The following is a 72,089-nucleotide window of genomic DNA, read 5'->3' as shown; positions in this document are numbered from 1 at the left end:
TCATACATTCTTTTACGTACCTCAAAGCCTGTTAGTAGACTCATAAAAGCTTCATGCAATCCGCTTTCGGCGGACGATATTCTCTCCATCACCATATTCATCATCACGCGGTGTTCATCTAAGATGGCCGCTCGCCCCACCAACTCCCTCAGAACATCTTATCGCACACTAGACGGTGCCGGACTCTTTTGTCTGCTCTCTTCGGGAGCCGGACACTGGGAGCTTCGGGGGTCAATGGGATTATCTTCTGGCCTCACCGGACTCGGAGAGGCCCTCCGTGATGACACTTCAGGGTCGCCCGCTTCTAGAGCGGAGGAGTCCGGAGGAGGCGTTTTGCTCTCCATCATCTCTGGAAGAAGATCCCCCAAAGATGAGCTCATTTGAGAGGGGCTAAGGCCCGAACTACAAAAATATATGCGGTGGTTATTTTCTCAGAAGAAAAAGATGGCATATCTGTACTATTAAAAGTATTTCGGGTCGCTTACGACTCGTGGGAGAATTGATCCCCCCACGGACTTTGTGCGGAAACAACGCCCCCAAGGTAGGACCCTCTGTGGGAGACTTCTCCCGTTTGGAAGCTTCGGCTTCCGGATCCCCGGGCGCAGTCCTTTTCCTCTTCTGGTCGTCTTCCCTCATGAAGATGCTCGCTCCCTCGGCTAGAATGGGCAGCGTTGGGGGCCCGCGTCTGCCCGCATTATCCTCCACAGTATCTTCCTTCAAAGGCTCCGGGCAAGGTGCGGTCTGGAGCATCTTTTCCAATACCGGATTTTCCAAACCCTCAGGGAGGGGGGCCGAACACCGAATCAACTTCGCCTTTGTTAGCCAGTCCTGGTCAAAAAGCGAACTCTCAAAAATAACTTCGTAACAAAGTAGAGATAGTATGTTCGGCCGGAAGATGCCTTACCTGTTCGGCGGTGCGGTTACTACTCAGGCCCACGTCCTTGGTGATTTCCGGACACTCCACCCGAGGTCCGAAGAATGACTTATACATCTCCTCGTGCGTCAGGCCGAGAAAATTTTGAATGGCACGCGGTTCCTCGGGATTGAACTCCCACAGGAGAAGAGGCCGGCGTTTGCAAGGCTGGACTTGACGAACCAGCATAACCTATATTACCGCAACCAAACTGAAATCTCCATTGAAGAGATCTCAAATGCGGCCTTGCAGTATAGGCACGTCCTTGACTGGACGCCAGCTCAGACCTCTGCTGATCCATGACATCAGCTATGGTGGAGGGCCCGAGCGGAAAACAGGGGGGCCGCCCACTTGGCACTTCTAGGAGCCGTGATGTAGAACCACTCCTGTTGCCACAATTCAGACACCTCTAGGATGGAACCTTTGGGCCACGGAGCTCTCGTCATCTTGCGTATTGAGGCACCTCCACACTCTGCATGTTGCCCCTCGACCATCTTCGGCTTCAGTTCAAAGGTCTTGAACCATAGGCCAAAGTGAGGGGTAACCCGGAGGAAGGCCTCGCACACGACAATAAATGTCGTGATATGAAGAAGGGAGTCCGGAGCTAGATCATGAAAATCTAGCCCGTAGTAAAACATCAAACCCCTGACGAAAGGATCCAGGGCAAGGCCTAGACCTCGAAGGAAGTGGGAAACGAACACAACGTTCTCGTTGGGTTCGGGGGTGGGGACGGCCTGCCCTCGGGGGTGGTGAATATCAAGCATCCTCTCCATATCCGTTTGGACTTGCCTATAATCTAGGAGTCCTAGAAGCGGTTGGGTTACCCACGCCCGTATTGATGAGAATCCCGGGATAAGGGGACACGATCTCTGCTTTAACGAGACGTGCCAAGGAAACCGCCTCGCATGACGCACTGAGGTGGGATAACGAAACGACTCGGATAAAGGCTTGGCCGTGGTGTGTCACGCTACAAAATATGTCAGCAGATTAGATTTGTGTAAATATTATTCTCTCTATGGCAATATGTGGAAACTTATTTTGCAGAGCTGGACACTATCTTTGTGTTCAAAATCTTCTATGAAGTACTTGGAGGAGGAACCCGCCTTGCAATGCCGAAGACAATCTGCGCGCCGGACTCGTCGTCATTGAAGCCTGGTTCAGGGGCTACTAGGGAGTCCTGGATTAGGGGGTGTCCGGATGGCCGGACTATACCTTCAGCCGGACTCCTGGACTATGAAGATACAAGATTGAAGACTTCGTCCCGTGTCCGGAAGGGACTTTCCTTGGCGTGGAAGGCAAGCTTGGCGATACGGATATGAAGATCTCCTACCATTATAACCGACTTTATGTAACCCTAACCCTCTCCGGTGCCTATATAAACCAGAGGGTTTTAGTCCGTAGGACAACGTACACATCAACAATCATACCATAGGCTAGCTTCTAGGGTTTAGCCTCTTCGATCTCGTGGTAGATCTACTCTTGTACTGCCCATATCATCAATATTAATCAAGGAGGACGTAGGGTTTTACCTCCATCGAGAGGGCCCGAACCTGGGTAAAACTTCGTGTCCCTTGCCTCCTGTTACCATTCGGCCTAGACGCATAGTTCGGGACCCCCTACCCAAGATCCGCCGGTTTTGACACCGACAGAGAACTACTCCCTCCTTGTTGGGGATATTACTACTGGGCGTAAACCGGCCTATCTGGGCCGTGTTAAATTTGTCAGTAGTTAAGTATGTTAAAGCCCAAGAAGTCAGAGGAGGGCTCAAGGCCCATGGTCGGTTCAAGGCCTGTAGCCATAAACTGGCGTTAGTAGTTAACTTGTATTGTATGTTAGGAATAAGTAGAGACCAAACTGGACACATCTATGAGCCAGTATTGGGACTCCGTAAGCCGACGGGAGTCACCCGTGTATATAAGGGGACGACCCGGCGGCGGTTCAAGGACAACAGACAACAACTCGAGAGATAGGCGAAGCTTGTTTGCTCCCTAGTCATCGAAACCCCATCAATTCCATCACAACTAGACGTAGGCTTTTACCTTCATTGAAGGGGCCGAACTAGTATAAACTCTCTTGCGTCCCTGTGTCTGCTTTAACCCCTTCAAGCTAACCCGTAGCGATGGCTCCACGACTAAGTCCTTTTGCTAGGACATCCGCCGTGACAAAACCACGACAGTTGGCGCCCACCGTGGGGCTATCGCACGATGGTTTTCGGTTCTTGGAGGGCCGCTTTGAAGGACTGGAGGGCTACGCTGTAGGCCGGATGACTAAGAGTCGTCGCGGCAAGCTCTACATCAACGACGCAAGCTGGGGCCCCGAGGCCGGCTCAATTGAGTACGGGTACCGGGTCCCCTTTGGTGGCATTCACGTTTTCATTGGCAAGATCGGTGAACCGGGCCCCGAGCTGGACATCTGCACCGACCTCGTCGAGACGGCTCAGCATGCGCGATCCGCCCGGGTTAAACCGGCCATGAAGCGTGCCATCGTGGGAGTCATCCATGGAGGAAGTTATGAGGATGGATCGGAATCTTGCGGCGATACCGTCGTTTGTTCCGATGACGAGTCATCGACCGGAGAAACCGAATCTCTTTATCAGCTACAAGATGGCCGGATTGGGGGCTGTTCCGATGGCGACAGTATTCCGGACCCCTCTGATCTGCCCAACCAGGTTGGGATATTCATGACTGGCACACAAGCAGCGCTTCATTCTTCGACCGCTGCGGCAACGACCTCCGGTTCAGTAGCGGCGACGGCTGCCGGGGCAGGAGGCCCTGTGCGCCCGTCGGCTCAAGTTCTATCAGAGCTATTTGATGCATTGGTTGTGCTTATGGCGGAGGCTAATCCGGCGGATCAGGGCGTTCACAACACCGAGATTGCAGAAGTGAAGGAACAGATCACCCAGGCCAAGGCAGATCTGGCAGCTGAGGACACCAGGATGGCCACGGAGCGGGCCACTTTAGACGCACAAGCCTACAAGCTCATGTTGGACCAGAGTGCGTCGCGGGAAGTCATGAGGAGGAAGTATCGATCCCGTTTGCCTCCGGTTTTTGAGGCCAGAGACCTTTTCAACACTCCAGGAGTAGGAACCGGCAATCCGCTGGAGGGAAACCGGGCGGAAGCTCCCGGGGCCGGCGCACCGGTTCAGCCTTGTCAGATGTACCCGCCTCGTCAAAACACTGTTATACCTCAGGACGTTTTAACACCTCCAGGTCATTATTCCAACCCAATGGACAATCTCGTTGCCGCTGCTGCACGGCTGGAGGCCATTCCAATTGAAGGTGATTCGCCGCAGGAAGTAGAGACACGATGGGTCAAGGAGCTTTTGAGGACAGCCTTGGTCCAATAGGAAGCATACTCGTACAGCCGCGACCGGATCCACTCGACCCCCCGTCCAAGCCGGAGCTATAGCAGACATATGGATGAACCGGCAGTGTCGAGTAACGAACGACGTGGAGCACCCCGTGGCAACAACCCGACGGGTGGTGTTGATGACGCTCAGGAAGTGGTGAACCGGGCCCGAGCGCGCAGGGAGGCCGAGTTACCCGCACAGCATCAGGCTCGGCACCTCACACCGGTGCGTCCAACCATCTCGATCGAACCTGGTGTTACGTCTAGTTCTTTGGGGGTGCCTTGCCTTATCCCCGCTTTACGCAATGTGCGCCTGCCCAAGGATTTCAAGGGCCCGCGCAAGGTACCAAATTACACGGCAGATCAACCTTCAGAGACATGGCTGGAGAGCTATGAGATGGCCATGGAGATGCTTGATGTGGATGACGCGGCGTGTGCAAAATACTTCACCATGATGCTTGAAGGAACGGCCTGTACTTGGTTAAAAAGCTTGCCGGCTAATTCTATCAGTTCATGGGCCCAATTACGAGCCTGGTTTATCAGCAATTTCAAGGATACCTGTAAACAGCCTATGTCGATAGTGGACTTAGCTGCATGCGTCAAGGAGGAAGGAGAGTCAACAACTCATTGGGTGCACCGGGTTTCACAAGTGTTGCACTCATCAGACCGTATCAACGCTGACACCGCAATATTAACCCTAGAAGGCAACTGCCGGTTTGGGCCCCTGAAGCTGAAGTTGGGATGGATGAATCGTCATTGCACTGACATGGGGACCCTCATGGCCGCTTTGGTGAAATATGCTGATTCTGATAGTACCAAGGATCCCGAATCTGATGATGACAAGATAGGGAAGGGAAAGAGGAACAGCAACTCCAAGGGTCAGCAGCATCACTGGGCAGGCAATGGTGGTGGAGGCAAGCGTAAGGCGGATGGTAACATGGACTTTGTGGCTAATACTAACGCACAGGACAATGGCCAGCGACGCAGGGGTAAACCGAAAAATCATAATGGGGCACCCAATCCTAACCCAGAACGCCTAAACTATCTGCTAAGCCAGCCCTGTCCAAGACATGGGACGAAGGAGTCGCCAGCAAACCACCTTTGGAAGGATTGCTTTATTATGCATGAGTTCAAGAATTCTAATAATTTTTGGTATGATCACGAATCTGGCGGTGGCTCAGGATCCGGGCCGGGTTACGGTGGAGGAAGTTCCGGTTCAGGATTTAATGGTAATCCGGGCGGACATAATAGTCAAAATAGTCAGAACAGCCAGGGTGGTTACAACCAACAACAGCAACAGTCAGGTTACTAGAGCAACCCAAAGCAGTTGAGTAGTGGGAAGTACCATGTTTTCACCACTAGCTTGGACAAGCGAGACCGGAAGGTTTAGAGGCGGGCGGTCAACTCTGTTGAACCGGCCATACCCTGTTATCTACGTTGGTCTGAATAACCAATCATATGGAGCAGAGAGGATCACCCACCCCAGGTCGATAATCCGGGTCAGTTGGCTCTGGTGGTGGCGCCTCAGGTGGGAGGTTATAAGTTCACCAAGGTGCTCATGGATGGAGGTAGCAGCATTAATATCTTATACTATGAGACCTTCCGTCGTATGGGACTGACAGATAAAAATCTTAAACCGTCTAATACGGTGTTCCACGGTGTAGTACCTGGCAGATCAGCATATCCTGTTGGCAAGATAGCTCTAGAAGTGGCCTTTGGGGATGATCATGATTCCAGGTCGGAGACATTGATGTTTGAAGTGGTGAAAATCCAAAGTCCGTATCACGCCCTATTTGGGCGACCGGCCTACGCCAAGTTTATGGCACGGCCCTGTTATGTGTATTTGCAGCTCAAGATGCCGGGTCACAAGGGGACAATAACGGTTCACGGAAGCCGCAAGATTGCTTTGGAGTGCGAGGAAGGTGATACGGCCTATGTAGAGTCGGTTTGTGCCACCGAGGAGCTGAAGTATTATAAGGACAATGTTGATCCGGCAGACATGACTCCATTAAAGAAGCCAACTATGGAGCATGATCTGGCCCTGAAGTTCAAATCGGCAGGAGAAACTAAGCTTGTTGACTTTGTACCTGGTGATTCGTCCAAGCAGTTCAGCATCAGTGCTAATTTGGATACGAAATAGGAAAGCGCGCTCATCGAGTTCATCCGTGAGAATCGGGACATTTTTGCATGGAAGCCCTCTGACATGCCAGGTGTACCGAGGCAACTCGCTGAGCACACCCTTAATGTGGATCCTAAATACAAACCGGTGAAACAGTTCCTCCGCCGGTTTAACGAAGAAAGACGCAAGGCAATTGGAGAAGAGGTAGCCAGGCTCTTAGCAGCTGGTTTTATTGTTGAAGTTTTTCACCCTGAGTGGCTTGCCAATCCGGTGCTGGTCCTTAAGAAAAACGGTACCTGGCGCATGTGTGTGGATTACACAGATCTTAATAAAGCTTGTCCAGCAGATCCTTTTGCCCTCCCTCGTATTTATCAAATTATTGATGCTACGGCGGGTTGTGAGCGTTTAAGTTTTTTGGATGCATATTCTGGCTATCATCAGATCAAAATGGCAGTTAAGGACCAGGAGAAAACGGCATTCATAACTCCCTTTGGAGCCTTCTGCTATGTGTCTATGCCCTTTGGGCTCAAGAGTGCCCAGGCAACTTATCAACGTTGTGTGCAAAATTGTCTACATAAACAGATTGGTCGTAATGTACACGCCTACGTGGATGATATCGTGGTTAAATTCAGGGAGAAGGAGACTCTGATTGATGATTTAAAGGAAACTTTTGATAACCTGAGGACATACAAGATGATGCTTAATCCAAACAAATGCGTCTTTGGTGTACCGGCGGGCAAGTTATTAGGCTTCTTGGTGTCCAATAGGGGAATTGAAGCTAATCCGGAGAAGATCACAGCCATCACCTCCCTCGCTAAACCGAAGTGTATCAATGATGTTCAGCGCCTGGCAGGCCGGATTGCCACGCTAAGCCGGTTTATCAGTCGCCTTGGTGAGAAGGCAATCCCTTTGTATGAGATGTTGAAAAAGACGGATCAGTTTGTCTGGAGTTCTGCTGCTGATGAAGCATTTGAGGACTTAAAGCGGCAATTGGCCAATCCGCCTGTGCTCCCCGCTCACATTGACAAGGAGCTGTTACTGCTATATGTTGCTGCTAATGCTCGGGCGGTCAGCGTGGCTATTGTGGTGGAGCGAAAGGAGGCAGGTAAGGAGCATCCGGTTCAACGTCCGGTCTATTATATCAGCGAGGTGCTCATTGAGTCCAAGCAAAGGTATCCGCATTGGCAGAAGCTGGTGTATGGAGTCTTTATGGCAAGCCGGAAGCTTAAACAATACTTCCAAGGGCATCCAATTACGGTGGTCAGTTCTGCTCCTTTGGGGGATATCATCCAGAACCGGGAAGCAACTGGCCGGATTTCCAAGTGGGCTATAGAGCTTGGGCCGCACGATTTGAGGTATGTGCCTCGGACGGCGATTAAGTCTCAAGCACTGGTTGATTTTATCAATGATTGGACGGGAATGCAAGCACCTGAAGAAAAGCCGGATCACACATATTGGACCATCCATTTTGACGGATCCAGGCAACTGGAAGGCTCGGGGGCTGGAGTCATATTAACTTCCCCACGAGGTGATAAGTTTTGTTATGTCCTCCGCTTAATGTTCCCTTGTACTAACAATGCAGCTGAGTATGAAGCCTTGCTCCATGGTCTCCGGATGGCTAAGGAGATGAATCTAAGTCGAGTTAAGTGCTTCGGTGACTCGGACCTTGTGGCTTAGCAAGTGTCTGGCACTTGGGACTCCAAGGACCCACTCATGGCAGCATATCGTCGTGAGGTGGATATTGTTGCAGGTCATTTCAAAGGCTATCAGGTGGACCACGTGGACCGGCGGAAAAATTAAGTGGCAGACGCCTTAAGCCGGCTGGGCTCTCAGCGCAAACCGGTTCCACCCAATGTTTTTTGGACGTGCTACACAACCCGTCGGTCAAGATCCCTGGTGAAGCGGATTTGGCTATTCCTGATCCGAAGGCTCAATTGGTGGCAGCTCTTCATGTTATTCCGGATTGGACGCTTCCTTACCTGGCGTATAAGAACCGGGGTGAGTTACCAGAGGATAGACTCTGGCCTGACAGATAATCCGGCGATCCAAGTCCATGACTATTATCAATGGCGAATTGCATCATTGCAGTTTGTCAGGAGCATTTCAACGCTGTGTGTCTCCTGAAGAAGGCCGTGAAATTTTGCGTGAGATCCACGAAGGAGATTGTGGTCACCACGCCGGTTCAAAATCTCTGGTGGCTAAAGCGTTTCGCCACGGTTTCTATTGGTTAACTACTCATGCTGATGCGGAGGATCTGGTCAGACGATGTGATGGTTGCCAAAGGTTCTCAAGACGTGCTCATGTACCGTCTCAAGAATTGAGAATGATTCCAATTACTTGGCCGTTTGCAACTTGGGGGCTGGATATGGTTGGGCCTTTCGAAAGGTCCAAAGATAAAAAGACCCACCTCCTAGTGGCGGTTGACAAGTTTACAAAGTGGCTGGAAGCAGAACCTATTAGCAAGTGTGATGCGGTCACGGTGGTTCAGTTCATTAAAAAAGTGATTTTCTGGTTTGGCTTTCCACACAGTATCATCACAGATAATGATACCAATTTGTCCAAAGGTGCCATGAAGGAGTTCTGCGAACGGGAGCACATCCGGCTCAACGTTTCATCAGTGGCACACCCACAGTCCAATGGTCAAGCAGAAAGAGATAATCAAGAGATCTTGAGAGGCATCAAGCCCCGGCTCATGGTTCCTTTGCAGAGAACGCCGGGTCGTTGGGTAGAAGAATTACCATCTGTGCTATGGAGCATCAATACGACACCCAACGGGTCAACAGGATACACACCGTTCTTCATGGTTTATGGAGCGGAGGCGGTTCTCCCCAGTGATATCCTTCATGATTCACCTCGTGTGACGGCTTATGTTGAAGCGGACAACGAGGCGGCACGGCAAGGTCCTTTGGACCGGTTGGATGAAGAGCGTGACATAGCAGCCGCCTGATCGGTGATTTACCAACAGGATCTTTGTCGTTATCACAGTCGCCGAGTCAGAACCAGAACCTTCCAGGAAGGAGATTTGGTGCTTCGGCTCATTCAAGATGAGACTGATATGCATAAGTTATCCCCACCTTGGGAGGGGCCTTTCGTGGTCAGCAAGAATCTGCACAATGGGTCATACTATCTAATCGGTATTCGAGAACATAAGGACTCACGTACATCAGAGGAGGAGACCAACAGGCCGTGGAACATAGCTCATCTTCGGACGTATTATACCTGATCCATTGGTTCTACTTATGTACATATTACAATGATGTATATATTAACTATAATAAACCGAAACCTCAGCTAAAGCGGGGTATCTGTTCTTTTACATCATGTGTTTCTTTTACATCATGTGTGGTTACACGGAGTTGTTCTAAAGCGGCTTCGGGTTTACCCCTTGAGTTCGCTTTTCTAAAAGCATCGTGTTATATCACTTGGAGGATTGGTCGTGTCCGAACCAATACCATACCTCTTGATAGGCGAGAGCCACCAGATCACTTGGGGACTTGGTCACGTCTGAACCACTCATGCCTCTTGATCGGCCTAAGGCCATAGAATCACTTGGGGGCTTGGTCGAACCCGAACCATCGCCATGCCACTTGGTCGGCATAACTGCCACGGTTTCATTTGGGGACCTGGCTGACTAGAACCATAGTTACACCTAACGGGAGCTTGGTCATGTTCGGCCATGGTAACGCCATTTGATCAGCTCAAATAAATCTTTTTTGCAAACGGTTTTCTCATTGTTTTTTGCTTCGCTTTTTTCTTTGCCAGGTTCTTTTTTCTTTTTTATTGCGTTCTTTTTAAACCGACAAAGTTTTCAAACCAATCCATTGACGGAACACAGTTCACATCAATCCGGAGACTATTTGCCCGGTTTGATCCTTGTTGTTAACATCCTCTTACGGAGTAACACGATGTTTATTATAACCCGGCATGGTTTACATGGTAAACCAGAGTCATATATATACAGGAGCTGTTATCTCCTCAATAGTGTGGGTTTGCAAAACTCCGCTTCAAGATTGGCCAAGCCAACTTCACGCTCAACGATGGCAGGTATTATGTATCTCAAAAATTTGATCATATACTTAAAATTTTGTTTTGGATGTTTTGATTTCATATATGCAGACATCATATTCCGCCTGACGGTACAACCGCGGTGGCACTTGATGAATTTCTCATTTCAGAAAGTGCTTTGGAAAGTTCATTACCACAGGAAGAACAAATTATGCACGAAGGCATATCAACATCAAAGGTATCAGCTAGCCTATTACAAGGCAACATGGTGCCCATAATAATATAATTATTTTTCGCAAAGGAGAGGTAGTTTTAAAACCAGCTTCTGGTTCAAGCTTGGTCACCAGCCTGGCCTAATGGTTGTGGGTCATCATGCGCCGCTTCAGCCTCCGTTTCTCTACCCAGTGGCTGCAAATCCACAGTTGTCCAGTCGATTCCCATTAATGCTTGAAAAATAGCTTCATCATGGATCAGCAATGATGGGTCAATATCGGGAGCGTAAGTATGCTTACGGATTGGAGGGATCAGATTTTCCAATTCATGGATTGGTGCAGCTATTCGCTTGTTCTGACTGTCATATTGGGCTTGATAATGAGACAAGTCTGCTTCTTCAGCCAATTGACAAGCTAGCGTACGTACCTCCCGGTTTATTGCTCGCAGATCCGCTTCACCAAATTCTGACCCATCTTCCTTCAAACTGGGATAGCCCTGAGCCGCTTCAATAGGATCAAAATCCGGCACCCAGACTTTTGCCCGGATTAAGGCATTGATTGCACCGGTTCGAGCAGCAAATTTCTTCAGCTCTTCAACCCGGGCAGGAAGCACCGACAGTTTCATCAGAGTATCTTGAATCAAAGTGGGCGTCGGTTTGTTATGAGATGCGGGACAGATGATCCGTCGGGCACCAGTATACAATTGTTCAACCAATGTATAGGCGGCTTTCAGTTTCTTCCGCACATCTGACCCCAAGTGACCAATGCGTGTCCCTGAAATACCATAAAGGGTTAATAAACCGGCGACTTTGTAAGAAGGCAGAGCCAATTCAGAAGGCAAACTGGCTTACCAAAGATAGCAGTAGTCATGGCATGCACGTGCCGCTTTATGCTGGTCAGTTCATCCGCCACTGGTTTTAGTGCAGCCTCGGCATCCTCTGCTCGTTTGATCAAATCGGACTTTTCAGTGGCCCAATCCGCCCGCTTCTTCTTGAAGCTCTCCTTAAGCTGTTCCATGGTGCTTAAAGCGCTGGCCAATTCCTCTTTTGCTTTGGAGGTTTTAGCCTATTGGGTTTTCAGGTTTTCTTGGAGATCGGTGACTTGGTTTTCTTTTGTCTTCAGCTCCGCCTGCATGCATACAGATATATGCTTCAACAAATCGGTATAAGGATTCAAGTACCAATCACATAACAAGTTATGCACTTAGCACTTGGGGGCTAATGCATATTCGATCTTCATCTTTCAATTGCTTGCAAAGTCCCAAGATCAATACAAGTATTCAACTTGGCACTTGGGGGCTAATGGCTATTTGCTCGTATATATATTCTGATGCGGCAATCTCAATTACTTAAAGTACCGGTTTAACTACGCTAAGTTGAACCGGCCCTTGGGGGCTACATCGGCAAAAGTTCAAAGTATTAAGATTTATGTTAGTAAGTCCCGGTTTGAAAGAAGATTACAAACCGGCCCTTGGGGGCTAAGGAGAGTCAGTAAATATTGAAGCATACAAGCAAGAAAGAGCGTATGGAAGTTACCTCGTATTTATCCTTCATCATATTAATCATATTGGCTTCATAGTCATGGCTGGCATACAGCCGGTTCAGGTAGCCGGAATGGATATCTTGGGCGTTCAGAGCAGCATAAGTTGCCAGATCAGCATTCCACTTGCCTTTACAAATGGCAGCAAATTCTTCCTTGCCAGAATGTTTGGACAAAGCAACAGGATTGCTTGGCTCGGTATGGCCAGTGCCAGTAATGACAACCTCATCCTCCTGAGTATCGCCGGTTGCACTGGGGCTGTTGGCTTGTCAGTAGGTTTTGCTGGACCGGTGGATCTGTCAATCTGGATGGAGCCTGTGGGCTGATAGACAGGACCTGATGCATCAGTAGGTCTCTCTTCAGCAATAAGATCATCGTCTTGCTGCGGTGGATCATTGGGTATATCCTCAGGAATAGCCGCTTCAAGATCGGGTGTCTTGCCTGGCTCAAGAACGGCATCTTCTTCGGCTGCTTTGTCCAGGCGGGCCTTCTTGCTTGGTCTAGGTTTGGCCCTGGAAAGAATAACAAAATCAAATACAGCATATGTTCTAAGGCAATGTACTGTAAGTATCATAACAAGTATAGCTTACCCGAGCACCGTTTTGAGCGGTGGCAGCTGAGTAGCCGATGACTCGCTAGAGGATGAGTGGGAAGTAACCTGGTAATCGGAGTCAGATGGATTAAGAGGTTGGTGAAAGCAGCCCGCTTTAGGATAATCACTAACAAGCAAATTAGAGACCTCTGAACGGTGTTTCCGAACCGGACTGTTCGGTAAACCGGCGGAGGTAACTACCTGGCCGCTGTGCCGGGTTGTGCAACGAGCTTCGTGCTGTTGGGTCTTCATAAGAAATTTGGGATCCAAATAAGCAAGAGGATGAGAAAATTTAACTTTCCAGTTTGCCTGACGGATTTTTAGCGAAGGCAAAGGTTCTGAATCGGAAGAGAGAATAATTACCTCTGCAGCATCAGCATGGCTGGCTTCGGCATCATCCTGACAAATATCATCATTAATAAGACGCATGAAAAATAAGCCAAGTGAGTCAAGATCTACCTCAAGGTCCGGATTATCCACATCATCATCAGGGGCCGGATTAGAAGATGCAGTAGTTCTTTTCTTGTGGGCAGTCTTCTTTACAGCTTTAGTCTTTTGCCGGGTTGCTCGTTCCGGTTTGTCTGGTTTTTCCGGTTTCTCCTGCGGCAATTTCTTGCTCCAAAACGGATCATTGCCCTGATTACACAGACATTGATATTAAACAATGACCAGATATATCAATAATAGATTCAGCAAAAGGAAAAATCAAGGCCTTACAGCTGGCGGTTTGTTGGTGGCACAGAAGGGAAGCAGGCCATTTTTAGCACAGATATGTTCCGGTTCATTCATCATCTTATTCACAGCTTCTGTGATTTCTTCATCGGTGAGATGGATTCCGGAATGTCGCAGTGGGTCATCCACATTGCCGGTATACTCGCATATCAAACCGGAGCGCTGACTAAGGGGCAGTATGCTCCATGATATCCAACAGCGAGCGAGATCAACCGCTGTTAAACCGTTGGCCATAAAGGCTCTGAGCTTCGACAGTTGAGGAGCATATTTGCTTCTCTCCTGGGCAGTCAATCTTTGCGGAGAAGGGTGTGTATTGCTGAGCCGCTCCGGACGAAAGCCGGGCAAGGGATTCTCACCAGCAGGGGAGGTATCTTTGCAGTAGATCCATGTCTGATTCCACTCTTTGGGGTGGCTGTGCAGTTTAGCATGAGGGTATGTGACCTCTTTCCTTTTCTGGATCGCCACGCCACCCAACTCCGTATTGGAGCCGTCAGTAAACTCAGTACGGCGGCTTAGATGGAAAAGGTCTCGGAACAATTCCACTGTGGGCTCCTCTTGAAAGAACGCTTCACAGAGCACTTGGAAGTGACACATATTTGTAACAGAGTTGGGGCCAGTATCTTGTGGATGGAGTTGAAAATCGGTCAAAACATCTCGGTAAAATTTAGAACCGGGTGGCTTAAAGCCCCGAGCTAAGTGATCTACAAAAACAACAACTTCTCCTTCTTGACGAGTGGGAGGGCATTCTTTGCCAGGAGCCCTCCAATGAATGGTATCTTTGCTGCCTAAAGCGCCGATCAAGACTAGATCGTCCAGCTGAGCCTCTGTGACACGAGAAGGAACCCAATTGCATTCATATACTTGCTTGGCCATGATGGAATCTACAAGGTAGAAGGTCTCGGTTCAAAAATACATTTTATCAAGGTACATTGGTATGTGCAATATTAAACCGGAGACAGATCTATATGAACTGGAGTTTTATGAAGCAACAACATCTGGCGGTTCAACAAGGGGACTAATGGTATATAGCCCGGTATGGCAATTTTTTCCTACAAGGTTAAACCGCCGGGTTTAAACATTGAAGCAGAGGAGTAAGTTTACAAAAACAGATTTCATAAGATTTCTCTACAGTGATGGATCTGAAGCAAGTGCAGAAAAAAGATAAATATTCAGAGGTCCAAAAGGACCAATATCGAATCAATGAACAAGACGTACATACAGATCTATGGTTTTGAGATGTGCAAGTGAAGGCGAAGAGTAAACAGCTACCATTGCACAGAATAAAGATTTGCGGAGCCATCTAAAGATCTATCGTATGAGCAAGAGGCAGATGATGAACACTAAAGAACTGCGAAACCCTAGGTCAGATCCGCGGGGGAAAGGATGGAAGATTTACCGGAGCTGAGGAAGATGCGGAAGGTTGCCGCGATGCTCTGGTGTGCTCAGGTTGATGCAGCGGCCAAGGTTGAGGCAGAGGTCGACGGCGGCGGCGGAGCTCCAAGGCTGGCGACGCGAGGAAGACGAAGAAGGCACGGAAGGAGAAAAGAAATGACCCTTCGGTCCTATTTATAAGGCGAAGAACATGTGTCAGGCGCGACAATCAAGGGGCCACGAAACGGAGCTGTTGCCTCGATTTCCGCCGATCTATTAAACAAAGAAGCACAATGGATAGCTTCGTTATGACAGGTGACGTCACTCCGGTTTACACCAATCAGAGAAGATGACATCATGGCGGTTTACCAATTTATAAGAAGATGTTGAAGATGAAGCTTTTGTTAAAGGATTGACATGAACCCGTTCAAATCAATCTGGGGCCTAATGTTGGGGATATTACTACTGGGCGTAAACCGGACTATCTAGGCCGGGTTAACTTTGTCAGTAGTTAAGTATGTTAAAGCCCAAGAAGTCAGAGGAGGGCTCAAGGCCCATGGTCGGTTCAAGGCCTGTAGCCGTAAACCGGCGTTAGTAGTTAACTTGTATTGTAAGTTAGGAATAAGTAGAGACCAAACTGGACACATCTATGAGCCGGTATTGGGACTCCGTAAGCCGACGGGAGTCACCCGTGTATATAAGGGGACGACCTGGCGGCAGTTCAAGGACAACAGACAACAACTCGAGAGATAGGCGAAGCTTGTTTGCTCCCTAGTCATCGAAACCCCATCAATTCCATCACAACTAGACGTAGCTTTTACCTTCATTGAAGGGGCCGAACTAGTATAAACTCTCTTGCGTCCCCGTGTCCTCTTTAACCCCTTCAAGCTAACCCGTAGCGATGGCTCCACGACTAAGTCCTTTTGCTAGGACATCTGCCGTGACAAAACCACGACACTCCTCGTCATGGAGAGCACTGGGATGATGAAGATGGCCACCAGGGAGGGATTCCCCCTCCGGCAGGGTGCCGGAACGGGTCTAGATTGGTTTTCGGTGGCTACGGAGGCTTCTGGTGGCGGAACTCCCAATCTATTGTGCTCCTCGGTAGTTTTAGGGTATATGGAGATATATAGGCGGAAGAAGTACGTCAGGGGGGCCACGAGGGGCCCAGGAGGGTGGAGGGCGCTCCCCGCTACGTCGTGGCTTCCTCGAAGCTCCCTTGACGTGGACTCCAAGTCTCCCGGGTTGCTTTCCTTCCAAAAATAAGTTCCGTGAAGTTTCAGGTCAATTGGACTCCGTTTGATTTTCCTTTTCTTCGAAACCCTAAAATAGGCAAAAAAACAGAAACTGGCACTGGGCTCTGGGTTAATAGGTTAGTCCCAAAAATAATATATAAGTGTTTAATAAAGCCCATAAACATCCAAAACAGAAGATAATATAGCATGGAGCAATCAAAAATTATAGATATGTTGGAGACGTATCACTCGGCAACTACACGACTTGACAAGTCCCTGCGACATGCAAGGAAAACCATCATTACCTGCGATCGTGGGAGGTGCCGGTTAGCCTTCTCTTGCTATAAATGGGGAGGGGGCGGAGCCCCCATCGCCCATCTCTTCCTTGCTCGCTTGCTTCTTCCTCCTTTCTCCACTGCTAACAACAATGGCGCCTATCAGAAGGTTCTCCGCCGAAGAGAAGGGAAAGGCCCCCCGGGGTGATCCGGGGCCACTTCCGACGAAGAAGAGGTCGATCCATAGCCGTGATGAAGCAGCGATGCAGGTGGTGATGAGGCCTTGGTGCGAGCAGCCTCCTCCGGGGTATCCGCTACCCTTGTATGCCCGAGCTGAGGGCTCAGGAGGACGGAGCGACGAGCAGTGTCGCCCGCGCCGCGCTCGGGGTCGCCGCGCCACGGCGACGCGCGTCGTCGCCCCCAGAATCCATGCCGCGGACTCCTCGCGCGAGCTGGTGCTGTGTGCGCTGATGCCTCCAAGCTCTTGGGTCCGCTTCCCGTGGTTTTTCTCCGATGTGATGCCGCCGAGGGGGCCTCTCAAGCTCTAGTTGCAGCACGCGGACTGCAGCGCTCCGGCGACTGGAGCAGAGATCGAAGCGGTCCCCACCGGCAAGATCTTCATCACTCGTGGCTGGGGCGAGATCGCGCGGGTCTACTATGCGAGGGGCGCCCTCGCGATCCACTTTGAGTACGATGGCGTCTCCACGCTCTTCTTCAAGGTCTTAGATGCTAAGGGCCGCCACCTAGAGTGCTGCTCCGGGGAGGAGCGCGAGGCTGATGCGTGTTCTGCTCGCGGCCACTCTAGCAGTAGCAGCCCTTGGGAGTCCAGCAGCTCTCCCGAGCTCTATGAGACTCCAGAGACAAGCGATGATAGCTACGTGCCCCTGAGCTTTCGCCGTGCTCGGAGCAGAGCTGCGGCATCCGGCCATCACCGCCGTTGATCTGGATGGGGTAGGCGCTGGCCTCCCGCGGCCCACTATTGATGATGGCATCCGCCGCAGGAGGGTGTAGATAGGAACCCCCTTAGTTTCTGCTTTTGTTCCCTGCGAAGAATCATGAAGTGCCCCGTGGGGGTATGTAAGGGTCTATAATGTCTTTTGTGCTTATCTTCCTTGTTATGAAAATTTGGCAAACGCGCATCCCGTTTAGGATCAGTCCCCCCTTTCTTTCCTCGCGATAGCTTGTTGCTCTACGCCGACAGGTCCCGGTCGCCAGGCAGGCTATAGCCGTCGCTGATATGCCAGGTTGCGTGCCGTGGTCAAGGCCAGGATGTCTGCGGCCCGAGGTCCAGTAAGAGCCCCTGAGGCGCGATGCTCGGGAGGTCCCCCTTAGCGCTCAAGCGGCCATGGTAAGGGAAGACAGGGAGTTGACGTGGCCGCAACGGGGTTGCGGCAAAGCGTGAGTGATCATTAGGCCCAGGCATTTAGCCGATCCGAGGGCGGAACTTATCTTGTTGACTTCTAGGCGATTCCTAACGTTGCGCTAGGGCTGCGTGCCAACTTGCGTGGCATAGCTAGGCCGGCCCACACGAGTTTCCCTCCCCCCAGGCTCTCCTTAGTGCTCTACGTCCTCAGGTCCCAGCCCGAGCGAGATCAGCCACCGCCGGTATGCCAGGTCGCGATGCCGTGGTCAAGGCCAGGGGGTGAGGGCTGGAGAGCCAGTAAGAGCTCCTGAGTCATGATGCTCAGGAGCCCCCCTTTTAACGCGCAAGCGAATTGCACGGGAGAAAAGGAGACTCGCGGTGCCGCCTGCTATCCTTCCCATGGGATCCCTGTGAACAGGCACAAGAAGAAACACGGTTTGCCGTTACAGCTGCCAGCCTGCCGCTGGTTGCTCTGGGTGAAGTGAAGGCGCCAAGGGCCTGGTGAGGTTACGTGCGCGGGGCATGCCGTGAGCCAGAGCTCGACCGCTCAGATTTGCTGACGTGGCAGGGACGAGCCCATGCACCAGCACCGTGCCTGTGAGGAGGCCCCGTGGGACGTGATGATCGAGCAGGTGATAACCATAGGCAGGTTAAGTAGGGAAGGCAAATCGACTTGGGTAAATGCAGGAAGATACATGTCAGTGGGTCCAGCCCGAGCGGCTTGGGGATGATGCAGCCCGAGGGGCGCCCCCAGCAAGGTAGGTTAAAGACATAAGCAAAAGGGGTACATGCCGCAGGGATGGACCCACGTGGCCTGGGAATAATGCATCTCGAGGGGCGCTCCCAGCTAAACGAGCTTGAATGATGTCACCGGGTTCTGTAGATGAAGTAGAGTTGGTGCAGCTGCAGGCGTGCATCGAAGAAATGACTCTTCATGAGCCACCGGAGCCCTGAGCCTCGGGAGGCTCTAGGGGCTCGGGAGGTTCCCTGAAGACCATCTCCATTTCCTCCAGTACGGCGTGGTACCGAGCCTCCTGAGCCACCAGGACGCACCGCATGTTGCGCTGATAGGCTAACGCCACGCTCGGCAACCCGAAGGGCATGCGAACGTAGCTGTGTGGCGGGCCGTCGCAGCGGCCCACACGCGAAGGCCAGAAGCGCCCCTGAGACGCGGCCCTGTTGAGCCTCGGGACATCGATGCAGACACGTAGCCCAGCATCCTCGCCAGGATGGGGAGCTACGCCTCGTGAATGGCCGCCGCCGCGCATGGCTCTTGCGTCTTGCAGCTCCTGAGTGGTCTTGGTGATGAACTCCTGAGTGGTGGGCACTCCTTGCCCCGTGCTCTCCTGAGGGACACGTGCCGCGAAGCACGCCTCCAAGTGGTGCCCAAGCGCCTCCCTCGCGTGGTTGGCAAGGTCTGAGGCCCTCCAGAAGAGAGCCCCCGAGCCCTGCCCAAGGAGGGCGTCGGGCGCGCCTTCCTATGCGATGGAGGGAGGCGCCCCTGGGACGGACGCTGATCCTGATGAGGCTCCTGCCGCGATGCCATCCTCCTGAGGTCATGTGTGGCGGGGCTGCTTCTTCCTGGGGATGGCCTCCGAAAGGCCCTCACTTCTGCTGTGGGGGTCGTTGATTGCTGTAGCTTGGAAGGCGCGCTCGAGGGAGCACACCGTGTCTCTCTCTTCACATGGGACCGTGATGATTCCTCCGATTCCTGGCATTTTGAGGATGTTGTAGCCGTCATGGGTGACTGCCATGAACTTGGCCAGGCCGGATACCCGAGGATGGCGTTGTACGACAGGCGGATGTGCGTGACGTCGAAGTCGATGAGCTCGGTGCGGTAGTTCTTGCGCTCCCCGAAGGTGACAGGCAGGCGGACCTGCCCTATTGGTGTGGTGGAACCGTCAGTCACTCATGAGAAAGGTTTGGTAGGCTGAAGCTGCTCATATGGCACTTGGAGGTTGTCGAACGTGTCGACGGACAGGACGTTGAGCCCTGCACCACCGTTGATGAGGGTCTTGGTAACCTGCACATTGCTGATGACTGGGGAACACAACATTGGGAGGGCGCCAGCACTTGAGCTGATCTGCCAAGTTGCAAGTGATGGCGCATTGGGACCACTTGAGCGGGCGCGTTGCCTCGAGCTTCGGGAGCACAGCGTTCACCTCGCGAGCGAACTATTTGAAGATGCGATGAGAGGCTGGGCCTGGGCGCCACCCAAGAGGCAGGTGTCGCGGTTCTAAGCCTGACAGTAGAGTGGGGGTAGGTATGGAGAGGCAAGGTCCTAGCTATGGAGAGGTTGTAAGCACAAAGGATGTACGAGTTCAGGCCCTTCTCGGAAGAAGTAACAGCCCTACGTCTCGGAGCCCGGAGGCGGTCGAGTGGATTATGAGTGTATGAACTACAAGGTGCCGAACCCCTCTGCCTGTGGAGGGGGGGTGGCTTATATAGAGTGCGCCAGGACCCCAGCCAGCCCACGTAGGAGAGGGTTTAAGGTGAGTTAAGTCTGGGGCGTTACTGGTAACGCCCCACATAAAGGCCTTTACTATCATAAAGTCTACTTGATTACAGGCCGTTGCAGTGCATAGTGCCTCTTGACCTCCTGGTGGTCGAGTGAGTCTTCGTGGTCGAGTCCTTCAGGCCAGTCGAGTGAATCTTCGTTGGTCGACTGGAAGGCGACCTCTTCTAAGGATGTCTTGGGGTAAGTTACTTGGATCAGGTCCATGACCCTACCCTAGGTACATAACCCCATCATTAGCCCCCGAATGGATTGAGGCTTCGAGTGAAGAAGGAGTTGATGTCGTTTCCGATTAACCTTTGCGCTCCGGTTGTGCGCTGTTCTGGACCAAAGAATCCCTTCGTCGACAGGAAACAACTTGCCTTCAGTCGACTTGATCCATTCTGTTTTTGCGTCGAGTGATCTTTCAGGCTTCGACGATCTCCGAGCGACGGATCGCCGGAAACACCGCGCCTGACAGACTGATTTGTTGCTCGCGGATTCCGCGGGATGCGAAATTTGGGGGCGCGCGCGAAGCAGGGCGGACCGCGGCATTCGGATGGGATGGGGCATGGACGCCTCGATCTCCGTGCCGCCTTTTTCACCACGTATCCCGTCTGCATAACTGTTCCAGATATGATTAGATCGACCGGGCCCACCTGTCATCCACTCGGAAGGGACCTTATAAATGTGCCCGGCGAGGATTTCTGTGCTGCGCCTTAGCATTCTCCCCCTCTCTCTGCTTCCTCCCTGCTCAGCGTGCTCGCTCTCGCCCCCACACCACTTCCCTTCGCGCATCTCGCCGGCGACCATGGCCAAGGAGAAGACGGCGGCGCTGGAGCGTGCAAAGAAGGCGTCGGCATCGGAGAAGGCGAAGGGGAGATCCACCAGCCGCGGAGGGTCCTCGTCCAGATCCCGCCTGCCGAAGGGCTGGGTCCAAGGAGACTGGATCCAGTCGACCATCACGGAGAATGACCTCCTCGACATGGCCAACGAGGGCTTGATCCCCCACGGAGCTGCGAGGCTTCCGGGGAAGGAGTGGCAGCCCCAGCCAGAAGAGGGTGAGTGTGTGCTTTTGGCCACCCATGTTGATCGCGGGTTTTCCTTGCCGCCGAGTGTTTTCTTTCGTGGCTTTTTGAACTTCTTCGGAGCGCAGCTCCACCACTTTACCCCAAACTCCATTGCCTATCTTGCCGCGTTCGTGTCCATGTGTGAGGGTTTCTTGGGCTGTCGACCGCACTGGGGTTTGTTCAAACGTATATTCACGTGTCGATCTCAGACCGTGAAGAAGGCGAGCCCAGGTGATGAGAGAACCCGAGTCGTCCAAATGTGCGGAGGCCTGGGGATTCAGGTGAGGAATAAGAGCACCTTCCCGCCCATGACCTTTCCCGAGTCTGTCAGAGGCTGGCAGTCGACTTGGTTCTACTGCCAGGTCCAGTCGACGCCGGGGCAGTCGAGTGGACTCCCTCCGTTCACCATGGACCGAGTGAGCAAGCCTTCCCCTCTGAAGCTGATTCCGGAGGAGAAAGCTGACGTGAAGATGTTGATGGAGCGCGTGGTGCAGTTGGTTCGGGAGGGAGTGACGGGCATGGACCTCCTGGAGGTATTCCTCAGGCGTCGCATCCAGCCTCTCCAGTTCCGGAGCCACTGCATGTGGTTGTACTGTGGGACCGAAGACGAGACTAGAGTCCATCCAGAAGCAGTCGACGATGTCACTCTGGAAAGATGGATGGTAGCCGTCACCGGAAACAAGGACAACCCACGCGGAGCCAGAAGGATTCCTCCACTCGACCACAACAGCGACTCAAACAAGGTACACTTGCTCTGCTCTCCGCTGCGCCCTTGCCGTATTCATTTCTGTTAACCCTGCCGACTGGTCGACTGATCCTTGTCTGGGCATCTGCTAGGCCCTCACCGAGCTGTACTCGATGCCCAATGGGGCACAAGCTTCGACTGAGGAGGGCGAGGCGAGCGGGGGCGAGAGCCAGGAAGAGGAGGAATGGGACTCGGATGTTGCAGAGGATGATGACGACGATGATGATGATGTCGGTGGTGAAGACGACGTCGAGGACGAGGAAGAAGAGGAGGAGGAGGAGGTCGTACCGCCGCGCTCAGAAAGGCGGTCGAAGCTTGTCCACGACCCTTCGACCGAACGTGGTAAGGGGGTTGTGACCGCCACTCAGTCGACCAAGCGCCCTCGGACCACCTCTCCGGTGCCGACTGAAAAGGCGCCGAAGCAGCCCAGGGCGGCCTCGTCGAAGCCGATCAAACTCTTGCCGAAGATGAAGGTGTCCATCCCCAGCATATCAGGGTAACTGTGCTGCTCATATTTTCTTATTCTGTGTGAACTTTATCTCTGGTCGACGCTGAAGTTAGTCGACTGATCCTTTGGAGTTGCAGTGCTGCTACTTCTGAAACCTCAGCTCGGGCTGACGACCACGAGATGGAGGATGCAGCGACTTCGAACCCAGGTACTGTATTCTTAACACCGTTCTTAGTCGACTGACTCGCGATCTCTGATCCTGATTCTTCTCCGCAGCTCCTCCCAACACTGTTATCAATCTCCCTGACGACGACGAGGATGAAGAACCACTGACACGCAGGAGGAGTCGGAAAGCGTCCGCCAGTAAGGTGCCTCAGGATGTGACGGCGCCTGAGATTCTGACTGTGGAGGAAGAGAACACCACTCGACACACGGTGTCCTTCGCAAATCCGCTGACGAGTGCTCAGCAGCCCTCCCTCTTCACGACGCACCACGTCCCAGAGGACCAAGCTGGCGCAGCGAAGGAGGCAATACGCCAGGCGGGACTCATGATGGAGCAGCTGAAGACCATCCGGGATGCGAGCCAGGCAGCTTATGACGCCAGTTCTGCCCTCCAAAGCAATGTCCAGGTCAGTCGACCACTGTTTGTTCTGTTGGATATGCTACCAAAAACTTTTCTTTTCCGGAATTTATAGTAGTCACCCAGTGGGTGTGTCGAATAAACTCCGTGTTAGCGGGGGCACGCTGAGTGCACCCGCTGGGTGTAGTCCCCAAGGCTAAGGTCGACTGCTGGCAGTCGGCCTTAGGCTTTATGATGTCAATCTTTCTGTCAGTCGACTGGTCGACTGGATTTCACAAACCGGTGGGGGCACGCTGAGTGCACCCACTGGGTGTAGTCCCCAAGGCTAAGGTCGACTGCTGGCAGTCGGCCTTAGGCTTTATGACGTCAATTTTTCTTTCAGTCGACTATGTCGACTGGATTTCACAAACCGGTGGGGGCACGCTGAGTGCACCCACTGGGTGTAGTCCCCGAGACTGTGGTCGACTGCTTGCAGTTGATCACAGTCTTAGAGAATGCATCTCTCTTTTTTTTTTTGAGGTCGACTGGTCGACTTTGTCTTCATCGGGATTAGTGGGGGCACGCTGAGTGCACCCACTGGGTGTAGTCCCTGAGACTACGGTCGAATGCTTGTATTTGGCTGTAGTCTTAGAAACGTGTGTTTTTCCCTTTTTCACTCGGAAGTGAATTATATTTGACATTTAGTCGATTGGTTCTTCCCAGAACTCCTATGATCTTGTGGCTCGCTACTCAGAGCTGGAACAAAAACATACTCAAGTCGAGCTGAGCTTGAAGCTGGTTCAGGAGAAGCTGACAAAGGCAAAGGAGGAGACCGAAGGTATGTTTGGTGAGACCCTGACGACTGCTTTTCCCCTTGCTTGTTTCAAAATCTGATCTTGCTGTAACTTGAAGGTAAGGTAAGGGAGGCCCAGCAGAAGAAAGACCTTGAGCTAGCTGAGAAGATCAAGCTTGCTGAGGAGAAGTTAGCTTCAGTCACCAAGCTCGAACAAGACAATACCAATCTGAAAGCTGCTCTTGGGATTGCCAACAAAGAGGTCAGTCGACTAAAAACTGATAAAGCTGCCCTGACCGACCAAGTCAGCAAATTGACTGAGAAGAAAACTGAACTGGAGGCCTTCCTGAGTGGCCTTGCCAAGAAGCTGTTTCTTATGCTTGAAGGTAAACCTCCATGTTTGGCAAATATTTCCAATTGTGGCTTTTTCCATTCGACTATCCCCTTGACTTAGTGATCATCCTTGCAGAATTTTGTCAAAACTTTGAAGAAGCAACCAGCCGACTGGAGCCAAACCTCGACCCCGTCAATTCTCCGGTGAACGACGAAGTTGCCATGGATGTTTTCCGACTGGAGTCTCGTGTTGCAGCTGTCGTGGACTATCTCGCAAGGCTGAAGGTCGCCACATCTCGCATCGACTCGACGCTCTGGCCTGAGGAGACACTTCAGAATGACCTTGAGTCGCTGATGGCCCGCTTGAACACGATTCCTGGTCGAGTGCAGGAGTGGAAGAAGTCCTCGGCTCGGTGTGGTGCAGATGTCGCTCTGTGTCTGGCCCGAGTCCACTGCAAAGATGCGCGAGAAGAGAAGCTGGCGGCCCTTCGGGTGGCCAATACCAAGAAGCACGACTTCAGGTCTTTTATGGAAACTTTCCTTGCAGCTGCCACTCGGATCGCCGACGGGATTGACCTTGATGAATTTGTTGCACCTTCCAGCCCTCCACAGGAGGGGTAAAAAACTTCTTCTGGCTCGACGCTTTAAATTTGCCTCGGTATGCCGAGTGGAATTGTAACCGACAAACCTTAACAGGCTTGACGCCTGAGCACTTTCGGTTCCTTTAGATGACGATTCAAACTTGGATTTGGTGCTTGAATACGATTGCCTTCGGCTCGGAATGTCTTTTGCAGGTTCAAAGCAAGGTGCCTGTACTGCAATCGACTTATTCTTTAGTCCACTTAGGCGAGCACTGGGCTGCAGCTAAGCCCTCCGAATGAGAGGGTTGCTCTCCACTCGGCAGGGTTTTTATACCTTAGGCGAGCACAGGGCTGCAGCTAAGCCTCCGAGTGAGAGGGTTGCTCTTCATTCGGTAGGATTTTTATAACTTAGGCGAGCACATGGCTGCAGCTAAGCCCCCGAGTGAGAGGATTGCTCTTCACTCGGTAGGATTTTGATAACTTAGGCGAGCACGAGGCTGCAGCTAAGCCCCCGAGTGAGAGGATTGCTCTTCACTCGGTAGGATTTTGATAACTTAGGCGAGCACGAGGCTGCAGCTAAGCCTCCGAGTGAGAGGATTGCTCTTCACTCGGTAGGATTTTGATAACTTAGGCAAGCACGAGGCTGCAGCTAAGCCTCCGAGTGAGAGGGTTGCTCTTCATTCGGTAGGATTTTCATAACTTAGGTGAGTGCTTGGACTGCAGCTAAGCCCCCGAGTGAGAGGGTTGCTCTTCACTCGGTAGGATTTTTATAACTTAGGCGAGTGCTTGGACTGCAGCTAAGCCCCCGAGTGAGAGGGTTGCTCTTCACTCGGTAGGATTTTTATAACTTAGGCGAGCACGAGGCTGCAGCTAAGCCTCCGAGTGGAAGGCTGGCTTACCACTCGGTAGGATTTTTATAACTTAGGCGAGCACGAGGCTGCAGCTAAGCCTCCGAGTGGAAGGCTGGCTTACCACTCGGTAGGATTTTGATAACTTAGGCGAAACGGATTCGCAGCTAAGCCTCCGAGTGGGAGTCTGGCTCACCACTCGGTAGGATTTTTACAAACTTAGGCGAAACGGATTCGCAGCTAAGCCTCCGAGTGGGAGTCTGGCTCACCACTCGGTAGGATTTTTACAAACTTAGGCGAAACGGATTCGCAGCTAAGTCACCCACTGAGGGGAATTTCATTGGACAAAAATAAAAAGTGACAGATATTATGGAGGAACTATGACACTATTATTTTGAGGTCCATGAACTACAAAAGTACTTTATTGCAACTCATCCGAATGATAAAACTTAAGTGTAGAATGGGCGGAGTAGCTCCGCGTTCCAAGCTCGGGGCTCGTCGAAATTATGCTCGACGTTGTAAAGACGGTACGCCCCATTGTGGAGGACCTTGGTGACTATGAAGGGGCCTTCCCAAGAAGGAGCCAGCTTGTGTGGTTTGTGCTGATCCACTCGGAGAACCAAATCTCCTTCCTGGAAGGCTCGACCTCTCACATTTCGGGCGTGGAAACAGCGCAGATCTTGTTGGTAGATGGTCGACCGGATCAGAGCCATCTCCCTTTCTTCCTCTAAAAGGTCGACTGCGTCCTGCCGCGCTTGTTCAGCTTCTGCTTCGTTGTAGATTTCGACTCGGGGAGCATTATGCAGAAGATCACTTGGTAAGACCGCTTCGGCTCCATAGACCAAGAAGAATGGAGTTCTTCCGGTCGACCGATTAGGTGTGGTCCGCAGTCCCCAGAGTACAGAGGGAAGTTCATCGACCCAAGCTCCAGCCGCGTGTTTGAGATCACGCATCAGTCGAGGCTTCAATCCCTTAAGAATTAGTCCATTAGCTCGCTCTGCTTGTCCATTCGACTGCGGATGGGCGACTGAAGCGTAGTCGACCCGTGTGCCCTGGGAGTCGCAGAAAGCTCTGAATTCCTCTGAGTCAAAGTTCGACCCATTATCCGTAATGATGCTGTGCGGGACTCCATATCTGAATATTAGTTCCATGATGAAGCTAACAGCAGTACCGGTGTCAAGGCTCTTGATTGGTTTAGCCTCGATCCACTTGGTGAACTTGTCGACTGCCACCAGTACATGCGTGAAACCGCTTCGTCCTGTTCTCAAAGGACCGACCATGTCCAGTCCCCAAACTGCAAAAGGCCAGACGAGTGGGATGGTCTTCAAAGCTGACGCAGGCTTGTGCGACATATTCGAGTAGAACTGACATCCCTCGCACTTATCCACTATCTCTTTTGCCATCTCATTCGCCTTGGGCCAGTAAAATCCGGCTCGGTATGCTTTGGCCACGATGGTCCGAGAGGACGCATGATGACCACAGATCCCCGAGTGAATATCATTGAGGATGAGTCGACCTTCTTCTGGTGTTATGCACTTCTGACCGACTCCAGTCGCGCTTTCTCTGTATAATTGTCCTTTGATTACGGTAAAAGCCTTAGATCGACGGACGATCTGTCGAGCCTCTTCCTCATCCTCCGGAAGCTCTTTCCTCAAGATATATGCGACATACGGAATCGTCCAGTCGGGAATGACCACCAAAACCTCCATGATCAAGTCGACCACCGCTGGGACGTCAACTTCAGTCGGATCTGTGGCGCTCTTGGGCTGCGGAGTTTCTTCGGTGAAAGGATCTTCTTTGACTGACGGAGTGTGTATATGCTCCAAGAACACACCACTCGGAATGGCTTCTCTCTTGGAACCTATCTTTGCTAGATCATCAGCTGCTTGATTTTTCAGTCGGGGTATATGATGGAGCTCCAACCCCTCGAACCTCTTTTCCAGCTTCCTCACTGCACTGCAGTATCCAGTCATGGCTGGGCTTCTCACGTCCACTCTTTCATCACCTGATTGACCACTAAATCCGAGTCGCCATAGACCATTAGGCGACGGACGCCGAGTGAAATGGCCATGCGCAACCCATATAGGAGGGCCTCATATTCTGCCTCATTATTGGAGGAATCAAAGTGAATCTGGAGCACATATCTGAGCTTATCTCCTCTGGGGGAAATCAGGACAACCCCAGCACCGGAACCATTCAACATCTTAGAGCCATCAAAAAACATGGTCCAATGCTCCGAGTGAACTTCAGTCGGCTGCTGTTGTTCAATCCACTCGGCGAGGAAATCTGCTATCGCCTGGGACTTAATGGCTTTCTTTGCCTCAAACTTGATATCAAGGGGAAGAAGTTCAATCGCCCATTTGGCCACTCGACCAGTTGCATCTCTGTTGTGCAGAATCTCTGATAGTGGAGCGTCGCTGACGACTGTGATGGAATGGTCAGAGAAATAATGAGCAACCTTCTTTGTGGTCATGTATATTCCATACACAAGCTTCTGATAATGAGGATATCTCTGCTTGGATGGAGTCAAGACTTCAGACAAATAATACACTGGGTGCTGAACTTTGAGAGCTTTTCCTTCTTCTTCCCGCTCGACCGTTAGCACAGTACTGACGACTTGTCCTGTGGCTGCGATGTAGAGCAACAGAGGCTCTTTGCTGATTGGAGCAGCAAGCACCGGCTGGGTGGAGAGCAGAGCTTTTAGCTCGGCAAACGCTGCATCAGCTTCTGGAGTCCACTCGAACTTGTCAGCCTTCTTCATCAGTCGGTAAAGAGGCAATGCCTTTTCACCGAGCCGTGAGATGAATCGACTTAATGCGGCCAAGCATCCAGTAAGCTTCTGGACATCGTGCACTCGCACAGGGCGTTTCATTCGGAGAATAGTGCCAATCTTCTCTGGGTTAGCGTCGATTCCCCGTTCGGAAACGAGAAAACCGAGTAACTTGCCACCAGGAACTCCAAATGTGCACTTTGATGGATTGAGCTTGATATCATACCTTCTGAGGTTGGTAAATGTTTCAGCGAGGTCAGCGAGCAGGTCGGAACCTTTTCGTGACTTGACAACAATATCATCCATATAAGCTTCCACATTCCGACTGATTTGAGTGAGTAGACACTTCTGAATCATTCGCATAAATGTGGCTCCGGCATTCTTGAGGCCGAATGGCATGGTGATATAGCAGAAGCACCCGAATGGAGTGATGAAAGCTGTTTTTACCTCATCGGGCCCGTACAGACGGATCTGGTGGTACCCGGAGTAAGCATCTAAAAAAGACAACCTCTCGCATCCCGCGGTCGAGTCGACAATTTGATCTATGCGAGGGAGAGGAAAGTGATCTTTCGGGCAGGCCCGGTTGATGTGCTTGAAATCAATGCACATTCGGAGCAACTTGTCCTTCTTAGGAACCATGACAACATTAGCGAGCCACTCGGAGTGGTATATCTCTCGGATAAATCCTGCCGCCAACAGTCGAGCCACTTCTTCACCGATGGCCTTTCTCTTCTGGACGGCGGACCGCCAAAGATGCTCTTTGACTGGTTTTGCAGACGAGTCGACTCTTAGGCGATGCTCAGCCAGTCCCCTGGGAACACCTGGCATGTCAGCAGGCTTCCATGCAAAAATGTCCCAGTTCTCACGGAGGAACTGGATGAGCGCTTCTTCCTATTTTGGGTCGAGTGTTGTAGAGATGCGGGTCGGAGCTGCTTCGGGGTCGGTCGGGTGAATGTGAACAAGCTTCGTCTCACCGGACGACTGGAATGCAGACTCTGTGGTGGGCTTCTTGGATCGCAACAAGTCACTCGGATCTGCGTTTTGCTTGTATTCTTTGAACTCGACTGCTGTCACCTGGGAATCGGCAAAATTGGAGCCCTTCTGAAAGCACTCTTCTGCCTTTTTCCTATCACCGGTGACAGTGATCACACCTTTGGGACCGGGCATCTTCAATTTGAGGTACACGTAACATGGTCGAGCCATGAACCGTGCATAGGCTGGTCTCCCCAAAATGGCATGATATGCACTCTGAAAATCCACGACCTCGAACGTCAACTTTTCTTTGCGAAAATGCTTCGAATCACCAAACACCACGTCCAAAGCTATCTGGCCGAGTGACTCGGCCTTCTTCCCTGGTATAACTCCATGAAAGCTCATGTTACTAGTGCTCAGTCGGGACATCGGAATGCCCATACCTTTCAATGTGTCTGCATATAACAGATTCAGCCCACTTCCACCATCCATCAGCACCTTTGTTAGTCGAGTGCCTTCGACAACTGGATCGACCACCAAAGCTTGCCTCCCAGGGGTGGCAATATGAGTCGGGTGATCAGATTGGTCGAATGTGATGGGTTTTTGAGACCACTTCAGATAATTTGCCTTTGCTGGGGCAACCATGTTCACCTCTCGGTTAATCACTTTCAGTCGACTTCTGCTTTCCACATCTGCAAAGATCATCAGAGTGGAGTTGATATGCGGATATCCTCCCTCTCTGTCCTCTTTGTCTTCGGCCTTGTCCGACTCCTTCTCCTTGTCCTTAGACTGTTTTCCCTGAAACTGCTGGATCAGGAGTCGACATTGGCGAGTGGTGTGCTTTGGGTAAATGATATTCCCCTCTTTGTCTTTCTTCGTGTGAATGTGACATGGCATATCCAACACGTCGTTCCCTTCTTTATCCTTTACCTTCTTGGGGTTCCAGGATCCTTTTGGTTTCCCCTTAAACTTTCCTTGAGTCACGGCCAGAGCCTCTCCAGGAGCTGCCGGTTCAGCCTTCCGCTTCTGTTTCCGACTGGTGTTTCCCTTTTCCGACTGACTCGGCTTGTGCTTGCCGCTTCGGAGTCGGTCTTCTTCTTCGCCATTGGCGTACTTGGTAGCAATCTCCATCATCCGACTCAAGGTCATGTCACCGGTTCGACCAAATTTCAAACTCAGTTCTCTGTTCTTGACGCCGTCTTTGAAGGCGCAGGCTGCCTGATGATCGGACACATTCTCTACAGTGTGGTGCAAAGTGATCCACCTCTGAATATACTCTCTGAGAGTCTCGTTAGCTTTCTGCACGCAGACTTGCAACTCTGTCAATCCAGCTGGTCGCTTGCAAGTCCCTTCAAACGTTCTGACGAACACTCGGGACAGATCTTCCCAAGTGTAAATGCTGCTAGGAGGTAATTGAGTCAACCATGCCCTGGCAGAGCCTTCCAACATGAGGGGTAAATGCTTCATGGCCACCTCGTCGTTCCCACCACCAATCTGAACTGCCACTCGGTAGTCTTCAAGCCAAGTTTCAGGCTTAGATTCACCAGTGAACTTGCTGACTCCTGTTGCCAACCTGAAATTGGGGGGAATAACTGCGGCTCTGATAGCTCTGCTGAAACATTCAGGACCAGAAACATGCACTCGACTGCTTGTGGGTACATCTCTGTCGAGTGCGCCTCGATGGGCTCTGTTCCGGTCGACCAACCCTTGCACGATAATGGATCGCGCGTCGAAGCCTGGCTCTCTAGGGTCAACTGGAACCCTACGCCCTGTACTGTACTGACGCCTATCATCTGGCTGCCGAGGAGCGTAAGACCCACCCCTCGGAGGGGAATAGGGCACTCGACGCCTATCATCTCGGTCGAGTCTGTCGCCATATTGATCTCGCCGATTCTCACGCCCTTCGCGCCGCGGAGGCGATCTGGGGCTGTGAGCCGACTGAACCGTATTCACAGTGACGGATCGACTGTGAATTCTGTTGCGCGACTGAGACACGGCTGAATTCTGATCTCCTGCTGCCCGGAGCAGATCCCTGATCTGCAGCAAACCTCTGCCAGCTTCCGACTGCGAAGGCTGGATGGACTCTGCTATACGGGCCGCAGCTGCTAAATTCTAAATTGGGGTTCGATATACCTGAGTCGGCGGGAAGAGTTGACGTCGACTGGTGTCGGGAACTCGTTGCCGCGCGCGCTCGTCGAGTGCTCGCTGAAGGTTCTCCAGTCGAGTGCGCTCGGCCAAATTGGCCAGACGCGCCTCCTCCAAGGCACGAGCCTCGGGGGTTTCTCCTGCGATGGGAATACGCAGGGGATCCTCGTTCCTGCGGCGAAGTTCCTCCCTTTGCAGAGAGTCGAGTGGCTCGGGCTGGTACTCTTCGTAGCCTCTTGCAGAGTCGCCGCCGTCACCTGCTCCACCACCACGGGCGAAGCCAGGAGGGCTGTGGGGCCCGTCGACCATCAAGATTTCCGCCGCTGGATCACTGCTTCCGCACTCGGATGCAGTCTCTACGGAGCCAGTCGACTGATCGAACAAGCCGTAGAGAGATTCGTTGGGCTCCATTGCCGCAACTTGGGTAGTGGCCGATTGGCGAGCCATCGCGTGACTCACCCATCGCTGAAGCCTCTACCGGCCTGAGCGCTTGTGCTGGCGGGAGACCGGGAGGGTGGACGATGTAGGAGCCGACCGATACTGGGTCGACGGTTGCCGCAGCAGAACGCCGCGGACACATGCGCGAAAATGCGTCGCACCGCGGACGGGGAGCGCATCTACGTTGAGTGGAGCCTCCTGGAGCCATGCGGAGTCGTCGGCGATGAAGGTGAGAGTGCCGAGACGGATCTCTTGACCCTCGACCAAAACTCCAGCAGACACCATGATGAAAGTACTCGGAAGAATCGCAACTTCTCCACAAAATCGCTAAAACACCTGCCCCACGGTGGGCGCCAACTGTCGTGGTTCTAAGCCTGACAGTAGAGTGGGGGGTAGGTATGGAGAGGCAAGGTCCTAGCTATGGAGAGGTTGTAAGCACAAAGGATGTACGAGTTCAGGCCCTTCTCGGAAGAAGTAACAGCCCTACGTCTCGGAGCCCGGAGGCGGTCGAGTGGATTATGAGTGTATGAACTACAAGGTGCCGAACCCCTCTGCCTGTGGAGGGGGGTGGCTTATATAGAGTGCGCCAGGACCCCAGCCAGCCCACGTAGGAGAGGGTTTAAGGTGAGTTAAGTCTGGGGCGTTACTGGTAACGCCCCACATAAAGGCCTTTACTATCATAAAGTCTACTTGATTACAGGCCGTTGCAGTGCAGAGTGCCTCTTGACCTCCTGGTGGTCGAGTGAGTCTTCGTGGTCGAGTCCTTCAGGCCAGTCGAGTGAATCTTCGTTGGTCGACTGGAAGGCGACCTCTTCTAAGGATGTCTTGGGGTAAGTTACTTGGATCAGGTCCATGACCCTACCCTAGGTACATAACCCCATCAGCAGGTGATTGCACGCGGCTCCTGGAAGCCCGCAGCCCCCTCGTCCTGATGGTGATTGTCGTTCCTTCTTGGTGGCGATAGTGGAGGAAGACCGGCGTTGCTTTGGGGGCGATCCTCGCGAGGCTGGTCCCTCCAGGCCCCCTCGCGAGGATGGTCCTGCCAGCGGTCCTCATGAGGCATGTCGTGCCATTCCTGGCGCAGGCCACGGTTGTCCCAGCGTCCGTCTCCACGTCCTCCTCCGCGGTCGTAACCCCGGTCGCCGCGCTCGGGGCGTCGACCGAAGCATCCTTCTTGTATGGCTCTGAGCTCTTGACAGTCGCTGGTGTTGTGGGTGTTCAGGTTGTGGAAGGTGCAAAATGGTCGGCTCTTCTTGGATGGCTCGGGCTGATCTCTGCCCCGCTTGGTGTCGGGCTCCGCTGCTAGCACTCCTGCTTCCTTGCGCTTCACGTCCTTGGCCTTGGCTTTCTTCTCCTCTGCACCTGCGGCCGGTAGCTCGAGGAGAGAGTGGCGCCCCTCCTCAGCTCTTGCGCACATGGTCACCAGGTTGAACAGCTCCTGAGATGTGCAGAGCTCCTCCTGGATAGCAAGCTCTTCCTTCATCTTGACATCGCGCACGCCATCGGAGAACACGGAGATGATGGCCTCATCCGTGACCTTGGGGATCTTGAGGCGGGTGTTGTTGAAGCGCTTGATGTACTTCTGGAGGGTCTCTCCTGGTGGTTGCTTGATGCGGCGCAAGTCGCCCGCGGATGACGGGTGGTCGCGAGTGCCCTGGAAGTTGGCGACGAAGCGGTCGCGCATCTCGTCCCAGGAGGAGATCGAGCCGTGCTGCAGGTTCAGGAGCTAGGAGCGGGCCCCATCCTTGAGAGCCATGGGAAACCAGTTTGCCATGACTTTCTCATCGCTGTTAGCCGCTTCGATGCTCAACTCATAGAGCTGCAGGAACTCCGCAGGGTCGGCGGTGCCCTCGTAGCGAGGAGGCAGATCTGGCTTGAATTTGCCTGGCCAGGCGACACTGCGCAGCTCGGGGGTGAAGGCGCGGCAGCCGGCCTTGGTTGCTGGGGCCCGCTTCGGAGGTGGAACTTGGTCTTGAAGAGGTCCGCGTGGCGCCGCCACGGGCGGTGCACGCTCTTGACGAGGTGGCGCGGGAAGCGCGGGTGCAGCTTCTCACGGCCGAGGGATTTCTTGGCAGCTTCACTCTTCACGCGCGGGCGCCGGGCGTGGCGGATCACGCCGCGGGGCCGCGCGCCTTGGTGCCAAGGCACCATCTTGGGGCAGAGGTGGTGGAGGCGCGCCATGGGCCTCGTCGCCCGTGGCTGGCTGAGGGTGAGGTAGAGAGAGGGACGGCGCTGGAGAGCCCCCTGCGGCACGGACAAGCTCGGCGACGTAGTCGAGCCACTCCTCGTAGAGGTCGTCGATTGGGCGGTAGCGCAGGAGTTCGTTTGCGGCGAGGAGTGCGGCCCGCGCCTCCATGGGAGAGCGGCGTGCGTGAGACGAAGAACCGGCCGGGGTCAGCGATGGAGTGGTGGTGCGGCCGTCCTACCGTACCGAAGGATGCAGCAAGGACACCTGCTGCTCGTTCCCGACCGGGCCGGTGGCAGCATTGGCGGCGGGAGACGAAGAACGACGAGGTGGCCCGCCGACGGGAGCCGTCTGAGCAACGCGGGCGGTGAGGGCAGCCCGACGCTCAGCTCGAGCACGGCGAGCATCCGCTATGGAAACGACGGAGCGACGGAGCGACAAACTGATGGAAGGGAAGCTACGGCGCACCCCTACCTGGCGCGCCAAATGTCGGATGTGGGGTTCTAGCAAACCCTTAAGGTTCGAGCACTGGGGTGCGCGCGAAGTCTTTCCCTCCTACCAATCTACGCCCTAGCTCGCTAAGATCTCGCGGACGAACTCGACGAACTCGCAACACGGAAAGACACGAGATTTATACTGGTTCGGGCCACCGTTGTGGTGTAATACCCTACTCCAGTGTGGTGGTGGTGGATTGCCTCTTGGGCTGATGATGAACAGTACAAGGGGAAGAACAGCCTCCTAAGGTTGAGGTGTTCTTGTGCTTGGCTAACTTGTGTGGGTGAGAGTGATCTCTCCTCCTGCCTCTCGCCTCTTCGGTGGTGGCTAGGTCTACTTATATAGGCCCTGGTCCTCTTCCCAAATATTGAGCGGGAAGGGAGCCAACAACGGCGGGCAAATTCGAAGGGGGGGCAGCTAGTACAAGCTATCCTGACAAAAGTGGTCTTCGCCTGCGAAAGGCTCTGGTGGTGACGCCGTCTTGGGCTCCACGATGACCTCCGTCTTTGCGTCCTTCTGGTCTTGGTCTCGTTGCACCGATATGGAAACCTTTGCCTGATGCCTCGGTACTCTTCGCTTGCACCTGCTTCCTTAGCACGAAAGAGGAAACAAGGACGTTGCGCGCGGTGGCGCCCGCCTGGTGTTGATCGTCATGGATCACGTCACAAGAGCCTCATGAGGTTTGCCCCGCCTTGATATCTCCACTCCTCGTGCGCCTGCCTGACTAGGCCACTCCTGAGGAGGTCTTGCGTCATCCGCCTCGCGAGGGTCTTGGATGCCTTGTTGATGAAGATGGGCCATACGACCAGCTGGCTTAGCCACGCCATGGGCCGCACACAGGCAAGTCTGGGGACCCCCGTTCCTAGAACGCCGACAAGTAAAGTGACCAGTAACTCCTATTATTACAGTACCAATACAGAACCGCTCGTGAACCGACGTGTGGCCGGAGTAGGTTTCTTAATGGAGGCGTTTGAATGCGCCGAGGGTGCATCTTCTGTCGGGCGTGCAGCGGACGAGGGAGGGGTAGTAACTGTTGTCACCTGTACACACTCAGTTTACTATTGAATCTAGTTCCCCAAGAGCTGAAAAACGAACTGCTGCCGCCGCCTACACACTTGTTCACTTGAAGAGACTCCAATGGCGATCCGAGGGGCGAGCCTGCTGGATATGGACTTCAGCAAGGAGTTCCCCTTTGAGTTTGACGTTCAGTCCTATGGCTGCACCAAGTTGAATGTGATGTACACCAACGATCCAGACTCGGTGAAGCTCTGCCTCGCCGAGTTCAAGCAGTACCTACAGGACGAGAAAGCACAAGGTTGCAGGACTAGACCTTGCGCCCGTCCATTCGTCTCCTGACAGGGACCAGCGGATCACCGTCGCCCAGGTATGTGTGTGGGATGAGGTTCTCATCTACCACTTCTATAGGGCCATTAGAGGTTCTAGTGCATTCGCCTATTTCATCGGCAGCACCGACTGCAGCTTCGCTACGGTGGAGAGAAGGAAGAACGCGACGATTCGGCCATCGGGTGCAACAAGCTTGTCGACATCCAGAAGCAATACAATATCACCAGCAACGGGCAGGAGAAGGACTCCGTGGTTGACCTCGCCGAGACCATCATCGACCCTTGACACGCCAACATGAAAGAAGACAACGATACGAAGGACCTGAACACGTGGGAGGTACCTCTGAATCTAGCCTACATAACCTACGCGGCCAAGGACGCATACGCATGCTACGACATGTACAGGCAGATCTTGGACATGAGGGCGTGTCTGGTTCCTGTAACCGACGAGTACACGGACAACCGCATCGTCATGATCAAGCATGCTAGGAAGGTCTAGATGTTGTACTTTATCTGTTTATAAGCACCTTTATCATCTGAGTGTTTCATGCATTAGCCTATGTGTCATAATTATCTATTTTGTCCAAAATATTACTTTTAAGAACCCATTAACCTGTTCGCTTTTTTAGTGGCTATTTGCTTATGTATGTAACTAGTTCACTTGTCCATTAAAAAACTAGTTCACTCGGCTGTCGTGCTTTGAATCTCCTTCCTCCCAACATATTCCTCTCCTCAGGTGGACCCAGCAGGTCTCGTACATAGACATATGGGACCAACCACCTATCCATTTGTATTTCCTTATTTTGTTCAATCTTTCATCCGCTTCCTATACAGCGGCTGGCCATCATAGCCTATGGCATTGGCCAGGCCATCCCTCTACTAACACACATTGTCCGGCGGCGGTAGCTCCACCGGCCCACCCTGAACCTGAACAAGTCAACCCTCGTAGTTCCCTCTGCCTGCGTCTTCCCCCGCTCTGGTTCGTTCGGTCCGAGGTCTCGACGTCGTCCTCCGTCTTAGTGCTCTAGCCGTAGTGCCGCCGTCTGTCATTCCCAACATGGTCAGCAAAACAAGAGGAATCAGGAGACAACTGTTCGTCGAGAGGCTGACAGTCCCGGGCCCACAAGGTCCATGGCCTAGGTTTTGTTGTTTAACATGGGCAGCCCACGACATGTTTCAACATTTTTTGGATTTAGCAGGTATCAAGCGGCCTCTGGGCCTCCCAACCTAGCTTGTCTATAACATCAGCAGCCCAAGTTATGTTTGTTTTTCCAAGACGATGCACAACTCAGTTCTATTTTTCTATAAGAATGCAAAACTGAACCTGTTTTCTATAAGAATGCAAAACTAAACCTATATTTATATCTTATTTTATTATATATATATATATATATATATATTAGAAACAACATAAGTTTCCGTTAAACCTGTCGTTCGTCCAACCATTTTATAGACCTTCCCACTTCCTTTATTTTTCGTTTTCATTAATCCTATGTCTGAATTTTCTCCCACTTACTTTTTTGATGTAAAATGAGTTTTCTCCCAGTACTTTTCCCTAGAACCAACTCAACTGTCCCACGTCTAGCCTAAAAAATAATAATACCCCACATTCTATTAACTCATCAAATTTAAATGATATTTTATTTCATAAGTTGAAAGTTCTTACAAAATAATAATAATAATTGTTTACATATAACTTGGCAAGTTAACTCCTAGTGATTTCGTACATAAGCTTGCAAAGACTTTACTGACCAATGCAGTAATATACGTGCAATCATGTGTTCATGTTTTTATAACATTTCTCCGTCTAGTCCAACATGTTATTTTCACCCAGCCCAGCAAGTCTGTGGACTTCGAGAAAAATGCAAATGGGCTTTAAATTCTACCATATATATAAACGGGCTGCATAGATGCTACATCATTGTTTCACCCAGCCCACCAAATGGACTAAAAAACAAATTGACTGGCTGACATGTGGGCCAGTAGGTCGAAGCCTAAGAAGGCATTGGATTTACATCCAACGGTCGGCATTCTTCTTCCATCTCCCGTCTTCTTCCCCTAGCGCTGCCGGGACCGCGTGCTGCGGCCTCCGGTGTCCAGCGGCGTTGTTTTGCGCTCCTCAGAAAACGCTACCCCGCCGACGGCCAGGCCATCCCTCCACTCCGCACCTCCTGTTATTCTTTGCCGAGTGTGGGCCCACCCCGCACCCCGAACCAGTCAAGTTTCCCACTCCTCTCCGTCTACGACTCCATTGTCACGTCTTCCCCATCTCCGGGTCGTTCCAATCTGGGGCCTCACCGTCGTCCACCGCCTCGGTACGCTCGGCGTGGCGTGGTCAACATACGAGAGTCATTGGAAGAGGACTGTATGTGGAGAGCCTGACAGCTGGGACCCACGAGGTCCATGGTCACACGCAAGGAAAGTTCCTCCTTATTACGCATTGTACATGGACTGTACGTGGGAAGGGCTTCTGCATTTCGCGAAAAAAACGTTCCCCCGCTGACAGGTCAGACCCACCAGCTATATCTTCGCACGCAAGGAAGTGCCTCCTTATTACGCACACAAAAACGAATACCCCCTGCTAGCTGGGACCCACCATAGTGGGTGGCTGACTTGTGGGCCTACTAAGTTGACGGGGATGGAGGGCTATGTCAACTTAGTCAATATGAACGATTCTAGCTCAAGTGATCGTACGATGTCCATCCAACGGCCATAGTGCTTCTTCAGCCTCTGGTCTTCTTGCTCCAGCCGCCCAAAGCAGCGCCGGTCATGCCGCGTGCTCCTGCCTCCCGTGGCCGGCTGTGATGCCACAGAGGCCTCAGCGCCCCTACTACTCCCACCGCTGGCTAGAGCATCCCTCTAGTCACCCACACCCCCTGTTATTCTGCGGCGACGGCAACCTCACGCCGCAGCCGAACCAGTGAACCCTCGTACTCCTCTCCACATGGGCATCCACTGTCGCGTCTTCCCCAGCTCCGCGTCGTCTCCTTCCTAGGCCTCGCCGTCGTCCACTGCCTAGGTGCTCTCGGCACGGCGTGGTCAATGTGGTCAACGACCGACTTCCATCGGAAGAGTACTGTACGTGGAGAGGCTACAGTTGGGTCCACGGCCACAGCCTTTTTTGTGATTGGCCAAGTAAGTCGCTTTGTCAGACCTGTTGGGCTGCAAATCTTTCAAGACGAGGAGAGCTTCATTCGGCTGGCCAAGAAAATGGCCTATCAGTAATGAGAAATGGGTTGTACATTTTTAAAACACATCAAACCGGCAATTAGAATTTCTTTTTTTTTCATTTCGAGATTTTAAATTGCATTGATTTTTATGCATGGACAATTTGTTGGATTTTATATTCATATACATTTATTTGTAATATCAGTTTTAATGTGACTCGAAATTTCGGGACTAAAAACAGTTCAGACCGCACCGAAATATGCAAAATTTTGTATAATTTTTTAACCATGGCCACAATATGGGCTGTAATGCTAACAAAAAGAATATGGGCTCCAAAAAAACCTTAAGAATTAGCAAATGGGCTGTATATTATTAGAAATAATGGTAGATGGGTTGTATGCTATTTTCCACATATTTGAGGCTTTCCTAAAAAAAAGGTTGACGCACAAGCAGTGACTGTTGGATCTCCATCCAACGACCGTCGTGCTTCTTCAATCTCTGCTCTTCCTGCTCCAGCCACTCAAACAAGCGCCGGCGGGACTGCCTGCTCCCTCCTCCCCATGGCCGGCTGTGCTGCACGCAGGCCTCACCGCCCCACCGTACTCCCATCGCTGGCCTAGCCATCCCTCTACTCACCCACACCTAATGTTATTCTCCGGCGATGGCAGACGAACCAGTAAACCCTCGTACAGTCGTACTCCCCTCCGCGTGGGAAACAACTGCTGAGTCTTCGCTGCCTCCGTGTCATTCCCTTCCTAGACCTCGCTGTCGTCCACCGCCCTGGTGCTCTCGGCGCGGCCTGGTCAATGTGGTAAACGACCGACATGCATCTGAAGTGGACTGTATGTGGAGAGGCTGACAGCTGGGTCCACGGTCGCACGCAAGGAAATGCCTCCTTATTACGCGCAAAATAATGATTCCTCCACCTAACATCTGGGACCCACCGAAAGGGCCTCTGTATTTCGCGAAAAAAAATTACGCCGCTGACAGCTTTTTTTGACAGAAAGACTGTAGGGGAACCCCCTAGAGTATAATTGGTGCAACAAACCCAACTTGCAAGTACCATGCCTTGAACCGGCTATGCCTTAGTCTGTGCCGCTGACAACTTGGACCCACCAGCTATATCTTCGCACCCAAGGAAGTGCCTCCTTATTACGCACAGAAAAAATGAATACTCCCCATGCTAGCTGGGATCCAGTATAGTGGTAGGCTGACTTGTGGTGCCTACTAAGTTTACGGGGACGGAGGGCTTTGTCAACTTAGTCAATATGCATGATTCTAGCTCCAGTGACCATACGATGTCCATCCAACGGCCGTAGTGCTTCTTCAACCTCTGGTCTTCTTGCACCAGCCGCCCAAGCCAGCGTCGGTCGTGCCTCGTGCTCCTGCCTCCCGTGGCCAGCTGTGATGCGGCGGAGGCCTCACCGCCCCCTACTACTCCCATCACTGTCCAGGCCATCCCTCTACTCACCCACACCCCTTGTTATTCTGCGACAACGGCAACCTCACACCGCAGCGAACCAGTGAACCCTCATACTCCTCTAAGCGTGGGCATCCACTGTCGCGTCTTCCCCGGCTCCGCGTCGTCCCCTTCCTAGGCCTCACCGTCGTCCACCGCCCTGGTGCTCTCAGCGCGGCGTGGTCAACATGGTCAAGGAACGGCTTCCATTGGATGTGGATTGTACGTGGAGAGGCTGACAGCTAGGTCCATGGCCGCAGCAAGGAAGTGCCTCCTTATTAGGCGCAAAATAATTATTCCTCCACCTGACAGCGGGGACCCACCGGACGGGCCACCGTATTTCATGAAAAAACTGTTTCCCTTGACTGCTGGGACCCACCAGCTACATCTTCGCACGCAAGGAAGTGCGTCCGGGCAAAAAAAACGATTCGCCCCCTGACTGCTGGGACCCACCAGCTACATCTTCGCACACAAGGAAGTGCCTGACAGTCGGGACCCACCTGGTCGAAGCATCGTAGCGTTGTCATTCTGGTCGCGAACGTGTACGTACATACTGGTCGATGTAGAGGCGTGCATGTGTCGTAGTAGAGGCGCGCACGTAGCATGTACACGTACGTACAACGGCCAGTGTGCAAGAAAGAAAATACGGCCATGTACGTACATACGGGCAGGGTCTCGAATGCCTACTCGCGCATACGTATAGCCAGGGCTCGTGTACATGGCTGGGTCGGAATGGAGAAATAGCGTCGCCGTCGTGTTCATGGGGAGCCAACCGGCTGGGTCAGAAAGGAATGCGTCGTCGTGTTCATTGGGAGGGCTTGGACGGAACAGCCGATGGAAACGAGGCCAGGCGTACCGCAGAACGGAGGAAACGACCTTGTGTTTGACCGGCCATGTTCGAAACGGGATCATGTTCATCGGGAGGGGTCTGGCGTACCGCAAAACGGAGGAAACGGACCTCCTACGGTCGAAACGGGGGTCCTGTTGATCGGGAGGGGTGTGGCATACCGCAAAACGGAGGAAACAGACTTGTGTTCGAGCGCTACAGTCGAAACGGGGGTCCTGTTCATCGGGAGGGGTGTGGCGTACCACAAAACGGGACTCCACGGGATACTGTTCATCTCCACCGCCGACCCCCTCCAGCCTCCACGGGCTACTGTTGATCCACCGCCGACCTCCTCCAGCCTCCACCTGCGACTGTTCATCCACGGGCTCCTGTTCATCCAGCCTCCACCGCGCGCTACTCCACCGGCTACTGTTCAACCAGCCCTCTCCACGGGCTCCTGTTCAACCACCCCTCCATGGGCTACTATTCATCCAGCCCTCCACCGTCTACTGTTCATCCTACCCTCCACGGGGTGGTCCTGTTCATCCAGCCCTCCACGGGGTCTTGTTCATCCAGCCCCAACCGGCTCGATCGGTCGAGGTCCTGTTCATCCAGAGGCAAAACCACGGGGTCCTGTCATCCACCCCCACCGGGAACTGTTCATCCAAACCCCCCTAGCAACGCTCACTGTTCATCCAGAGGCAGCATTGATAGGCTTCAGTTAGTAGCAGCAGCGAAGGAATTGCTCGATCGGGTTCAGTTAACAGCCATCGATTGATCGCTCGGGTTTAGTAACGCGTAGCCTGCAGTGCAATCGCTCGGGTTTAGTTAGAGCCCAACGCTTCGCTCGGGTTCAGTTAGAGACCAACGCCTCGCACCCATGCGTGTGCGTGTACAAGAGAAACGCGCATCGCTAGGCCCCGACCACCCATCATAACAGGGACACCCTGATATTTTCCTCGCCCTCGCTTCTACCACGGTTTTTTCCATCATGGACGGCCCAAAGAATGTCATGCAACTGTGTCTCTAGCCCGCCCAGGACGAAAAGCTCATTTGCTGTCATGATTTTTTGTCATAGAAGTAGGAGCCCACCACATCTATGATGATACCGGGTTTTGTCACAATTACCGTCATAGAAGTGTCATAAGTATGACAGAAAAAAATTGTTCGGCCCAAAATGTCATGGATGTGTCTTTTTTTGTAGTGAAATCTTTGTTACATTATCTATTTTTAATTCTATATTTCTGTACTTTGCTTTCATCTCTCTATATATATGGATCTGTTCTATTAGTTACTCCCATATTTGCATCTTGCTCTGTTATTTCAATATATCTAATTTACAATCTTAATTTTCATTTCAAGCAGTACATCCCTTGCTTTGCAAGAACAGGAGTAGAAGGAAATCTTGGGCTTTACTTTGCTGATGACTCCCATGATGTCATATTGACATGGATTTACAATGACGGTTAGCGTAAAACTTGATAAAGATGGTCACTCCTATTTTAATGCGGACCTTTGGAGGAAAATGTCTAAGTGTTATGAACTCAAAGCTGGCAATAAAATTCTAGTGCGTGCACCACAGCCTGGTCTAATTAACATGGATGTTTACTTCCCCAACATCATCAGCCGATCAAAGTCTGATCTAGGTTAGTGTCCTTTCAACTTTCTCCTTGCTGTCATATTACAATTTAAGCAACCAATTGATCACTATTAAAGAAACCAATTGTGATATCATATTCTGACTCTGTTCCTACATAGTAACAAATTCTATTTACCAATTTGTGTGCACTAAATATTCTTCTGCCATGTTTTGAATAAATAATACCTTTCCACTTTTAAGCAGGATATGTTTGATGCATAGTGAATGATCTGCGTGTTACTAAGCGTACCAAATTTCACTGGAAGGACTTGAAGCATGTCATAAACTTTATTCATAATCTGACAGAGATAGCACAGTGTATGAACGCTAGATTTTGGATGGAATTAATTTGACCTATGGTGCACACACTGAACAAGACCAATTGTGTGCACAAAACGCTGGTAAAAAGTCTTATTTTAATGTTGATTCTCATAAACTATATATATCTTCAACGATATGTTACAATTGTTTTTATTCTACATGTCAACAGAAATTGCCCCCTGTAGTAGTTCCTGGATCGATTTCCCAGCGTGGTCGAATTACACTTGTGCCTGCTAATAACGCCAAAGTGATTGCAAGGTACTCCATTTCCCGCAGAAATGGAACCTTTCAAATTAACAAGTTCTCGCTTCTTGTGGAAATGCATCCATATTGGAAAATCGGAGACACTGTTCTACTCATGATCTACCAAGGCACAGGAGGGCTCTTCCTTTTCATTGACGAGATGCCGAGTCACCGTGATCAAACTGCTTCTAGTGGATAGTTGTGGTTGTTGGCCCTCAGCCTCTTAAATGTGCTAGATGTTACTATATATGTTAAGTATGTAGATATGGACCATATGGTTGTTGGCCCTTAGCCTCTTAAAATGTGATAGTTGTTACTATGTTAAGTATGTAGATATGGACCATATAGTTGTCAAAACCGTGTTACGAAGTTCCTCCTTTTGTCGAATAGTGTAATCACTATATATATGTTACTCAAATGTTGTTACCCAAGTTCATAAATTTTCATGGAAAGTATTAGTATCGTACATAGGTCATTGAGTTTAAGCGTGTGCCCGATGACCAGAAGGCATTTGCAGATTAACTGTCCATATTGCAAATTCACACACATGTTAACATAAGGAAACATATGTGTAACATACTAATCATCGCACACGAGTACTCGCAGACGCATCGTGTGCGACACTCCGCCACCGCAAGCAACTAGTTTGCATTTTTTAAAGTTTTTTGTACACATAGAATCGCACATGAAGTAACTGCATTGACCGTCTGTGTTGTAATTTCACATCGCAAACAGTTCATCCGAGTCGGTTGTTTGCCACATATCACACACATCTTGTTTACATGACTCGTTTGTGTTCTTTTGGCTCATCACAAACAGTTCATCCATGTGAACTGTATGCCGCATATCACACACATCTTGTTAAGTTAAACCATTTCTGTTGTGTTCCATAATCGAAAACAGTTCGTCCGAGTTAACCGTATGCCATATATCACAAACACATTGATATGGATGCCCGTTCTTGTTGTTCTACCTCATTGCAAACAGTTCGAACGGATTAACCGTGTGTCCTGCATCGCACACACATTGTTATGGCTGCCCGTTTCTGTTGTTCTACCTCATCGCAGACAGTTTGAATGGATTAACCGTGTGTCCTGCATCGCACACGCAAATAAAATCTGAACCGTGTTTGATGCATCCTCCATTCCATATGTTTTGCATCTTTTCTGACAGTTTTTAACACCACCATTTGCGATTATTGCATCGCACATAGTTTTGGCAAAGGGTCTTTGATCGTAGTGTCGCATCAGCAGTATTCAACAGTAGTGTTGTGTGTCTATGGGGTGCCCCCTCCCCCGTATATAAAGGAGTGGAGGAGCGGTGGGCCATCCCTCTTTATGGCGCGCCCTAGGGGGAGTCCTACTCCCATCGGGAGTAGGATTCCCCCCTTTCCCTAGTTTGAGTAGGAAAGGAAGGAAGGAGGAAAGAGGGAGAAGGAAAGGGGGGCGCCGCCCTCCCTTCCCTAGTCCAATTCGGACCCAAGGGGGAGGGGGGCGCGGCCTGCCCTGGCTTCCTCTCTCTCTTTCCAATGAGGCCCAATAAGGCCCATATATCCCTCGGGAGGTTCCGGTAACCCCCCGGTACTTCGGTAAATGCCCGAACTCACCCAGAACCATTCCGATGTCCAAACATAGGCTTCCAACATATCAATCTTTATGTCTCGGCCATTTCGAGACTCCTCATCATGCCCGTGATCACATCCGGGACTCCGAACAACCTTCGGTACATCAAAACACATAAACTCATAATACCGATCGTCACCGAACGTTAAGCATGCGGACCCTACGGGTTCGAGAACTATGTAGACATGACCGAGACTCATCTCCGGTCAATAACCAATAGCAGAACCTGGATGCTCATATTGGTTCCTACATATTCTACGAAGATCTTTATCAGTTAAAGCGCATAACAACATACATTGTTCCCTTTGTCATCGGTATGTTACTTGCCCGAGATTCGATCATTGGCATCTCAATACCTAGTTCAATATAATTACCAACAAGTCTCTTTACTCGTTCCGTAATGCAACATCCTGTAACTAACTCATTAGTCACATTGCTTTCAAGGCTTATAGTGATGTGCATTACCTAGAGGGCCCAGAGATACCTCTCCGATACACGGAGTGACAAATCCTAATCTCGATCTATGCCAACTCAACAAACACCATCGGAGACACCTGTAGAGCATCTTTATAGTCACCCAGTTACGTTGTGATGTTTTGTAGCACACTAAGTGTTCCTCCGATATACGAGAGTTGCATAATCTCATAGTCATAGGAACATGTATAAGTTATGGAGAAAGCAATAGCAGTAAACTAAACGATCAAAGTGCTAAGCTAACGGATGGGTCAAGTCAATCACATCATTCTCTAATGATGTGATCCTGTTCATCAAATGACAACTCTTTGTCCATGGCTAGGAAGCTTAACCATCTTTAATTAACGAGCTAGTCAAGTAGAGGCATACTAGTGACACTCAGTTTCTCTATGTATTCACACATGTACTAAGTTTCCGGTTAATACAATTCTAGCATGAATAATAAACATTTATCATGATATAAGGAAATATAAATAATAACTTTACTATTGCTTGGTTCTCTTGTGAAATATGGATTCCTTTGCCAAGGCAATTGCACCAGTATTGTCATAAAAGATTTTCATTGGACCCGATGCACTAGGTATGACACCTAGATCGGATATGAACTCCTTCATCCAGACTCCTTCATTTGCTACTTCCGAAGCAGCTATGTACTCCGCTTCACACGTAGATCCCGCCACGATGCTCTGCTTGGAACTGCACCAACTGACAGCTCCACCATTCAATAAAAATACGTATCTGGTTTGTGACTTAGAGTCATCTGGATCAGTGTCAAAGCTTGCATTGATGTAACCGTTTACGATGAGCTCTTTGTCACCCCCATAAACGAGAAACATATCCTTAGTCCTTTTCAGGTATTTCAGGATGTTTTTGACCGCTGTCCAGTGATCCACTCCTGGATTACTTTGGTACCTCCCTGCTAAACTAATAGCAAGGCACACATCAGGTCTGATACATAGGATTGTATACATGATAGAACCTATGGCTGAAGCATAGGGAATGACTTTCATTTTCTCTCTATCTTCTGCAGTGGTCGGGCATTGAGTCTGACTCAACTTCACACCTTGTAATACGGGCTAGAACCCTTTCTTTGCTTGATCCATTTTGAACTTCTTCAAAACTTTATCAAGGTATGTGCTTTGTGAAAGTCCAATTAAGCATCTTGATCTATCTCTATAGATCTTGATGCCCAATATACAAGCAGCTTCACCGAGGTCTTTCATTGAAAAATTCTTATTCAAGTATCCTTTTATGCTATTCAGAAATTCAGTATCATTTCCGATCAGCAATATGTCATCCACATATAATATCATAAATGCTACAGAGCTCCCACTCACTTTCTTGTAAATACAGGCTTCTCCAAAAGTCTGTATAAAACCATATGCTTTGATCATACTATCAAAGCATATATTCCAACTCCGAGAGGCTTGCACCAGTCCATAAATGGATCGCTGGAGCTTTCACACTTTGTTAGCACCTTTTGGATCGACAAAACCTTCTAGTTGCATCATATACACCTCTTCTTTGAGATATCCATTAAGGAATGCAGTTTTGACATCCATTTTCTAAATTTCATAATCATAAAATGCAGCAATTGCTAACATGATTCGGACGGACTTAAGCATCGCTACGGGTGAGAAGGTCTCATTGTAGTCAACTCCTTGAACTTGTCGAAAACCTTTTGCAACAAGTCGAGCTTTGTAGACAGTAACATTACTATCAGTGTCAGTCTTCTTCCTGAAGATCCATTTATTCTCTATGGCTTGCCGATCATTGGGCAAGTCAACCAAAGTCCACACTTTGTTCTCATACATGGATCCCATCTCAGATTTCATGGCCTCAAGCGATTTTGTGGAATCTGGGCTCATCATCTCTACCTCATAGTTCGTTGGTTTGTCATGGTCATGTAACATGACCTCCAGAACAGGATTATCATACCACTCTCGTGCGGATCTTACTCTGGTTGACCTATGAGGTTCGGTAGTAACTTGATCAGAAGTTTCATGATCATCATCATTAGCTTCCTCACTTACTGGTGTAGGAATCACTGGAACTGATTTCTGTGATGAACTACTTTCCAATAAGGGAGTAGGTACAATTATCTCATCAAGTTCTACTTTCTCCCACTCACTTCTTTCATGAGAAACTCCTTCTCTAGAAAGGATCCATTCTTAGCAACGAATATCTTGCCTTCAGATCTGTGATAGAAGGTGTACCCAACAGTCTCCTTTGGATATCCTATGAAGGCACATTTCTCTGATTTGGGTTCGAGCTTATCAGGTTGAAGCTTTTTCACATAAGCATCGCAGCCCCAAACTTTAAGAAACGACAACTTGGGTTTCTTGCCAAACCACAGCTCATAAGGTGTCGTCTCAATGGATTTAGATGGTGCCATATTTAACATGAATGCAGCTGTCTCTATAGCATAACCCCAAAACAATAGCGGTAAATCAGTGAGAGACATCATAGATCGCACCATATCTAATAAAGTGTGGTTACGACATTCAGACACACCATTACGCTGTGGTGTTCCGGGTGGCATGAGTTGCGAAACTATTCCGCATTGTTTCAAATGAAGACTAAACTCATAACTCAAATATTCACCTCCACGATCAGATCGTAGAAACTTCATTTTCTTGTTACGATGATTTCCAACTTTACTCTGAAATTCTTTGAACTTTTCAAATGTTTCACACTTATGCTTCATCAAGTAGACATACCCATATCTTCTCAAATCATCTGTGAAGGTAAGAAAATAACGATACCCGCCGCGAGCATTAACGCTCATCGGACCGCATACATTAGTATGTATTATTTCCAACAAGTCTGTTGCTCACTCCATTGTTCCGGAGAACGGAGTTTTAGTCATCTTGCCCATGAGGCATGGTTCGCAAGCATCAAGTGATTCATAATCAAGTGATTCCAAAAGTCCATCAGCATGGAGTTTCTTGATGCGCTTTACACCAATATGACCTAAACAACAGTACCACAAATAAGTTGCACTATCATTATTAAACTTATATCTTTTGGCTTCAATACTATGGACATGTGTATCACTAATATCAAGATTTAGTAAAAACAGACCACTCATCAAGGGTGCATGACCATAAAATATATTACTCATATAAATAGAACAACCATTATTCTCTGATTTAAATGAATAATTGTCTCGCATTAAAAAAGATCCAGATATAATGTTCATGCTCAATGCTGGCACCAAATAACAATTATTTAGGTCTAAAACTAATCCTGAAGGTAGATATAGAGGTAGCGTGCCGACGGTGATCACATCGACTTTGGAACCATTTCCCACACGCATCGTCACCTCGTCCTTAGCCAATCTTCGCTTAATCCGTAGCCCCTGTTTCGACTTGCAAATATTAGCAACAGAACCAGTATCAAATACCCAGGCGCTACTGCGAGCATTAGTAAGGTACACATCAATAACATGTATATGAAATATACCTTTCAATTTGACATCCTTCTTCTCCGCCAAATACTTGGGGCAGTTCCGCTTCCAATGACCAATCCCTTTGGAGTAGAAGCACTCAGTCTCAGGCTTAGGTCCAGACTTGAGCTTGTTCACTTGAGCAGCAACTTGCTTTCTGTTCTTCTTGAAGTTCCCCTTCTTCCCTTTACCCTTTTTCTTGAAACCTGTGGTCTTGTTGACCATCAACACTTGATGCTCCTTCTTGATTTCTACCTCTGCAGCTTTTAGCATTGCAAAGAGCTCAGGAATTGTCTTATCCATCCCTTGCATATTATAGTTCATCACGAAGCTCTTGTAGCTTGGTGGCAGTGATTGAAGAACTCTATCAATGACACTATCATCAGGAAGATTAACTCCCAGCTGAGTCAAGTGGTTGTGGTACCCAGACATTCTGAGTATATGTTCACTGACAGAACTATTCTCCTCCATTTTGCAGCTGTAGAACTTATTGGAGACGTCATATCTCTCAATCCGGGCATTTGCTTGAAATATTAATTTCAACTCCTAGAACATCTCATATGCTCCATGACGTTCAAAACGTCGTTGAAGTCCCGGTTCTAAGCCGTAAAGCATGGCACACTGAACTATCGAGTAGTCATTAGCTTTGCTCTGCCAGACGTTCATAACATCGGGTGTTGCTCCTGCAGCAGGTTTGTCACCTAGTGGTGCTTCTAGGACGTAATTCTTCTGTGCAGCAATGCGGATAATCCTCAAGTTACGGACCTAGTCTGTGTAATTGCTACCATCATCTTTCAACTTAGCTTCCTCTAGGAACGCATTAAAATTCCATGGAACAACAGTGGGGTGCATTTATCTACAATAACATAGACATGCAAAATACTATTAGGTACTAAGTTCATGATAAATTAAAGTTCAATTAATCAGATTACTTAAGATCACCCACTTAGATAGACATCCCTCTAATCATCTAAGTGATCACGTGATCCATATCAACTAAACCATGTCCGATCATCACGTGAGATGGAGTAGTTTTCAATGGTGAACATCACTATGTTGATCATATCTACTATATGATTCACGCTCGACCTTTCGGTCTCAGTGTTCCGAGGCCATATCTGCATATGCTAGGCTCGTCAAGTTTAACCCGAGTATTCCGCGTGTGCAAAACTGGCTTGCACCCATTGTATGTGAACGTAGAGCTTATGACACCCGATCATCACATGGTGTCTCGGTGATGTCTACTACACAACCTTCTTCTTGTAGACGTTGTTGGGCCTCCAAGTGCAGAGGTTTGTAGGCCAGTAGCAAATTTCCCTCAAGTGGATGACCTAAGGTTTATCAATCCATGGGAGGAGTAGGATGAAGATGGTCTCTCCCAAACAAACCTGCAACCAAATAACAAAGAGTCTCTTGTGTCCCCAACACACCCAATACAATGGTAAATTGTATAGGTGCACTAGTTCGGCGAAGAGATGGTGATACTAGTGCAATATGGATGGTAGATAAAGGTTTTATAATCTAAAAATATAAAAACGGCAAGGTAACTAATGATAAAAGTGAGCACAAACGGTATTGCAATGCGTCGAAACAAGGCCTAGGGTTCATACTTTCACTAGTGCAAGTCCTCTCAAAAATAATAACATAATTGGATCATATAACTCCCTCAACATGCAACAAAGAGTCACTCCAAAGTCACTAATAGCGGAGAACAAACGAAGAGATTATGGTAGGGTACGAAAGCACCTCAAAGTTATTCTTTCCGATCAATCCGTTGGGCTATTCCTATAAGTGTCACAAACAGCCCTAGAGTTCGTACTAAACTAACACCTTAAGACGCAAATCAACTAAAACTCAAAGGCGCCTAGATACTCCAATGTCACCTCAAGTATCCGTGGGTATGATTATACAATATGCATCACACAATCTCAGATTCATCTATTCAACCAACACAAAGAACTTCAAAGAGTGCCCCAAAGTTTCTATCGGAGAGTCAAGATGAAAACGTGTGCCAACCCCTATGCATAAGTTCACGAGGTCACGGAACTCGCAAGTTGATCACCAAAACATACATCAAGTGCATCACATGATATTCCATTGTCACCACAGATAAGCACGTGCAAGACATACATCAAGTGTTCTCAAATCCTTAAAGACTCAATCCGATAAGATAACTTCAAAGGGAAAACTCAATTCATCACAAGAGAGTAGAGCGGGAGAAACATTATAAAATCCAACTATAATAGCAAAGCTCGCGATACATGAAGATCGTACCACCTCAAGAACACGAGAGAGAGAGAGAGATCAAACACATAACTACTGGTACATACCCTCAGCCCCGAGGGAGAACTACTCCCTCCTCGTCATGGAGAGCACCGGGATGATGAAGATGGCCACCGGAGAGGGATTCCCCCCTCCGGCAGGGTGCCAGAACGGGTCTAGATTGGTTTTTAGTGGCTACAGAGGCTTCTGGCGACGGAACTCCCAATCTATTCTGCTCTCCGATGTTTTTAGGGTATATGGATATATATAGGCGAAAGAAGTCGGTCAGGGGAGCCACGAGGGTGGGGGCACCCAGGGGCAGGCGCGCCTCCCTGCCTTGTGGCCACCTTGAAGCTTCCTTGACTTCAACTCCATGTCTCTTGGATCACGTTCGTTCCAAAAATCACGCTCCCGAAGGTTTCATCCCGTTTGGACTCCGTTTGATATTCCTTTTCTGCGAAACACTGAAACAAGGGGAAAACAGAAACTGGCACTGGGCTCTGGGTTAATAGGTTAGTCCCAAAAATAATATAAAAGTGCATAATAAAGCCCATAAACATCCAAAATAGATAATATAATAGCATGGAACAATAAAAAATTATAGATACATTGGATACTATCACTCGGCACGATGAACTCTAGCAACGGTGCATACTTAGGGAGAACACTTGTACCTTGAAATTTAGTGAGAGATCATCTTATAATGCTACCGCCGAACTAAGCAAAACAAGATGCATAAAGGATAAATATCACATGCAACCAATATATGTGATATGATATGGCCATCATCATCTTGTGCCTTTGATCTCCATCTCCAAAGCACCGCCATGATCACCATCGTCACCGGCTTGACACCTTGATCTCCATCGAAGCATCGTCGTTGTCTCGCCAACTATTGCTTCTACGACTATCGCTACCGCTTAGTGATAAAGTAAAGCAATTACATGGCGATTGCATTCCATACAATAAAGCGACAACCATATGGCTCCTGCCAGTTGCCGATAACTCCGTTACAAAACATGATCATCTCATACAATAAAATTTAGCATCATGTCTTGACCATATCACATCACAACATACCCTGCAAAAACAAGTTAGACGTCCTCTACTTTGTTGTTGCAAGTTTTACGTGGCTGCTACGGCTGAGCAAGAACCGTTCATACCTATGCATCAAAAACCACAACGCGGTATAGTGATTGCTTTTTGATCTTCATAAAGAACCCTATTCATTGAATCCAATTCAACTAAAGTTGGAGAAACTGACACCCACCAGCCACCAGTGTGCTAAGCACGTCGGTAGAACCAGACTCGCATAAGCGTACGCGTAATGTCGGTCTGAGCCGCTTCATCCAACAATACCGCTGAATCAAGAATCAACTAGTGATGGAAAGCAATATGTATATACCCACTCCCACAACTCCTTTGTGTTCTACTCGTGCATATAACATCTACGCATAGACCTGGCTCGGATGCCACTGTTGGGGAACACAGTAATTTCAAAAAAAATCATACGCACATGTAAGATCCATCTAGGTGATGCATAGCAATGAGAGGGGAGAGTGTTGTCCACGTACCCTCGTAGACCATAAGCAGAAGCGTTATGACAACGCGGTTGATGTAGTCGTACGTCTACAAAATCTGACTGATCCTAGCACCGAAGGTACAACACCTCCGTGATCTGCACATGTTCAGCTCGATGACGTCCCACGCACTCTAGATCCAGCTGAGTGTCGAGGGAGAGCTACGTCAGCACGACGGCGTGATGACGATGATGATGAAGTTACCGACGCAAGGCTTCGCCTAAGCACTACAACGATATAACCGAGGTGGAAATCTGTGGAGAGGGGCACCGCACATGGCTAAGAGATCAACTTGTGTGTCTATGGGGTGACCCCTCCCCCGTATATAAACGATTGGAGGAGGGGAGGGCCGTCCCTCTCTATGGCATGCCCTAGGGGGAGTCCTACTCCCACCGGCAGTAGGATTCCCCCCTTTCCCTAGTTGGAGTAGGAGAGGAAGGAAGGAGGAAAGAGGGAGAAGGAAAGGGGGGCGCCGCCCCCCTTCCCTAGTCCAATTCGGACCCAAGGGGGAGGGGGCGCGCGGCCTGCCCTGGCTTCCCCTCTCTCTTTCCACTAAGGCCCAATAAGACCCATATACTCCCCGGGGGTTTTCGGTAACCCCCCGGTACTCCGGTAAATGCCCGAACTCACCCGGAACCATTCTGATGTCCAAACATAGGCTTCCAATATATCAATATTTATGTCTCGACCATTTAGAGACTCCTCGTCATGCCCGTGATCACATCCGGGACTCTGAACAACCTTCGGTACATCAAAACACATAAACTCATAATACCGATCATCACCGAATGTTAAGCGTGCGGACCCTACGGGTTTGAGAACTATGTAGACATGACCGAGACTCATCTCCGATCAATAAACAATAATGGAACCTAGATTCTCATATTGGTTCCTGCATATTCTACGAAGGTCTTTATCGGTCAAACCGCATAACAACATACGTTGTTCCCTTTGTCATCGGTATGTTACTTGCCCGAGATTCAATCGTCGGTATCTCAATACCTAGTTCAATCTCATTACCGGCAAGTCTCTTTACTCGTTCCGTAATGCAACAACCCGTAACTAACTCATTAGTCACATTGCTTGCAAGGCTTATAGTGATGTGCATTACCGAGAGGGCTCAGAGATACCTCTCTAATACACGGAGTGAAAAATCCTAATCTCGATCTATGCCAACTCAACAAACACCATCGGAGACATCTGTAGAGCATCTTTATAGTCACCCAGTTACGTTGTAATGTTTGATAGCACAATAAGTGTTCCTCCAGTATTCGGGGGTTGCATAATCTTAGTCATAGGAACATGTATAAGTTATGGAGAAAGCAATAGCAGTAAACTAAATGATCAAAGTGCTAAGCTAACGGATGGGTCAAGTCAATCACATCATTCTCTAATGATGTGATCCCGTTCATCAAATGACAACTCTTTGTCCATGGCTAGGAAACTTAACCATCTTTGATTAATGAGCTAGTCAAGTAGAGGCATACTAGTGACACTCAGTTTGTCTATGTATTCACACAAGTACTAAGTTTCCGGTTAATACAATTCTAGCATGAGTAATAAACATTTATCATGATATAAGGAAATATAGATAACAACTTTATTATTGCCTCTGCATATTTCCTTCAAGACCTTCTCACCCGTAGCAATGCTTAAGTCCGTCTGAATCATGTTAGCTATTGCCGCATTTTATGATTATGAAATTTGGCAAATGGATGTCAAAACTGCATTCCTTAATGGATATCTTAAATAAGAGTTGTATATGATGCAACTAGAAGGTTTTGTCGATCCAAAAGGTGCTAACAAAGTGTGCAAGCTCCAGCGATCCATTTATGGACTGGTGCAAGCCTCTCGGAGTTGGAATATACGCTTTGATAGTCTGATCAAAGCATATGGTTTTATACAGACTTTTGGATAAGCCTATATTTACAAGAAAGTTGGTGGGAGCTATGTAGGATTTCTGACATTATATGTGGATGACATATTGTTGATCGGAAATGATACTGAATTTCTGAATAGCATAAAAGGATACTTGAATAAGAATTTTTCAATGAAAGACTTTGGTGAAGCTGCTTATATATTGGGCATCAAGATCTATAGAGATAGATCAAGATGCTTAATTGGACTTTCACAAAGCACATACCTTGATAAAGTTTTGAAGAAGTTCAAAATGGATCAAGCAAAGAAAGGGTTCTTGCCTGTGTTACAAGGTGTGAAGTTGAGTCCGACTTAATGCCCGACCACTGCAGAAGATAGAGAGAAAATGAAAGTCATTCCCTATGCTTCAGCCATAGGTTCTATCATGTATGCAATGCTGTGTACCAGACCTGATGTGTGCCTTGCCATTAGTTTATCATGGAGGTACCAAAGTAATCCAGGAGTTGATCACTGGACAGTGGTCAAGAACATCCTGAAATACTTGAAAAGGACTAAGGATATGTTTCTCGTTTATGGAGGTGACAAAGAGCTCGTTGTAAACGGTTACGTCGATGCAAGCTTTGACACTGATCTGGATGACTCTAAGTCACAAACGGATATGTATTTTTATTAAATGGTGGAGCTGTCTGTTGGTGCAGTTCCAAGTAGAGCGTCGTGGAAGGATCTACATGTGAAGCGGAGTACATAGCTGCTTCGGAAGCAGCAAATGAAGGAATCTGGATGAAGGAGTTCATATCCAATCTAGGTGTCATACCTAGTGCATCGGGTCCAATGAAAATATTTTGTGACAATACTGGTGCAATTACCTTGGCAAAGGAATCCAGATTTCACAAGAGAACCAAGCACATCAAAAGACGCTTCAGTTCCATCCGCGATCAAGTCAAGGAGGGAGACATAGACATTTTCAAGATACATACGGATCTAAATGTTACAGACCCGTTGACTAAGCCTCTCTCACGAGCAAAACATGATCAGCACCAAGACTCCATGGGTGTTAGAATCATTACAATGTAATCTAGATTATTGACTCTAGTGCAAGTGGGAGACTGAAAGAAATATGCCCTAGAGGAAATAATAAAGTTGTTATTTATATTTCCTTATATCATGATAAATGTTTATTATTCATGCTAGAATTGTATTAACCGGAAACTTAGAACATGTGTGAATACATAGACAAACAGAGTATCACTAGTATGCCTCTACTTGACTAGCTCGTTAATCAAAGATGGTTAAGTTTCCTAACCATAGACATGAGTTGTCATTTGATGAACAGGATCACATCATTAGAGAATGATGTGATTGACTTGACCCATCCGTTAGCTTAGCACTATGATCGTTTAGTTTATTGCTATTGCTTTCTCCATGACTTAGACATGTTCCTATGACTATGAGATTATGCAACTCCCGAATACCGGAGGAACACTTAGTGTGCTATCAAACGTCACAACATAACTGGGTGACTATAAAGATGCTCTATAGTTGTCTCCGATGGTGTTTGTTGAGTTGGCATAGATCGAGATTAGGATTTGTCACTCCGTGTATCGGAGGTGTATCTCTGAGCCCTCTCGGTAATGCACATCACTATAAGCCTTGCAAGAATGTGACTAATGAGTTAGTTGCGGGAGGTTGCATTATGGAATGAGTAAAGAGACTTGTCGGTAATGAGATTGAACTAGGTATTGAGATACCAATGATCGAATCTCGGACAAGTAACATACCGATGACAAAGGGAACAACGTATGTTGTTATGCGGTTTGACCGATAAAGATCTTCATAGAATATGTAGGAACTAGTATGAGCATCCAGGTTCCGCTATTGGTTATTGACCGGAGATGAGTCTCGGTCATGTCTACATAGTTCTCGAACTCGTAGGGTCCGCACGCTTAATGTTCGATAACGATCGGTATTATGAGTTTATGTGTTTTGATGTACCGAAGGGAGTTCGGAGTCCCAGATGTGATCACGGACATGACGAGGAGTCTCGAAATGGTCGAGACATGAAGTTTGATATATTGGAAGGTTGTGTTTGGACACCGGAATGGTTTTAGATGAGTTCGGGCATTTACCGGAGTACCGGGAGGTTACCGGAACCCCTCGGGGGCTTAATGGGCCTACATGGGCTTTAGTGGAAGAGAGAGGAGAAGGCCAAGAGGAGGCCCTCCCATGCCCAATCCTAATTGGGAGGGGGGCCGCCCCCCCTTTCCTTCCTCCCCTCTCTCCCTTCCTCCCCCCTCCTAGTAGGACTAGGAAAGGGGTGAACCTACTCCTAGTAGGAGTAGGATTCCCCCCTCGGGGGCGCGCCCAAGGTGGCCGGCCGGCCCCCTCCTCCACTCCTTTATATATGGGGGAGGGGGCACCCCATAGACACATAAGTTGATTGTTTAGCCGTGTGCGGTGTCCCCTCCACAGAATTCCACCTCGGTCATATCGTTGTAGTGCTTAGACGAAGCCCTACGTCGGTAAATTCATCATCACCGTCATCACGCCGTCGTGCTGACGAAACTCTCCCTCGACCTCAGCTGGATCAAGAGTACGAGGGACGTCACCGAGCTGAACATGTGCAGATTGCGGAGGTGTTGTGCGTTGATCGCGAAGACGTTCGACTACATCAACCGTGTTTCATAACGCTTCCACTTTCGGTCTATGAGGGTACGTCGACATACTCTCCCCCTCTCGTTGCTATGCATCTCCTAGATAGATCTTGCATCATCGTAGGATTTTTTTTTTGAAATACTGTGTTCCCCAACAGTAATTTGTTCACCCACCGTAATACATGCTATCTTGAGAGAAGCCACTAGTGAAACCTATGGCCCCGGTGTCTCTTTATTATTATATTGCATCTCTTTTATTTACATCGCATCTTGTTTACTATTTTGCAATCTTTGCTTTCCAATTTGTACAACAAAAATACCAAAAATATTTACTTTACTATCTTTATCAGATCTCACTTTTGAGAGTGAGTGACCGTGAAGGGATTGACAACCCCTTTATCGCGTTGGTTGCAAGGTTCTTGATTGTTTGTGCAGGTACTAGGTGACTTGTGCGTTGTCTCCTACTAGATTGATACCTTGGTTCCCAAAAACTGAGGGAAATACTTACGCTACTTTGTTGCATCACCCTTTCCTCTTCAAGGGAAAACCAACGCATGCTCAAGAGGTAGCACTTACTTAGCTCCAAAATGATCTATACTTAACTAAATTAGCTCTAATATGCTTAGTTACCTAGGTTAGCTAAATAAAGACCTATACTTAACTTACTTATGTCAGAAATGGCATAATATGCTTAGTTAACTCAAAAATGGCATAATTAGTCAAGTTAGCTCCAAAATGACCCATTTTACCTAGGTTTGCTCCAATATGATCCATTTTACCTAGGTTAGCTCCAAAATGAGCAAGGTTACCTAGGTTAGCTCATATATGATCCATTTTACCTACGTTAGCTCCAATATGATCCATTTTAGCTAGGTTAGCTTCAAAATGATCCATTTTACTTACTTAGCTAAAAATGGCATAATTACTTATGTTAGCACAAAAAGACCTATACTTACCTTAATTTTCTCCAAATTGACATAATAAGCTTAGTTAGCTAAAAAATGGCATAATTACCTATGTAAGATCTAAAATGACACAAATAAGGAATGAGAAGAAGAAAAAACAAGGAAGAGGAGAAAAAGAAAGAATAGAAGAAGAAAGAGAAGAAAAAGAAAGAATAAAACAAGAAGAATGAGAAGGAAAAGGGTAAAAACCTTCTTCTTCTTCTAGTCTTCTTCTTCTTCTAATCTTCTTCTTATAGTCTTCTTCTTCTTCTTCTAACTTGCTTACTCCCATTTTTGCAGATATGATTCACTTCATGAAAGCTAGATTGATGGACTGCTAGTTTTAGTTTCTGTTTTGATTTTGTGTTGATAAACAATGTATGTTGAATAACTCCGTGAAACTATGTATGTATGTTGATGAACTCCGAGAAACTATGTATGTATTGGACGTTTTAATACCCTATGTGTTCTGTTGCGTTGATGGACTGCTAGATGATGGATACATGGGCTATGTTTGAGGTTTAAAATATATATATATATATATATATATATATATATATATATATATATAAACACTATTCTGATCACGGGATCAGAATAATATTCTGATCACAACATGAACTTCCCGAGTAACGTGCCTGACCTTCCCCAAGTACTAGGTTGAACTTCAGCTAAAAGGTGTCCAAATGGGGCTTGCAATATACCGTTGGATAGCTATTGACATCAGTATCATGACCCAAGGTTAAAATTTTGGCAAAATGTAAGCGGTTTAAGAGCAGTTTTGAAAACTGTTTTTTCTTTATGCAAAAAATGTGAAACGTATTTTTGATCGCATTTTAAACCGTTTATCGAAATGAGGCAAATAATATGGCATTGGAAAGCTGATGCAAAACCGCTCCTTCCACATGTTAAAAGTTTTCTCTAATTCCCTACGGTTAAAGAGTAATTCGGAAAATCGTAGAATTTCGCAAACGGAACACCCGAGTTTGTATTTTTGATGTCATTTCTAAACGGCAAATCCAATTGAGGCAGATAATATGGCGTTGGAAAGCTTATGAAAATGCGCTACTTTTTCATGTTAAAAGTTTTTTCTAATTTTGAACGGTCTAAAAGTAATTTAGAAAATGGTACAAGTTCCACCGAGTTCGTATTTTCGAGCTAATTTTTTAACCGTACGTCCAAATGCAGCAAATGATGTGGCGTTGAAAAGCTTGTAGAAATGCGAACCTTTTTGTATATATTGTTTCTCCTAATTCATTACGGTTTTATGTCAGTTTTGAAAATGGCTAAAAGCGTATTTTTGCCGTAATTTCCACAAACTTTATCGGAATGGGGCAAATAATATACCGCTGAAAAGCTACGGCAAATGAAAAACTTTTTCGTGTTGATGGTTTTCTCCGATTCCTAGCCGTTTTTAAGTAATTTCAAAAACAGCGAGATCATGCGTTCTGCCTTTATCGCGAAACGAATTCTTCGAAAATGCACCGCATGAAGAATTTGAACTTCTCGGCATGTCTACCTGAACTTCACTCTGTTTTTCACGTGTTTTTTTGCTCGTAGATCTCCATCCACTGCTAGTAGCTCTCCATCCATTCACAATAATTGAGTAAGTGATATACCGATGGAAAGCTAATGTAAACACACAACTTTCCTGTGTTGATCATTTTTTCATACTTGCGACGATTTTAAAAGTTTTTCATCTAAAATTCATTCAGCGTAGTAGTTGAACTTCCTGCTGTTTTCACGTTGAACTTCTGTGATGTATTTTTGTTTGTAATGTTCTCATCCATTCGTCAGTGTTACACAAATAATATTCCTTTTGTACAAATGTCTCCGACCGAGGACTTGAACTTACACAAATGATATTCCTGTCGTTTTGAGGCAAATTAGAAAATGGCGAGATCATGATTTCTGCGTTCATCGCGAACAGAAATGCACTGCGTGAAGTAGTTCAACTTCTGGGGCATGTCGGTTTGAACTTCACTCTGTTTTTGACTTGCTGTTTTTGCCCATAACTCCCAAACCACTTACCGGAATTGAGCAAATGATATACCGATGGAAAGCTATTGAAAAGTTGCAACTTTCCTGTGTTGATCAGTTTTTCATACTCATGATGGTTAAAATGAATTTTTTGAATACACAAAAACGTGTTTTAAACGGTATACATAAAACGTTTAAACCATTCATCGGATCATAGCATATAATATACTGTTGGAAAGCTTATGAATAGGAGCATCTTTTTCATGTAGACAGACGTTACAAATTCATCGTTTGAGAGCAGTTTCAAAAATGGAAAAAACAACATCGTTTCTGTCTGTTTTTTTACATGTAATTGAAGGCCAGACATCTCGCATTAGAGTTCTTGAACTTCACTGGGAGGAGCACGTGAACTTCTTGCAACAAACGTTTTAGGCTTTTAGTTTTACATTCTTTTTATTCTCACCCGAAACACATTCCGTGTAGTAGTTGAACTTCCCATTGTTTTCCCCTTGAACTTCTGTCATGTATTTTTGTTCAACCTCTCTCACAATAATTTTTGAACTTTCTCGGTCCGAGCACTTGAACTTCTAGCAACAAAACTTTTAGCCTTTGCTTCTTCATTCCTTTTTTCCATACAAAATGCACATAGTGTAGTACTTGAACTTCTCGCAGTTATCAATCCGAACTTCTCTCGATTACATGAAAATATCTAAGTTTTTTCAAGACATCGAACCACTCTACCTTTTTTATTTGAACTTCATTATGTATTTTTAGAAATGTGAAAATTGGAGGTTTTTTAGAAACATCAAACTTCTTCGTTATTTGGAATTGAAATTATCGGTTTTATTCTTTAACTAGAAAATTTTGAACTTCTAGTTTTTTTATGTTTGAACTTATTTTTTCTCATTCTTTAATATTATGGAAAATCTGAATTTTGTATAAATATTGAACTTCTTCTTTTGAAAATTTGGACTTCTTTGGTCTTTTTCAATTATTTATTCTAACATAGAGCAGCTCAAATTTGTTTTTTAGACATCACAACAAACAAACAGTAGCAATTGCAAAACTTTCCAGTTTGGTTACATGTGATTTTTTTGTTTTGGATCATTGTAGTTTCGAAAAAAAATAGGCACACACGGGAGAGAGAATTATGTGTGCATGAATTGGATAGCAATACACAAACACTCCAGGTAATAATACCAGAACTCTCACGAAAGTGATACATGAACTTCTTTTTGTACATTTTCTCTTATATTACTCCCTGGAGAGTACCACGCCCGTCCTTCAGTTAACATACTTGACCTTCCCGAACACAACATTTTGACCTTTGCATAAACGAAAAAAAAATAAAGTCAATTTTTTTCGCAGTAATATTTTTTTTTACATATCCATTTTTTGGGAGATGATATCTTCATTCACTTTTTGTTGTCACGACTAAAGAACACAACAAACAGAGAGTAGGATGGGAGAGATGGAGCTCGGGAATTGTGTTCTACCTGAACTTGTTTTTTGTTCTATCTAAACTTCTAACGATTTTTTGAACTCGTTTGATGTTCCTAAGAAATGTCTTTCTATTTTTGTTTTATTATGAGACCGGGCTGCAGAACATACTCCCAAAAAAGCACAAAATGTGTTTAGTTTTTTAGAAACGAGAAAATTTGTTTTCTTATTAAAAAATTGAACTACCCTATTATTTCATTTTGACCTTCTTGGGGTTTTTTAGAATTTGGAAAAATATATCTTTGTTAGAACATCAAACATCTTTGTTATTTTTTTAAATATCAACAAAACATGGCTCACTGCACTTTTTATTTGCACTAATTTTACTATATGTGAACTTCTCCTTATTTTATATTTGAACTTCTCACATGAAACCAAAGTTTTTTTGTACAAAACATCTGTTTTTTGAAAGGCCTATTAAACTGAACCTACTTTTTTGCACCCAAAGGTACTATTGAACTTCAGACAAAAATCCATTTAGAAACAATATATAAGTGGCCATAGTTCAATAGCAGGGAAGCGAGATTTCTGGTACAGGAGCAAATTCAAAGCAGCAGTGATCTGATCTTTTTGATTCAAACTTAGTTGGATTCACAAGTGCAAAACGCAAGTGCAAAAGCATGCCAACATTGATGTATGGAGAGTGTCGGTGTTCCAGAAAATATACTTTAACATACTTTTGACCTTCTCGAACATTTCTTTTAACCTTCAACTATTTTTCTTTATTCCAATATAAGTGAGCCAACTTGACAACAACATATAATGCTCATTTTTTTAGCTGAACCAACGCATCTGGAAAAGCCGACCTGCAACAATTGCCAATTTTTAAGAGGATAAACACAAACAAATGTGATGCAACTGGAGTTTTTGCTGCAGACAGCTGAGTTTTGTTGTAGATATTGTAGACACAAACAACATTAGCTTATGTAGGCCAAAGATATCAACTAGCACGACACAAAGACACATCAGGTTTCAAGGAGTTGAGTGTGCTTTGCACTGAAATACGAAACTACACAAAACAGTTTCTGTTGAGGCATTAACACGCACAGACACTTTGAAGTGCATCTTACAGTGCCATTGCTCCTCGGCGGCTGCCACTTCACCACTGCTACACCACCCACTTTTTGGTCCCCAGAAGTGTTCAGAGAGAAGCACACTTGTAGCCTGAAAATGACTAGGCACACAAAAATGTTCAGAGAGAAAAATGTTCGGATACAATGAACAGCCATAGCCTGAACACATTTAGATGAAAGTTCATAGAAAAACACCATCGCCAGTCTTCTTCTCTATCGGCAGCAATAGAATGCACAAGTGACAATCCCGTAGCCTCCATGGCCCGTCCATGGAGCTCATGCGCACACATTCTAGTAGTTGGTACTGGGAGGAGCTGCGAGCCAGGCGACAGACTTCTTGTGTGGAGGGAGAAGGCTATGATGGTGGTTGCCCGGGCGAGTGGCAGGTCGCGGCTGTGTAGCGGACGGCGCACTGGCCGCACGACGGCACTGGACTGCGCAGAAACTTCACCACTGCGTCCCAACTCCGGTCTAACATCGCCGGCTACATTGGATTGCGAGGATGGCGTGTCTCAAAATCACGTACCGGCGACATCAGGGGATCCGTTGGGTCATGTGCCGGAGCTTGGTTGCAGCAGGCGACATCAACGGGAGCATCTGAGCTTGCTGGAGTTTTTTTGTGCTCGCCCCGTGTTCTCGAAGTGCTCATCATACTGCCGCAGAAGTCCAGACGCAGCTCGCCCTGAAGGAGGGGCCAACCTCGCGCAAAGCTAACAGTAGCAGCACTTCAACTTCATCAACACCTTTAAGAGCAGTGGTAGCAGATCGATAGACAGAGCAGTAGCGTTTTTGCAATACAGAGCTCCAAGAAATTGCAGCGGCAACAGGGGCCTCACGGAGTAACAGCTCCAACTACCATAGCTGGAGAGCATAATAAAGTTGCTTCAGAATATTTTAAATATCGAACCGCCGGTTTTTTTTGAACTTGAACTTCTGCATAACTTATGTGAATCTCTGCATCCCTCATCACAAAGTACACGAAAGCTTTTTTTTGTCAGGAATGTAACACAAAAATGCAACGCTGAACAATGGAGATAATAACAAATGATAGAGGCAGAGAGAGGGAAGGTGTCATTAGGGGGAGAGGAGGTATGTAGGTGGCGGAGCATGGGCAGGTGCAGGAATCAGCGGCTGCTCTAGCTAGAGAGAGCCACAGCGACCGTGCGATGAAGAAGTAGGTGGTCGGCAGGGAAACCCGAGGCCTCCATGAAGGTGCGTCAGCACGAGCGCAAGGCCGGCTGTGCAAATCCAATTCCAGCACAATCCACTCGATCCTCGACCTTGAGCACCAGCGACCGATGCGAGATGTTTTTTGTGAAAGCCGCTGGTGGCGGCGTGCATGGGCAGCTTTGGTGGGATGAGGATGGCTGCAGGGCTACGGGAGCAGGCCGGTGGTGGGTCGTGGGAGGGCAGCAGATCCGTAGGAGGAGGACGGCGGCGAGTCGTGGGAGGGCAGCAGATCCGCGGGAGGAGTATGACAGCGAGTCGCGGGAGGAGGTTGGCGGAGGGTCACGGGAGGAGGCTGGCGGAGGGTTGCCCGGCAGCGGGTCACGGGAGGAGGCCGACGACGGGTCGCGGGAGGAGGTCGCGGCAGCGGGGGCTGCAGGAGGAGAAGGTCATTGGGGGTTATGAGGCTGTCCAGAAATATGCTTGTGGGCTGGTCTGGCTCTGCGTTTTGGATCTCGGGAGAACCTAATCGGACCCTATATAGTCTGACGTGATCCAAATAGCTATTCTGATCTCAGGATCAGAATAGTGCTACTATATAATATATATATATATAGAGAGAGAGAGAGACTATTCTAATCCTGGGATTAGAATAACTATTTGGATCACAGCCGCCTATATAGGAGCGATCCGGTTGTTCCCGAACTCCCGATCCCGCTGGAACAAAGAAAAAAACAACGATTGACAGCCCCCCACCTCCCGCACTCGCTCGATCCCCACCTACCGCACTCGCTCGATCCCCACCTCCCACCCACCGACCCGTCGGCACCAGTCCCCGAAACCTCCACCGCCGGCGCCTGTAAGCCCGCGCGCCACTCTGCCAGACGGGATCCGTCCCTTCCAGCATCCATCCATGGCCTCCGCCCGCTGCTCCCCATCGATCTCCGTGCGCCGCCCCCACCTTCCACGCCATCCTCACCACGCGTGTAACACCCCGGATGTAATTTACCTTATATGTATCCCAACTCTTGCCGTTTCCGGCGCTAACTTATTTTATTTTCCTCGGGTTCGGGTTTTTGTCTCCGTATGTTGTTGCCTTTGTCATGCATCTCATATCATGTCATCATGTGCATTGCATTTGCATACGTGTTCGTCTCATGCATCCGAGCATTTTCCCCGTTGTCTGTTTTGCATTCTGGTGCTCCTATCTCCTCCGGTGCCCCTTTCTACCTATTTTCGTGTGTGGGGGTTAAGCCTTTCCGGATTGGACCGAGACTTGCCAAGCGGCCTTGGTTTACTACTGGTAGACCGCCTGTCAAGTTTCGTACCATTTGGACTTCGTTTGATACTCCAACGGTTAACCGAGGGACCGAAAAGGCCTCGTGCGTGTTGCAGCCCAACACCCTTCCATTTTGGCCCAAAACCCACCTAAACCTCCTCCATCATCTCGGTCGTTCAATCACGATCGCGTGGTCAAAAACCGCACCTCATTTGGACTCTCCTAACTCCCTCTACCTATAAATCTAGCCTCTCCCCCGAAATTTCGGATCTCTTCCTCCCCAAAACCCTAAGATCCGCTCCTCCGTGCACCGGACGTGTCTGCCGCCGCCGGACAAAGCCGCCGCCACCCCCGTGCCCAATCATGGCGTGACACATGTCCCGCGCCGGCTTCCCTCCGCCATGTCCTGTCCCAGCCCAGGGCGGGCCCTCTCCCCCGCCAACCGGGCCGCCACCTACCGTGCCGCCTCCACGCGCCCACACCGCCCGCGCATCGTCACTCGAGCCTGCCGGCTCCGCCCCGCTCCGCCGCGAGCGAGACGCCGCACTGCCACCTTGCTTCTTGCCGGCGCCGCCAAGTCCGCCGCCTCGCTGCCCTCCTCATCGACCGCGCCCAAGTCCGGCGACGAGTCCGGCCGCCTCTTCTTCTCAGGCGAACAGGAGCTCCGACGGTGACGATCCTTGTTTTCCGCGCAGCTACAGTAATCGGCCCGATCCAGATCCAGATTCGAAATCGAGTTGACTTTTCCCTCCGAACCCTAATTTTTTGCAATATTCATCATGTCGTATCTCTGCATCCGTAGCTCCGATTTGCGCGTGTAGCATATAGAAATGTTCGTCTCAAAGAGCACATCATTTCATCTCATTGCATCATTTTCATTGGAGCTCATCTTGGTGCCTGAAATTCTGTTAGAAGAGGGCTATATGATAAAATTGCCAGATATGTTTCATCAAATAGATATTTGTCATTTTTGCCATGTTTAATGTGTGCATGATATGCTCCTGAGTTCTACATGAGTTTTGTTATATGTCATGCCATCTTTACAAAGGCGCTTACCATGTATTTTTGTGATATGTGTGGTGACTAGCACAAGCTTGCAAAGTAGTGCAATCGATAATGCTGATTTCAGGGACTTAAAATTTCTCTAAGTCCTTGTCCTGATTTTGTCATTATGCCATATGTTCTTGTTGTTTCCTAGTGATCAGTGCCTCTTTTGAGGATGATCAGTAAGGATGATTTGTTAACATTGTGGTGCTCTATCCATCCTTGTCTTTGTTTGAATTTATGGAGCACCCTAGCTTGAGTCAATCGAGCTCTACTTTTGCTATTTCGTGAATCCTGGCAGATTGTTGACTTGTTAGCAATTTTGCCGAGGATGTTGCTATTGATCTGTGCATGCTATGTTATTGTTCTTGCTATGTATAGCTTCTATGACATGTATTCTTGATGGGTGTATGCTTAGTTTTTCATGCCATGCTCTGTAGTGAGTGCATCGAGCTCGTAAACATGCCTACTCGTTAACAGATTTGCATGCTCCAGTTTTTCACTAAGTCTGAGATCTGTTTATGTTTTTTCCATGTTCACATGCTTGCAATTCTATTTTATGATCCCTTTTGGCTCAAGGTCACTAAGGGACTTTTGTTAAGTGCTTTGAGTAGCTTCATGCCATGCCTTGCTTTGCCATGTTAAGTTCCTGTAGCATGTAGTTTTCATGCTCTAAAGTGTGCTACCTGATGTTAAATTTCAGACGTGTTAATTTCACTAAGTCTAAAACCTGTTATCATTTGCATTTTTGCCATGCTTGTTTGAACCTATTAATGGATGAATTGGCCATAGCTCAGTGTTCATATTTTTTCAAGCATCGTGAGTGGATCACTGCCATGTATTTTGTTGTCATGTTTGAGTGATGTAGATGCAACTACTACGCATCCGGTATTCTAAAATTGGAGCCATTTCTATGTCATCTTGTAGATGCAACTACTACGCTACATTTGGAGCCATTTGAAATAACTGTTCTGCTTGGAGCTATTCTAAATTGTTGCTCCATTATACGTATCCGGTATCTCTACTCAGAGCTATCCGGATAGGTGTTAAGCTTGCATCGACGTAACTCTTTACGTCAAACTCTTTATCACCTCCATAACCGAGAAACATATCCTTATTCCTCTAAGGATAATTTAGACCGCTATCTGGTGATCTACTCCTAGATCACCTTTGTACCCTCTTGCCAAATATGTGGCAAGGCACACATCAGGTGTGGTACTCAGCATGGCATACCGTATGGAGCCTATGACAAAAGCATAGGGGACGACCTTCGTCCTTCCTCTTTCTTCTGCCGTGGTTGAGCTTTAAGTCTTAACTTCATACCTTAGAACTCAAGCAAGAACTCCTTCTTTGACTGATCCATCTTGAACACCTTCAAGATCATGTCAAGGTATGTGCTCATTTGAAAGTACCATTAAGCGTTTTGATCTATCCTTATAGATCTTGATGCTCAATGTTCAAGTAGCTTAATCCAGGCTTTCCATTGAAAAACACTTTCAAAATAACCCTATATGCTTTCTAGAAATTCTACGTCATTTCTGATCAACAATATGTCAACAACATATACTCATCAGAAATTCTATAGTGCTCCCACTCACTTCTTTGGAAATACAAGTTTCTCATAAACTTTGTATACACCCAAAAACTTTGATCATCTCATCAAAGCATACATTCCAACTCTGAGATGCTTACTCCAGTCCTTAGAAGGATTGCTGGAGCTTTGCATACTTGTTAGCATCTTTCAGGATTGACAAAACCTTCCGGTTGTATCACATACAACCTTTCCTCAAGAAAATCGTCGAGGAAACAATGTTTTTGACATCCTATCTGCAAGATTTCATACATAATGCAGTAATCGCTAAAATAATTCCAACAGACTCTTAGCATCGCTACGAGTGAGAAAGTCTCATCGTAGTCAACTCCTTGAACTTGTCGGAAAACATCTTAACGACAAGTCGAGCTTTCTTAATGGTGATACTTACCATCATTGTCCGTCTTCCTTTTAAAATCCATATGTACCTAACAGCCTTATGACCATCAAGTAGTTCTTCCAAAGTCTACACTTTGTTTTCATATATGGATCCTCTCTCGGATTATATGGCCTCGAGCCATTTTGGAATCCAGGCCCACCATTGCTTCTCCATAGCTCGTAGGTTCATTGTTGTCTAGCAACATGACTTCCAAGACAGGATTACGTACCATTCTGAAGTAGTACGCATCCTTGTCATCCCACGAGGTTTGGTAGTGACTTGATCTGAAGTTTCATGATCACTATCATAAGCTTCCACTTCAATTGGTGTAGGTGCCGCAGGAACAACTCCCTGTGCCCTGCCACACACTAGTTGAAGAGACGGTTCAATAACCTCATCAAGTCTCCACCATCCTCCCACTCAACTCTTTCGAGAGAAACTTTTCCTCGGGAAAGGACCCGATTCTAGAAACAATCCCTTATTGCTTTAGGATCTGAGACAGGAGGTACACCCAACTGTTTTGGGTGTCCTATGAATATGCATTTATCTGCTTCGTGTTCGAGCTTGTCAGCCTGAAACTTTTCACATAAGCGTCGCAACCCCAAGCCTTTTAACAAATGACAGCTTAGGTTTCTCTAAACCATAGTTCATACGGTCATCTCATCAGAATTACGTGGTGCCCTATTTAAAGTGAATGTGGTTGTCTCTAATGACTAACCCATAAACTATTGTGGTAATTCGATAAGAGACATCATGGTATGCATCATATCCAATAGGGTGCAGTTATGATGTTCGGACACACCATCATACTATGGTGTTTCAGGCTGTATTAGTTGTGAAACAATTTCCACAATGTCTTAATTCTGTGCCAAACTTGTAATTCAGATATTCATCTCTATGATCATATCATAGATATTTTATCCTCTTGTCACGACGATCTCTCACCTTCACCCTGAAATTACTTGAACCTTTCAAAAATTCAGACTCGTGATTCATCAAGTAAATATACTCAACATCTACTCAAATCATCTGTGAAGTAAGAACATAACAATATCCACTACACGCCTCAGCACTCATTGGACTACACACATCAAAATGTATTACTTCCAACAAGTTGCTTTCTAGTTCCATTTTACTAAAAACGAGGCTTTCAGTCATCTTGCCCATGTGGTATGATTTGCATGTCTCAAGTGATTCAAAATCAAGTGAGTCCAAACGGTCCATTTGCATGGAGTTTCTTCATGCATATACACCAATAGACATGGTTCGTATGTCTCAAACTTTTCAAAAACGAGTGAGCCCAAAGATCCATCAACATGGAGCTTCTTCATGCGTTTTATACCGATATGACTTACGTGGCAGTGCCACAAGTAGGTGGTACTATCATTACTATCTTATATCTTTAGGCTTGAACATGTGTATCACAACGATCGAGATTCAATAAACCATTCATTTTAGGTGCAAGACCATTGAAGGTATTACTCAAATAAACAGAGTAACCATTATTCTCCTTAAATGAATAACCGTATTGCGATAGACATAATACAATCATGTCTATGCTCAACGCAAACACCAATCTCGATGGTAGAGGGAGCGTGCGATGCTTGATCACATCAAGCTTGGGAAAAACTTCCAACACATATCGCCAGCTCACCTTTAGCTAGTCTCCGTTTACTCTGCAGCCTTTTATTTCGAGTTTACTAACACTTAGCAACCAAACTGGTATCTAATACCATGGTGCTACTAGGAGTACTAGTAAAGTACACATTAACACAATGTATATCCAATATACTTCTATCGACCTTGCCAGCCTTCTCATCTACCAAGTATCTAGGGTAATTCTGCTCCAGTGGCTGTTCCCCTTATTACATAAGCACTTAGTCTCGGGTTTGGGTTCAACCTTGGGTTTCTTCACTAGAGCAGCAGCTGATTTGCCGTTTCATGAAGTATCCCTTCTTGCCCTTGCCCTTCTTGAAACTAGTGGTTTCACCAACCATCAACAATTGATGCTCCTTCTTGATTTCTACTTTTGTGGTGTCAAACATCGCGAATATCTCAAGGATCATATATGTCCCTGATATATTATAGTTCATCACGAAGCTCTAGCAGCTTGGTGGTAATGAGTTCGGAGAAACATCACTATCTCATCTGGAAGATCAACTCCCACTCAATTCAAATGATTGTTGTACTCAGACAATCTGAGCACAAGTTCAACAATTGAGATTTTCAACCTTATTTTGCAGGCTAAGAAAATCGTCGGAGGTCTTATACCTCTTGACGTGGGCACGAGCCTGAAATCCCAATTTCAGACCTCAAAACATCTCATATGTTTCGCGACGTTTCAAAAATGTCTTTGGTGCCTCAACTCTAAACCGTTTAACTGAACTATCACGTAGTTATCAAAATGTGTATGTCAGATGTTCGCAACATCCACAGACGACGTTCGAGGTTCAGCACACTGAGCGGCGCATTAAGGACACAAGCCTTCTATGAAGCAATGAGGACAATCCTCAGTTTACGGACCTAGTCCGCATAATTGCTACTATCAACTTTAAACTAAATTTTCTCCAGGAACATATCTAAACAGTAGAACTGAAGCGCGAGCCACGACATAATTTGCGAAGACCTTTTGACTATGTTCAGGATAATTAAGTTCATCTTATGAACTCCCACTCAGATAGACATCCCTCTAGTCATCTAAGTGATTACATGATCCGAGTCAACTAGGCCGTGTCCGATCATCACGTGAGACGGACTAGTCAACATCGGTGAACATCTTCATGTTGATCGTATCTTCTATATGACTCATGTTCGACCTTTCGGTCTTCTGTGTTCCGAGGCCATGTATGTACATGCTAGGCTCGTCAAGTCAACCTAAGTGTTTGCATGTGTAAATATGTCTTACACCCGTTGTATGTGAATGTTGGAATCTATCACACCCGATCATCACGTGGTGCTTCGAAACAACGAACTGTCGCAACGGTGCACAGTTAGGGGGAACACTTTCTTGAAATTATTATGAGGGATCATCTTATTTACTACCGTCGTTCTAAGTAAACAAGATGCAAAAACATGATAAACATCACATGTAATCAAATAATAGTGACATGATATGGCCAATATCATATAGCTCCTTTGATCTCCATCTTGGGGCTCCATGATCATCTTGTCACCGGCATGACACCATGATCTCCATCATCGTGTCTCCATGAAGTTGCTCACCAACTATTACTTCTACTACTATGGCTAACACGTTTAGCAATAAAGTAAAGTAATTTACATGGCGTTTCTCAATGACATGCAGGTCATACAAAAAATAGAGACAACTCCTATGGCTCCTACCGGTTGTCATACTCATCTACATGCAAGTCGTGATTCCTATTACAAGAACATGATCTCATACATCACATATATATCATTCATCACATCCTTTGGCCATATCACATCACAAAACACTTGCTGCAAAAACAAGTTAGACGTCCTCTAATTGTTGTTGCAAGTTTTTACGTGGCTGCTATAGGTTTCTAGCAAGAACGTTTCTTACCTACGCCAAAACCACAACGTGAATTGCCAATTTCTATTTACCCTTCATAAGGACCCTGTTCATCGAATCTGATCCGACTAAAGTGGGAGAGACA

The sequence above is a fragment of the Triticum dicoccoides genome, chromosome 4A, assembly GCF_002162155.2.
Source record: "Triticum dicoccoides isolate Atlit2015 ecotype Zavitan chromosome 4A, WEW_v2.0, whole genome shotgun sequence".
Classification (NCBI taxonomy): Eukaryota; Viridiplantae; Streptophyta; class Magnoliopsida; order Poales; family Poaceae; genus Triticum; species Triticum dicoccoides.
The sequence above is the reverse complement of the archived record's forward strand: the minus strand, read 5'-3'. Positions refer to the sequence as shown.